This window comes from Phragmites australis, chromosome 16 (assembly GCF_958298935.1).
Source record: "Phragmites australis chromosome 16, lpPhrAust1.1, whole genome shotgun sequence".
NCBI lineage: Eukaryota > Viridiplantae > Streptophyta > Magnoliopsida > Poales > Poaceae > Phragmites > Phragmites australis.
Window position 1 is genome coordinate 17,319,981 of NC_084936.1, and position 72,089 is coordinate 17,392,069.

At 42.5% G+C, this 72,089-nt stretch overlaps 2 protein-coding genes, 1 long non-coding RNA gene and 1 pseudogene across 4 annotated transcripts; 2 read left to right on the top strand and 2 right to left on the bottom strand.

The window, feature by feature from the left end:
- Nucleotides 1–24,889: 24,889 nt before the first annotated feature.
- LOC133895095 (uncharacterized) lies at nt 24,890–27,133 on the bottom strand. Its single transcript, XM_062335291.1, has 8 exons — nt 27,125–27,133; nt 26,527–26,678; nt 25,983–26,448; nt 25,828–25,883; nt 25,667–25,739; nt 25,488–25,567; nt 25,308–25,391; nt 24,890–25,218 (listed from the first exon to the last, which is right to left on the bottom strand). The coding sequence occupies exons 1-7, from the start codon at nt 27,131–27,133 to the stop codon at nt 25,310–25,312; spliced, it is 918 nt and encodes a 305-aa protein (XP_062191275.1). The 3' UTR covers nt 24,890–25,218; nt 25,308–25,309.
- A 7,343-nt stretch (nt 27,134–34,476) lies between these two features.
- On the bottom strand, nt 34,477–35,941 carry LOC133895244 (uncharacterized). 2 transcript variants are annotated; one of them, XR_009905572.1, is made up of 4 exons: nt 35,865–35,941; nt 35,555–35,629; nt 34,906–35,211; nt 34,477–34,810 (listed from the first exon to the last, which is right to left on the bottom strand). It is a non-coding gene; the product is annotated as an uncharacterized LOC133895244 (long non-coding RNA). The 2 variants fall into 2 exon arrangements; XR_009905571.1 differs by having other exon boundaries at nt 34,477–35,211.
- Nucleotides 35,942–37,947: 2,006 nt separating this feature from the next.
- On the top strand, nt 37,948–40,983 carry LOC133895243 (uncharacterized; annotated as a pseudogene).
- A 2,083-nt stretch (nt 40,984–43,066) lies between these two features.
- Nucleotides 43,067–44,296, top strand: LOC133895674 (uncharacterized). Its single transcript, XM_062336142.1, has 2 exons — nt 43,067–43,379; nt 43,963–44,296. The coding sequence occupies exons 1-2, from the start codon at nt 43,163–43,165 to the stop codon at nt 44,115–44,117; spliced, it is 372 nt and encodes a 123-aa protein (XP_062192126.1). The 5' UTR covers nt 43,067–43,162; the 3' UTR covers nt 44,118–44,296.
- The last annotated feature ends 27,793 nt before the right edge of the window (nt 44,297–72,089 follow it).

The window sequence follows — 72,089 nt, forward strand, 5'->3', positions numbered from 1 at the left end:
AAATACTATTCAGAGGGACATACTGGCTCCGCTTCTGGGCAAAACTACAAAGGTGTGAATAAGACAAGGACAACATTCGACTTGTATGTCATGCTCTTGAGACTACGGTGATGCAATTTTTTTCTAACCATGGATGGAGATTTAGTAATAGGATTACTGCTTAATAAATTCTTGATATCTAAACTATGTTGGCTTTTGTTGGTTTAAATTATTCCACCATCACGATGTGTGATGTAGCAGCCTGGGTGTTGTAACTATGTAATAATAATTGTGGCCACATGCTCTCATGTTAAAGGCCAGGATATTCTATTCCATTATCTAAAAAGTAAAACCCTAACAAGGCATCTTGGTTAAGGGCGTATATTTGTCCCTTGCAGTCTCATCTTGCCAAGCATGGCTAGCCGACCGAGCTCAGTAAAGCGAACGGCAAAGTAAGCTACAGAGTCAGGCCACAAACCTTGTCCATGCGGCGAGCTATATGACTAGGAAAGCAAATTTTTGTGGGTACCAAACAGCAAAATTTGCAATCAGGATGAAACAATATGTTCAAATTTGGTTTAGATGGTCTAGCTTTGGTTTGGAGAATTAGCTAGATCAAGATCTAGATTTTTTCATGATGATATAGAATTATTCTAGGTATTAGAAGATGTAGATGATCTATATTTGTATTCTAATCTTATCTTGAGAGATCAACTATATCTAGATCTAGATCTAGATTTAGATTTTTTTTATGATAATCTAGAGTTAATTGTTATAGGTATATATGATGCTCAAAATATAGACCTAGGTTTAATTATGTATATGGCTAGCTTTACACCTACTTTCCAATTCTTGACTTAAATTTATCTAGAACAATTAAATAAAGTCCTTAACGATAAATTTTGAATTAATGTTAGCTCTTACTTTTAGGTATACATGTATATAATATAATGATAATCATTAATTATTTTTGAATTAATTTCTCATTTCTATGGTTAATATATACATGTATATAATGTAATGATAATAATTAATTATTTTTGAATTAATTCTCATTTCTATGGTTAATGCATGCATGCATTGTAGCTCTATTTTTTCTGATGAAAAGCTTGGATACTCTCTATTATTAGGGTAATTCAACATTAATTTACTCCATACATTTTTAGATAGATCATGGATGGATGTATGATTCTTGTACGAACTAAGGGTACCTTGAGTGTGACAGCTTTTCTGGTAGCTACCGAGGAGGATCATTTGAAGAAGGGTGTTGAGTTTATATATTGACCTTATTGTGAATGCAGAAACAAAAGATCCTTTCCCAGATAGAACACAATCCTACAGATCAAAGTGCACTTGATTATTAGGTGTTTTAAATTGGACTACACATGTTGGACCAAACATGGTGACACTACTAAAAAAGGTCATCACTGCCAGTTTTTGAACCGGTAGTGATACAATCTATCACTGTTAGTTCTTGATCTCATTCCACTCAATTTGTATGCTTATCACTACTGGTTCCATCAACGAACCAGCAGTGATACTCAATCCAGGACAAAAAAAACATTCATGCATTAATTTAAAGGATATTAGCATTACTAATGATCATAGTAATATAGTTTATACTAATTATAGCAAAAGCTATCGTCATGTAGATGACAGTGCAAAAACCCTAACGCATGCGTCGACTAACCTAGCTAACTAGCTAGTCGTGCTCGAGTTGAAACTCAACCGACGAACGGAAATCTGTGCCCTCATCATTGTCATCGTCATCGTCCTCATCGTCGTTGCCATCGTTGTCTTCCTCCTAGTCCTCCTCTGATGACGACGAGCTCGTTTGGGCCTTCTTGGCCCTTGGTGGCTCATCGATGAATGTGTCCCACACCTCATTGTCCAACGAGGAGGAATCAAAGGTGGGAGCGCCACGTCCAGTGGGGCCTCCTGCTCCCTAGACAAGGACGTGGGTGTGGGAGGCGACCTCGGAGAAGGTGGTGGAGGCGGCAGCGGATCCATGTGGATCACGTAGGAGGTCGAGGTGGCCAGTGGTGGGCGAGAGAGAGAGAGAGAGAGAGAGAGAGAGAGAGAGAGAGCAAAGTGGTAGAGCTAGCGAGAGGTTCACTCACATTTAAAGTCGCGCGCATGAAGTCTAGTAGTTGCACGCGTGAAGATGTGCGGCTGAAGCTTACGAACCAGCAGTGATATGTTATCACTGTTGGTATCATCAAAGAACCTAAAGTCAACAAAATAAGTGAAGGTAATGAGGAATTTGGTGCAGACGACGATGATTGTGGTGGCGCAAACAACGATGATAGGTTGGATCATATGTTGTTGATACATATGTGAACTTCAATACTCATAAGGACTTTAACAAATTCATGTGCTTGATTGAGGACTCGGATAAACCATTATTCTCTGGTTGCAAATTAGAATACACAAAGTTGTCATCCGTGCTTGAACTACTTAAATTGAAAGCAAGCCATGGTTGGTCAAACAAGAGTTTCATTGTGCTATTAGATCTCCTATCGGACATGCTTCCAAATGGAAACTAGCTGCCAAAAAACACATATGAAGCAAAGAAGCTTCTTTGTCCATTGGGGATGGATGTAGAAAGGAAACATTTATGTCCAAATGAACGTATCATCTACCATAAAGATCTATCAAACTTGTTTTCATGTCCAATGTGGAAAGCATCTCGATACAAGCACATAAGAGTCAATTAGATGACAATGAGGTGAAGAAAGGAATTCCCGCTAAGGTGATGTTGTATCTGCCTGTAATTCTATGGCTGAAGCGTTTTTTTGCGAATCCAAAAGAGACCAAATTGTTGTATTGGCACTCAGAGGGTTGCAAGCAAGATGGAAAGCTAAGACACCCTACCGATTCTCCCTAATGGAGAAACATTGACACAATCTTCGAAGACTTCGGTGCGGAACCGAGGAATATAAGGTTTGTGAGGAGTATTGACGGAATGAATCCTTTTGGGAATATGAGTAACCGGCACAATACTTAACTAGTTGTTCTCAGTATTTACAACCTACCTCTTTGACTGTGCATGAAGTGAAAGTACATGATGATGTCGCTGCTTATCCAAGGGCCGAAGCAACCTGGGAACGATATTGATGTATACCTTACATAAGACCATTGGTGGATGGTCTAAAAACATTATGAAAGGAAGGGGTGCAAGTATGTGATGTGTACAAAAGAGAGAATTTCATGCTACGCGTCATGTTGTTCTACACGATCAATGATTTGGTTGCCCTACATAATCAAAACTACAGAAACAGACTTATATGCCAACCTATCACTGTCGGTTTCTTACGGGCTAGCAGTGATGGGTCATCACTGCCAGTTCGTAGGCCACACGGGAAGAACCAGCCATCGTGGCTTATGAACCGATAATGATAAGGGGAATCACTACCGGTTGATGGCTTGAACCGGCAGTGATGCCTAGCCACCTCATCACTGCCAGCTTAAGCCACTAATCAGCAGTGATAGCTGGACATCACTACCGGCTAGTGGGATGAGCCAACAGTGATGTGTACAGTATAAAATAATGGTCATCCACCAAGCCTGAGCACAATATCATCCCCGGCGACCTTCGTTGCCCTCATGGACGCATCACCGCTTTTGAGCCCTCTCCGCCCAATTTCATTGCTTTGTGAGCTTCACAGTGCCATACCCAATCTTTTGCGCATCCTAGTTCAATAGTATCCCGTCGTCGACCCAGTGCTCCGCCGGCCGCCACCGCAAGCTCGCCCACCTCGCCAACAAACTTGTTGATCCGTAATTAAATCTTGAAATATCCAAAATTGGTCAATCCAACTTTGTTAATCTTATTTTTGCCATGCTCTGTATAGGAAAAGTATATTTCAAACATGAAATGCTTGTTTAGCACTAATTCTTTGTTAATCTTGATTAAGCCTTTTAAACTTGATTAATTTCTATAGAAATTAATAAAATTCATAGAATGTGAAACTAATTTTTTTGGTCTTCTATATGTATACCTTACACAGTAAAAATACCTTTTTCCATGTTGAGTACTTCCCTCATGTGAGTTTGTTTGAACTACCACATATAATTTTGGATTTGAAAACAGCAAGCATGTAATTTGGTTAATTAAGTCGGTAAATGAACTCAAATTCATGTTATTCTTCCTCTAATGCATTCATAACCTCATGCACTATATCTCTACCAAATTTCATGTCATTTGGATCACACCTCATAACATTTCATTCATTCTCATTTTGATTCACTTTAACACTCTTTAGAGAATGACATCGCAGAGTGTCATGAGGTTGATCCCGAGGGTGAATGTGTTGTTTAATTTTGATAAATTGTCGCTATATTTATATCATGTATGTAAGGATTGAATAATAAAGAAAATTTCTAGGGATGGCACCAACAAAAACTCATCAGACCTGGGTAACAAGGATGAGCGCTACATGGTTCTTCAAGGAAAAAGAAGGATAGTCGGAGTGGAGAATGTTGTTGATGAGAAAGAGTACAATCAATTCAAGTGCTACCTCCTTTTGGAGAGGACGTCGACCTAGGTCTCATGGAAGACACCGATGGACCTCCATATGTACGCCGTAATCATAATGAAGGGCGAATCGTGAAGACAAAGTAGCTAAATTGTATTAATTACTATGTATGAATTTGTTTTAGATGCAATTATACCTCACTAATGTTATGGAAGCTTCAATTTGTAGTTTATGGAAGATGTCTTTATTATTGAGCATGTTGATTTTTTATTTTTAATGAATTAGCAATAGCACAAGCACTATTGCTTTGTATTACATTTTTTTATTTTTAATGAATTAGCAATAGCACTAGAATATTTCTATTTGCATATTACAAGATTTACATTAGCTATAGTTATGAGCATATTTATTTTCATTTTTTAATGATTTAAAATATTTATTGATGAAATTAAGATATAAGCAAGCCACAATATAGAAACTTAGATATATGATCATATTTCTTTTAATTTTTTTTTATTGAATTACAAAATTGAACCATGAAATTTAAGTATATACAAAACTTAATTTTGATATATAGGAAGTTCCAATTTAAATAAATATGTATTAGGATTTTTGGTCAACGGAATGTTAATAAACATATATAATACAAACTTATTCGAAAACACTTGAGTAGCGCAGCGATTTAATTGTTCGATCTTACTTGGGGTACATCGTGGATTCGAGTCTCAGCGGGTGCCTAAAACAAATTTTTTGCACTCCAGACCTACAGTGAAAGGAGTTTCACTGCCAGTGAACAAATTCGACCAGCAGTGGAAGTTATTTCACTGCCAGTGGACTTCTTTGTCCGGTAGTGAAATATGTTTCACTACCGGTTGTCCTATTGAGCTGGCAGTGAAGATTCCCTTTCACTGTTGGTCTTCATCTTGAGCCGGCAGTGAAAGTCCTCCCCTATAAAAGTGCTTGACACCTGCGCCCTCTGACACTTAGAAAAAATTTCCCCTTCCTAGTCTGTGCCCTTTGCTGAATCGCCTCCTGACGCCGAGAATCCCGTGTTGTCGTGCTCTGCACCCTCATCCACCACCATCATTGCTATGGACAACCACCCTGACGTCGAGGTAGGCCTCCCGGCTTCCCCTTCGTCTCCTTCTCCCCTCCAATTCCTAGGGTTTCAACCCAAGTTCGTACTGATTCATAGCCGGTTGTTTGTGTGTTCAAATGATAAGAACAGATGCTTGTGTGCTAGTCCTTTTGTTTATTAAAATGATAAGAACAGATGCATGTGTGCTAGTCCTTTTGTGTGTTAAAATGATAAGAACAGATGTTGTTCGTGGTCCTTTTGTGTGTTCAAATGATAAGAACAGATGCTGCTTGTGGTCCTTTTGTGTGATCAAATGATAAGAATAGATATGATGCCTTGTTCCTTTTGTGTATTCAAATGATAAGAACAAATGCTGCCTTAATCCTTTTATGTGTTCAAATGATGCTAGTGAGTATTTCCCCTCTTCTATTTTGGATAGTACTGGTACATATTCCCTTTGCTCGATGATGAATTGATACACTGAGACTGGGCAATTTACTAAGTACAATAGTTTAGACCTGTGATTCTCTAGTTGTTTGATATTTGTTGTAGCCCCTGTGAGACTTGTTGATGGTTCTTGCTGGTCTGTACTTATATACCAAGAAATATTTCTTGTGTTGTCTCTGCAGTGGGCTACCTATTATAATTTGATCCCTGGATGGTGTGCTGTTGTATGTTCAGAGATTGATTAGCATATCAGATTCTGGATAAGGAAGTTGATTCAACCTTTTTCTTCTATCATTACTTGTTTGAATCTTGTTGTTCTATCTCTATTTCTGTCTCAACAGGAAATTGCTTATCCTTTTCAGAATCCGTGCTCTTTGATTTGATAAAGCGGTATTGTCTATGATGATATGGTGTGATTTTTGAGAATTCTATCTAGGTTCTAATAACTAGATGAGAACGTAATAAATTGTCTAGTCGTTGATGTATTCAATAGAACAATTATGGGGTAGGACCTTGATTGTCCTAGGGTCAATTGTTATTCATTTTCTAAGAGCACTTTTATACACGTACTGTCCAGTTTTTGCTATACACTGAGGCCGTATTTGTTTTTTACTCCTGTTATGTGTTGTATTAAAAATTACACTATTTTCATACTTGTTTTTCTTTTTGCAAATGATGAAATTGGAGACAACACATATGAATGCAAAGCTCGACCAGGTTGGTTATTACATAAGTCCAAACATGAAGCTGTTACGGTATACAACAGTTAAGACATCCAGGCCGGGTTAAAATTGGCTACCTTTGAAAATAAGGAAAAATCTGATTTCATGTGTAAAGATATTGTAATCCTAATTCTTGTTATAGTCATTATTTTTCTATGTAAGATGATGTGACTTATTAGATCAATGTTGATGAGGACATCACTCTTTCGGATACACACACACCGAGTATTCCTCCAACAATAGGTCCATTGACATGAGCTCGTGCACGTCAACTAAATCATGAGGTGAGCTTGTTCCTTAGTGTTCCTTTATATTTTGATAAGGATGGGATGCTACTGAATAATTGTGATGTATTATTACTTAGGAACACGGGAGAAGAACAGCAAGGGCGCCCAAGCCAAGGTGGAGGTCCAATCAAGTTCGAGTCTGTTTCGGAGTTCAGGACCAGCCTGCACTAAAATCGTTGTCCAGGACGCATACGGACTCCGTTTTCCACGTTCTACACATGGTTGGAAAGCTAAGGAGATAATCTTTCCAACGGAACTGGTCCCATGTCCAAATTCTTTCTGAGTTAACAGGAATTGTCGAAACAAGGTGACATCCAGAATCTATCAGGGTGCTGCGCCACCATCTTTTGGGCCGTTGGGCCGTGTAACGTGTTGGAGTCCATTAGGGACACGTCCAGGGGTCCTTGGCCGACCCTAGTCTTTTATATACAGTAGCCGCCGCCCTAATTAGGGTTGGGTTTTGCTTAGACATTGATCTACACACAGTTGTGAGATTTTCGCTCTTGTTCCGGACCGACTTGGCCGCCGCAAGTGTTTGTGGAACCCCCGACTTCGAGTGGTTGAATTCAATCCGCAATATTTAAGATTGCATCTTCTACGTTCTTGCTTGTGTTCTCGGTACGCTTGCAGGGATTGAGCCTTCTTGGCGAGGTCAACCGCGCGACACGGTTGATAACCATCGGAGCTGTGGTGTAGTGATTGCAAGGGAGACGATCTGTTCGCGTCGAAGCCTTTGGATCATCAACGTCGAGTTCTCCACCCACTGACTTATCGCTACCTATCGGAAGATCAGGCCAACATTGCTCATTAACTGGTATCAGATTTTCAGGTTGCCTGTTAGGTAATTTCGTTTTCCCCTTTAGATTAGTCTGTTTTTCATTACCTAGAGTCCAGAAAAAGCCAAAAAAATTCCGTCAATTTCCGCTGCCCTAGAACCCTTTGTGCCTTTGCAATTTTTGTTTTCAGTTGCGCGTTGTTGAGTTTGTGTCCGTGGTCGAGTCTTGTTGCTGGTTTTAGAGTCGTGTTCTTGGTCTTTAGTCAATGCTCCGTGCTATTTTGATCACACCGCTATCCCATCGCCACCATCCCCACCAACAAGTCGGGCCACCACATTACTCGATTTGCCACCGCGAGCCGCCTTGTGTTACTTTCCGCCACGCCAACCCTAGATAGGTCGCAAGCCGTCTTGTATCAATTGCCCTGCCACCGCTGCCATCCTTGTTCATCTCACGATCCTATTGCTTGCAATACCTTAAAGAGGTCAATTTCTGCAGAGTTGCTTGAAAAAAAACCCTAACTCAACAGGGGTTCAGTAAAACAGCCATAACTTTCTCATACGGACTCGGAATCAGGCAAAAAAAAATTTCACAGACATCTACAGAAAAAGTTACATCCGTTGCTCCCCAGCTTTGCTGGATTCCGCCGAAATTTTTTTCCCAAATTCGGCTCGGAAGTTTGAGTATTCGAGCCTCGAAATTTCCGCACGCTTTTCAGAGAATGTGCTTGATTTTCTATAGGCCACATCTTGCATCCGTTTGAGCTGAAAATTTCTGTGGTTGTTGCTTGTGTGCTCCTAGTTCAGAAACAAATATCAGAAAAATACAAAAAAAAAATCGTGATTCCTACTAGTGCTAAAAGACAAAAAAGAGGAGCACATAGAGAACACCTAGATCATTGTGCTATTTGCTGTGTCTTTCTCTGATCATCCTTTTTAGCTTTGTTTCAGCTGTTGTGCTAGGACTAGGGACACGAGATAGACCAGCAATTGTGATTCATACTTTGGATACTTATTTAGCTTTGCTCTTCTGATTACAATTATTGCTAATCCTTGCTACCATATTGTGTCTTCCAAGCTCCACCTCCTTTGATCCGAACAGGTTCACTCTTGCAATCATCCCATGCTTCCAGACTCGTCACCAGTTGTTCCTCCTTGCTGCGTTGGTAAGAACATTTGTAAGAGCGTGGTAAGACGCTTGAGTGTGTGTGATTCCACCTTCCACAACCTAGTAGTTGATAGGGATAATATTGTGTTGTCCTTTGTTTTCTACTAACCATGTCAGGTGATGGCTCTCCGTCGGATTTTAAGGATTGTGTGTCCAACCGCTTACAGGGATTGAGCCTTCTTGGCGAGGTCAACCGCGCGACACGGTTGATAACCATCGGAGCTGTGGTGTAGTGATTGCAAGGGAGACGATCTGTTCGGGTCGAAGCCTTTGGATCATCAACGTCGAGTTCTCCACCCACCGACTTATCGCTACCTATCGGAAGATCAGGCCAACATTGCTCATCAAATGTGTCACTTGTTAGTACCTTTGTGCATATTTGTGCCTATTTTGCTACGTAAGATGTGACTTCTTTTTGTTAAATGTGGTCATAACATAATCAATTACAATATTGTATGTGTATGCATTCTATCTATCGACTCCATGGTTATCTCTCTTTTCACAGCCTCACTCCCTCCCTCATTGGCTTTATCTCTATCGCCCTCCTTCCTCAGCTCTCTATATGTAGAATACTCAACCGCTCATCGTCATCGTAGGCGGAACTTAGAAAGGGATGGCACCACCAACCACCAACCTGGCCTAGGTTCCAGAAGGAGTTGTAGTACCGTCGTCAAACATTGAAAAAGGTAGCCCAAGCCACTACCTTAATCTGGACCAAATAGACGCCTGTGGAGGTGATGAGCTAATTCATATGTAGAAGAATGCATCTGTTTAACATATTATCGTATAGGTTCTTAATATTTTTCCGCTTATGTGTAGATGCCTGATGCTCTTGAGGGTCACGATAATGAGCAATCCCAAGAGTGATATCGTGCCCGAGGTCCCTCGAAGATACCAACGGGACTATTTGTGATCACGAAGGTCTCACCAGCAGGGGAGCCAACTACACCAGAGAGAGTTCTAGAGCAATACAAGTTATTATATGGGATAGCTATTAAGGATCATGTACCCATCAGCTACATATTGTGGACTGACGAACGAGGTGATCCACACGTGGTTCCTAATTCAATCAAGAACGACATCCTATGGCCCAAGATATTAGAGAGGTTCGAGTTCCCTGTAGAGACAAATATGAACATAGTTTAGCTAAGGCGCTAATGATTATGGGAGTTTCATTTAAGAATTGGAAGGGCATACTGAACAGAACCTATGTGCAGAAAGAGACAATGCAGATTTTAGCAAATGACCGCAACTGTAAAATCATTGGCAATCCTTTGCAGAGTACAAGTTGTTGGAAGAAGTACAAAGGTTGAATGGTTGAATGAGGTGAACAAAGCAAACTCAAAGAAGAACCTCTACCCCCATAAAGTCGCAGTCATGGGTATGTGAGGAAAGAACAACAGTGGCAACAACTGCTAGATGAACTACAAGAGAGAGGTGTCACGCCTGAGACGGAGGGCTGGAGCGAACGATCGATGCTCTTCCTTCTTCGAAGGGGTGCTTCTTACTAGTCTGATGGAAGCTTATTCTTTACGACCTACAAAGACCAGGAAGTGACATAAACTCCTGCAAAAAAAGTTTGTGGAAGCCCACGAGTATTCTGCACAAGGCTCTTTCAAGCCAGACAAGACAGGGGTAGGAACGAGCTCACCTTGGCACTGGGAAACAAGGAGCACGGTGGTCGCACACGAGGCGTTGGGGTGATGGATTGGAAATATAGATTACCAGGTGACATCGATAGTTACAAGAGTTGACAGAGATCCCAAGCAAAACGAGATGCAAAACGAGAGGCACAACAAGCTAGGATGATGGAAATGCTTAAACAGGTGCTACAAAACAAAACGGAACGTACAGAGGAAAAGATAGCACAAGCAGTACAACAAGCTCTCATGCATCAACGAGGCACCATTGTGAGTGAACAGAAATAGCCAGTAGCGTCTCCTAATATTGCATGCTCTAGCTCTGGTGGTTGTCGGAGTAGTTGTGTGTCCATGAGAGTTCTGGGAGCTGACCCCATCACTTATCCCGTGGACCTCATCACAGCACGGACACCATGTGAACTACACATTAGTGCTAGAAATATTACCATCAAGGTGGCTTCCAGCGTGGCTTATCCCCGCGACTCCCATGAACATTTGCACGAACGTTCGATACCGGAGGGCTACGCCGTGGTCGAAGTAGATGAGGCAGTTGATCAGTACCATCATGTTGAGGTGGACCACCCCGTAGAGGAGGGGCCGAACACTATAGGAGAGAACGAGCACACATTCATCACATGGGAGAAGACTTACATAGTGTTTCCACCAGGGACAGATATTGAGAACCTTTACTCTGCACAACACCCCCCAGGCTACAGTTGCCTAGAAGATCTCTCTCTCTCCTCAGCCATCTCCTAGAGCAAGTCCACCTCCCCAGCCATCGTCTCAAAGAAGTCATGGTAGAAGTGTACCCGCTATCAGTGCACCTAATCCAGAGGATCCTGTTGTGGCTTTCGACCAGCTTTCAAAGTTGGTACTGTCGAACGACTCTTTGACAGAATGACCTTCCAACGATGATGTGAAGAAGGAGCAAGAAGCAGCAGCCCGTAAGCATGCACAGGAGGAGGATGAGAGACTGGCCCGTTAGTTGTGCGCTGTGGAGGAGCAAGAAGTAGCGTCCCGTAAGCGTGCCAAGGAGGAGGAGGACGAGAGGCTAGCCTATCAGTGTGATGTGGATGAGCACAAGAGGGTGGTCCGTCAGTGCGCTACAGAAGAGGCTAAAGGCTGAAGGCTCAAACCATAGTGGTGTTCAGGCGTCCGACTTTGGCATCTTTGATACACTGGCGAAATTGGAGAATAGGCAATGCTGCGGTTGATCAGGCTAGCCGGTTCCTCTGCTCCACCACCATCGATCTCCCGGCATCCCTGGACGTACACACGCCATCAACCGTCCGTGTGGAGATGCGATCCTCATCACAGGAGAAGTAGAGGGATACTAGACTGGCTCAACTCGACCGATTTTTCTGGAGGTGACCTGTGAGAACTATTATATGTGTGTGTGTGTTTGTCGATACCCAGCATCTTCATTGTATGACATGAATTATTATGTATTAATGAATGTACCTTTATTATTAATTTACATTAAATATATATCTCATTGTATGCATGTATTGAGAGGGAGAGAGACGGAGAGATCGAGGACAGAGAGAACATAGAGAGGGAGGACAAGGAGGAGAGGGGAGGGAGGCCGGAGAGGCAACACACTGTTGGCTTGAGCAAGCCATCGCTTACCCCCCCCCCCCCTCTCTATTGATCCATGCCCATAACAGTGCCGAACAAGGCCTAAAGGTTGCTTCTCCTTGCATTCCTAGGCACAAATAATATAACGATCCATCAAGGGTCCTAATGTTTACCTCTAAGCTCTAAGATAAACTATTTCTAGTAAGAAAATTTGAATTAATTCGAGGGGGAGAACTAGGGCCCAAACAATAGATACATAAATCAGCATCACCCCATGAAACTAGCCTGAGCAATATACTCCAAACAGTATGCTACATCGTAGAAAAGTAAGCTCGATACATCCCACATTTCTGAAATAACAGTCCCTTCCTCATTTCCCAAAATGTATAGTTCCAATACCAAATAGCTAAACTAGAGTTGCCAAACCATTCATCTTCCCAAATAAGCACATCAGAACTTCCCCGACATTCCATCTACAACCCATCTGGGTAGCTTACAGGGCGGAGTCTGAATGTCTGATATATATCAGCAGTAAAGCTTAACAATTCTTTCACATATGCTAAATTGCCAATTTTGTTATCCTATAGAAATCAATATGATTTTAAGCAGATTATCAACGCAATCAAACTGAAAACAGAGAACTATGGCCTATGGGTATCTTCAGAACTCTAACTATTCAGTCTTCTTACAGAAAAAGGGAGAGGGGGGGGGGGGGGGCGGGTGTTCAGTCTTGCTCTTGCAAGTTGCAACTTAATTTCCATAAGGAAAAGAACCTGAGTTTTCATGGCTACCTGATAGCCATTTATTATTACAAACTTGAAGCTAAATGGTACCACACCATAGAGAAGCAAAGAGTCTAGAGGAAACCAAAACATGAAAATAGTACTATCGAACACATATATGATTAGAGAACCTCCATCCATACTTGGAAAAGATTTCCATCAATGTAGTCTCCAAAAAACAGCATGCATTTCTCATATGGTGGCATTCCTCCTACTTCTACAACAAGGTCCAGAAGCGAGTCCAATAAGTACCCCTGAAAATTACCTGTATCGGAGAGAGTACTTTTACTTTGTCAAAAACCACATTATTACAGCTCATCCAAATGGCCCAACATATAGCACTTGCACCAACTAAAATGATAGTTGGAGATGGTAGTTGGAGGTGGAAAGCCAAAAGCTAGCAAACTGACACTCGAAAAAGAGGTGTTGTATCGATTCATTACCATTACAAAAGCTACATCTACTACAACAATTATATTGTTTTTTTTTGCTAGATTATCTTTGATTGAGATCTGTCCAGTTTGCAAGTACCATAAAAAACTTTTATCTGTAGGGGGAGTTTGAGCTTCCATATGTAGTGGCTATATGGCATTACACCATTATTAATCAATGTTCGAAACATGGATTGGATAGAAAATTGCCCATGCTGATTTAAGGACCATCTAAAGGTATAAGGTTGATCATTGAGTTGAATATCCACTATTTTTGCTACCAATTCAAAAAACTCTTGTTTGACATTCATCAGGCCGGACCAAAAATGTGAATCGTCAGGTTTCTTAAGTACTTGAGTAATCATTTTGGTTTTCAAATATGTATTTCTAAGAAGATCATGCCAAACCCCTTGCTCATTGATTAACTTGAAAAGTCATTTACTAAGTAAGCACTTGTTTTGCACATCAAGGTTTAGAATTCTTAGTCCCCCTTGATCCTTAGGTGTGCAAATAATGCTCCATCCAGTCAGCCTATATTTCTTCTTATGTCTGTCACTTTGTAAATAAAAACTAGATCTTAATAGTCTAGTTTTTTCGAAATGCCCCTAGGCACTTTAAAGAAAGACAACATAAACATTGCTAAACTACTAAGGCCTGAGTTGATAAGGACAAGCCTGCCTCTAGCTGAAAGTATCTTGCTTTTCTAATAACTTAGTTTTTTATGAAACCTCTCCTCCACTTCTCTTCAATCCCCATTACTTATCCATTTGTGACGCATATGAATTCCCAAATATTTAAAAGGGTAGTTTCCCCTATCACATCCAAAAATCATCGAGTAGTCATCCTCACAGTTCTTTGCTTCAAAATAACAAAAGACTTCACTCTTATGGAAATTAATTTTTAGGCCTGATAATTGCTCCAATGCACACAACAAGAGCTTCATATTCTTGGCTTGTTCAATGTCATGCTCCATTAAGAGAATTGTATTGTTAGCATATTGTAAAATTGGGAAAGCATTATCTACTAGATGTGGAACGACATCTATTACTTGTCCTTCCTTCTTTGCTTAGAAATTAAAATTGCCAACATATCTACTACAATATTAAAAAAGATTGGTGATAGAGAGTCTCTCTGTCCTAAACCTTTGCTTAGTCTAAAAAAATTGGCCAATATCATTATCCAAGGAGCCTATAGGGATGTCAAATGAAGCTTTGATTTTTTTTTTTCACAGGAAGCTTTTTTCACTTTGCGGCACTACCTTCCGGTTGGTGTAGGTTATTCGGACCTTTGTACTTCAAGTGCAGTGCATCCTCTACGGAATGCCGCCTGAACGTCCAGAGGCAATATAGGTACAACTTCCTCATTGACATAAGTTATGTTCTAGTGACCTGTGGGCATTTGGTTTTTTCTTCAGCCACCTCACTTTCTCTTCTACACCATGCTAATTTGTGAACAATCTTTAGCTTGAGAACACTTGACCTTGGTTCATTCCAACACAAGATTATCACTTGTATCACAAGCTTTCTAGTATCCATGAACTAAAGGCATATGAGTACCACAAAATTGTCTTAGTTAGAAATAAATTGCAGACCAAATTCAGTTTTTTAATGGTAGATCGTTTCAGCCAAAAGCATACCACTACCACAGTAAACAAAGGACCATGTGCCTACCGTCAAGGAGGTCAGGGAGGTTGGAGTTGATGAAGTGGACGGGGGCAAAGTGGAGGGAGGTTGTCGGGGAGGAGCGTGACTGAGTTGGTGAAAAAGTGGACAGTGGTGTTATGGCGAAGGGGAGGGCGGCAAAGGGGGCGTGGCTAGGTTGGCGGCGAAGTCATCGGGGAGGTCACCGGGGTGGAGTTGCTAGGGAGGAGTGGCAGCAGGGCTAGGGTTTAGAAATAAGGAGGTGGCAGCTAGGGTTTGGAAATAGAAGAGGCCAAAACCTATTTATCTGCAGGTCTTCATACAGACGGGTTATTATTCAACTCTAAACTATTTGCACTACTAATAGTATAGACGGGTCGCAATAACATACCATTTGTAATAGTACAAATAGTTTGTTATTCTGGACCCTCTGTACTATTAGTACAGATAGGAATTTATTACCAACCATCTATACTATTGATTTACACACAATTGATTAAAACTTGCAAAATTCATAACTAATTCATACAAACTCCAAATGAGATGAAACTTTTATTTAAATTTATTGTTTAATTTGTACTATCACATGGTCCAGGTACCATTCATGTTACTGTAACCCAAAATTTAACTTGAACATCAAACCTATTTGTGCATTAATAGTTATGAATGAGAACTTCAAACTTAGTTAACATATTACATTAGAATATATAGCTAGGTACATAACTATTGAGTTACAACATACAACTTTAACAATCAACCCTTCTTGACGATCAACAAGCAGATAGCAAGTGGCTCTGGTCATAAGTTGTTCTTCATTGAGGGCGGTGCCATCTTCGAGAGGGAACTCATCAAATTGATTGTATTCTTCTTCATCTATGACATTCTTAACTCCGACAAATATTCTTTTTCCTTGAAGGACTACGTGAAGCTTTGGATTTGCCAGGTCTTGCACATAAAAGTCCTGGACAACTTGCTTAGCAAGTAAAAATGGTTCATCTTTGTATGTCACACATTCAAGGTCCAAAGTACTCATGCTGTACATGTCAACCTTAACACTTGATAGTGCGACCCAATGACACCGAAATATGGGGATCTTGAGATGTACATAGTTGAGTTTCCAAATCTCCTCTATGTACAAATATTACGCACACACCCCACGTTTGTCTTGGAAGGCATCTATGCAGACACTGTTGTTCTATAATTTGCTCTTTGTATCATGTGCTCTAATATAAAAGGTGTACCTATTCATAATTGTGTGACGTAGCTATCTTGCCAAGAAGACAATATTATCCTCTGCTGAACTATCACCAAATCTCACCTTCAACCAGATGTTTTGTGATCAAAGCCTCTATACAACCTGGATTCTCTCTGCGTAGCTCGTCCTTATGCATGTAGATATGTGGGGATACTTTAGTCATGTGTTGCAAGACCGTGAAATGGGCTTTAGATAATGTGGCATAGTTAGCAATGAGTGATTTCCTCCCTATGGCCCCTTTCCCATCCAGTCTCCCCACATGGCAAGACATAGGGACACCTATTGGTTTGAGTTAGTCCATGTAATCGATGTAGAACTCGATTATCTCTTTAGTTGTGTAACCTTAGGTCATGCTGGCCTTTAGATGAGATAAGTTTCGTACATAGTGCTTGAGAATTCCTATGTACCTCTCAAATAGGTACATCTAAGGCAGGAATTCCCATGTACCATGATATCAAAAAATGATAGAGGAAAATACATCTCAAGATGACATAGTGTCTTCACCACATCGGCCTTCAAAACATCTAGTACTTTGGGATTGATGACCTTTTGAGAAATTGTGTTGAAGAAGTAACACAATCTAATTATTGTATCTCAAAGATAGCTCGGCTAGATATTTCGGATTGCAACAGGAAGGATCTGTGTCATCAACACATGATAATCATGGGACTTTTACACCATGCAAGCACCGGCATAGTTCAGTTCTCTCAACCTTTTTCAGATTATAGCAGGCTGGAGGAAGCCTCATTCTGCCTTTTTTGGAGGGCTCGGGTCCCAACTTAGGCCTAATATTCATATCAACCAAGTCAAACCTTGTGTTGAGGCTATCCTTCATATTGCCTAGAATATTAAGTAAAAGACCAATCAAGCTTTTGCACACATTCTTTAATACATGGATGATGTCAATGCAATGGCAAACTTCAAGGTACTACCAATATGGTAACTCCCACAATATTAACCTCTTCTTCCACATGCCACCAGTATCCTTCAATTTTTTACACCCCTTTCTAAACACAACATCGATATCCTTAACCATATTATACACCTCTTGCCCATTGTAGCGTCTTGGAGATAAACATCTCTCCCTCATTCCAAAAAACTCCTTTATATTGCGGTACGAGTGATTATTGTTACAAAACCTACGGTGGCGCATGAACATTGTTTTGCTTGAGTGGGTCAGCCACATACTCGTGGTACCATCTAAGCAATGAATGCATGTTGTGTTTGCTTCTTTACTCTGGCCTAAAAGTTTATGTGGGGTAGGCAAATCATTGATCATACAGAATAATATGGCGTGTAGCATGAAATTCTTTCTTTTATATGCATCCGATACTTGTGTCCCTTCGTTCCACAGTGTTTTTAGATCTTCCACCAATATTGTTCCTAGGTTGTTTCCCCCTTAGATAAGTAGTGACATCATCATGTACTTTCATTTCATACACAACAAAGGAGGTATGTCATAAATACTAAGAACAACTGACCAAGTGCTATGTTAGCTGCTCATATTGCCAAAAGGATCCATTTCGTCCATGCTCAACACAAAACTTATATTCCTCGGTTCTACACTGATGTCTTCAAAGATCCTATCAATGTTTCTCCACTCGATAGAATCAGCAGGGTGTCTTAGCTTTTCATCTTTCGTATAGCTCTATGAGTGCTAGTACAACAATTTGGCCTCTTTAGGATTTGTAAACAAACGCTTCAGATCCAGAATTACATACAGATACTACACCACCTTAGTGAGAATTCCTTTCTTCACCTCGCTATCGAGGGTTAATCCATGACAATGATTCTGAAGTATGTTGGACAATGTGTGCGTGAACAGCATTTTGGGAACACAGGGAGTTGATGAGCCGATGTTCAGTGAAGGACAGGATGAATTGTGTGTGTGACGAACTCTTAGACATGAGGAGTTATACAGGTTCAGGCCTCTCAGAGTATAATCACCATGCGTCCTGTGTGTTGTGTTTATGGAGGATCTGAGTGGGTTACAGAGGGTGTTCTAGCTAGTTACCAGGCTTTCTCCCTCTTTTTTTTTACAAATGGGGTCCTTATCCCTTTATATAGGAGGGATGAGGAGAACTTACATGTGGGTCCAAATAGAAGACTCCTGCTCATCCTAATATCTAACCCAAGCCATCATTACAAAGGACAAAATGTGCCCACTTGCCCTGAGGGTTTGATACATCCCCTCGTCGAGCGCCATAGATCTTTGGCTGTCACGCTGTCTCGTCCGGGTGCTCTGACTGCTGCTTGTATGTGGAGTTATCAACTTGCCTGACCAGCCTGCTGACACCATCCCATTCGTTGTGCGGCGCCGTGCTGGCCTGCACTGCCCCACCCCGTAGCATTTAATGCCACGGGATGGGACACTACCCTTCTGCACTGTCCATGACTTTGTTCGTAGGGGAAGGCGCTTGGGGAAGGAAAAAACACTTGAGCACATATAAAAAATGTGATTGGACAGTTTGTATCAGGTCCAGCCCTACGACTAGTGGGGCTGGTCGTGGCTTCAGGCGAGGTCCCAATGAGGATGGTCATGTAAGCCTCGTACTGGTCACGTGACTTCCTACCCTGGTTGTGCGACTGACCAGTTTTTAGGAAATACACATCCCTGGTTCTTATATTCCTTAGGGGACCCTTTTGACAAGGTACCCCTATACTCCATACACCGACACTGGCTATGATCTAATTGGCTCTTATTCTTGTATCGAGATGCTTTGCATACTGGACTTGAATGCAAGTCTGATAAATCTTTACGATAGAGGATACAGTCATTTGAATATGCATGTATCCTATCTACCTCCATACCCAATGGACAAAGAATTTGCTTTGCTTCGTATGTGTTATTAGGCAACTTGTTTCTATCTGGAAGCATGCCTGATAGCTTGATCAACCATAGCTTGCTTTCAATTTAATAGTTTAAGTACATATGACAACTTTGTCTTTCGGCTTGCAACCAAGGAACAAAGGTTTTTCAGAGATCTCAATCAAGCACATGAATTTTTTAAAGTCTCTCTGACTACTAAAGTTCATGTCTACATCACACAACATCCAATCCAACCTATCTACACGAAATTCCTCATCATCTTCTCTTATTTTGTTGACTTTGGATTCTTCGATGATACCAACGTCTCCATGTAATACATTATGCTCTTCACCATGTTTAGTCCAACTCATGTACTTTGGTTTAAAGCCTCTAATAATACGGGTACTTTTCCCCCAACTTCACCTCCACCCTACCTCCACCCATAAATAGATAACCATTGGGTTCACAACCTCACGCGGGTACTTTTCCCCCAACTTCACGATGCAAACCCAACGCCCAGAGCTCCCTCCCAACGCAAGTTGAGCTCTACCATCGCATATCACCGTTGCCAAACTGTACAGAAGACCCCGACATCCATATCCTAGCAAATCAGGTTCACCGTCGCCTCCTCCATCCTATTTTGTCGCTCGCTGTTGGCAGCCATATCATATAACGTCGAATTCAAGCTTCTTTGATAAGCGCCGCTATGAGGATGATTATCGTCATCGCCTGTTCGCTACCATCAAGTAGGTGATCCATCCACCTTTTGATCATGTTGTAATGGTTGAGATTAGATTGTAGATACCTCTTCTATTGGACTAGATCATAGTTGTCCGATTTGGATCCCATGGCAAAAATTAGGTGTTGTGTAGCCTTCGGTGTGGAGCAATCCTAACTGTTACATCTGAAATCAAGGGCCCACATTTAATGAGGTCCTAACCCAGTCAGCAGCCACCTCTGCAACCACGTTAGCGCCCCGTTACCTCCACCTCAACCCTACATCCCACATGGCAATTCTGCCATCATGTCAGCTTTTCTTGTTCCTTATTTTAATATTTCCTCTAATAACAACATATACTCCTCGGCTCATGCAGTAAATAGGATTTACAGTAGAAAATAATTCTAATAAATCTGGGAATTTGTAAATGATATGTAAATAGATTAATTAATGTTTTTGTTTAGTAAAATAATTCTAGAAAAATCCTAGATCACTCCAAAAAATTCTAAAAATTCCTTTTCATCTAGATCATCTTGTCTTTATCCCATTTGCCCTATTTTAATCTTCTGGGAATTCTATCTTTCCCGTTGAAGCTCTGATTCAATCGATTCTTTCACGTAAAATCTTAATCTATCTAGATAATTGATTGTTGAGTGTATTTAGTTCTTTTTGGTTCTCAGTATTTATTTACTTGTCTTTTTGTTCTTGGTGTTTTTTGGTTGGAGGATTGCAGGATCAAGAATGCAAAGACCCCACTAAGTATCGAGAAAGGCAAGTTGACTTTTACCATATTGATCCGATGTTGTAAAAATGTTTTGTCTAATAATCTGTCAAAAATCCCAAGTTAGGATATACCTTAGTTTTCCTGATCATCCTTGTTGTTAGGGTTTTGGTGGGTTTATGAGTAGATCATGCTTAGAATTGCTTTGGGATGGTGGTAATCATAATTGTTCAACTATACCTAATAATGGTCTTATGCAACTATGATAAAAGTGGTGGAATAATCTTTTGTAGCAACATGGAATTAGGTTTTGAGCAAGTGGTTGGAGGAGACCGGTGCGGGTTGCATGGATGGGTTGGTGGTAGTCTTGCTCAAATCATAAGGGCTGGTTCGTGGAGCGATTATTCCAAGTTAATAGTACAACCACAAGCTAAGCATGAGATTGGCCTGGCGAATTAATTATCTTAACTCCTAGTATTGTGTAAACTAGGTGGTGGCACAAGGAATGGAATGATGTAATTCCCTGGATCCATATGACATAAGAGGGGTCTTCTGTAGTTGAGGTGTAATTCACGCGGTGGTTAAACCTCATCTAGTAGACACATGTTGGGAGGGGCTTTGTGAAGGCCTTGTAGTGGTTCCTAGCCACACACCCCGGAAGTGTGTAAGTGTCTAGCTAACACAGGCAAAATAAGAACTTGTGGGTAATGTGTATAGCCTCTGTAGTGTGAAAAGTGATTAATAAAGCGTGATTATGGTCAAGAGCAGTGAGAAACCCTCACATGATTAGAATTTGATGGTTTGGTTGGTTTGGTTAATCACCATAGTGGGAATTGTGGTTGAGGTGAATGGATTGGTTTTGGTCAATCTTGGTGGTGGGAAACATAGTTGAGGTGTTTGGTTTTGGTCAACCTTAGTAGTCGGAACCATGGTTGAGGTGGTTGGATCCGTGGTTAAGATGTGAAAATTTTGAAGTTGTTTATCTACTGTTATTCACTTAATTAATTACTCACTTTTAAACTATTTTGAAATAAATTCCGCTTTTCTTCAAATAAGCCCCTATTAGCTCTATCCTTGTTTATACCTTCATATGCATTTTCCCCACAACTTGAGGAGTACGAGGTGTACTCACACTTGCTATACGCAAACTATACTCAGTTGGGGAATATTTGGAGGATTTTATGGAAGAAGGTGCATTCTAGGTAGGTGGTCTCTGTCGATTGCCTGTGGAGCCGCTAGGAAGAATAAATACTACGCTTAAATCCACTATAATTTTATTTGCTTCTTGACCCTTAAAGGTTCTTTTTGTAAGCCACTTTTATTCGAATAAGTTATAGATATTGTTTTGTTATTATCTATGAAGTCACTATGTATTAAAATTGATTCCTAGCTCAATGCATAGCTGAGATTAAACTGTGTTTCTTAGTCCAATCTCGATATTAAAAACTTATTGTTACATACTATTTATCGTTAAATAAGGGCTAATATTAATTAAAAAACTTATCATTAAATACTATTTATTGATAATTTTATGTATACCAAAATTTATATAATAAAAACCTATGTAAATTCTTCTAAAACATTAGATATAAGCTAGCCATTTATGGTAATAAATAGTAAAGACTATTTAAATAACATAAAAAACCACATTACTCTACATTTTTATATTCATACCTAGATCTAAATTTTAAGTATCATACCTAAAATAATTCTAGATCATCATGAAAAAAAAATATCCAGATCTAGATATAGTAGATCTAGCTAGCTAGCTCTCAAGACCAAATTAGAACATAAATATAGATCATCTAAACCAAATTACAACATTATTCTAATTTTTAGCTTCATACCTACAATAATTCTAAATCATCATGAAAAAACTAAATCTAGATCTCTAGATCTAGCTAGATCTAAAAACTAACCAAATTAGAACATAAATCTAGATCATTTAAACCTATTTAGAGCATAATGTTCACCTTCGATTAAATTTTCACTAAAATCTACGAATAGTTTGATCAAAATCGTCGGCCTCTTCTTCGAACAGCATAGTATAGAGAGAAGCTCCTATGTTTCAGACAAGCTTGAGCACGAGGTGGAGGATAATATAGGCAATGTATGGGTGGTTTCAAATATAGAACCGTTTGTACTGAAACTTCAAACAAGTTAGAACTGCTTCTCATTATTGTCATAGATGGTTCTAGTTTGGAACCATATGTGATGCCTTTTGTACAGATAGTTTTGTAGATCCATCTATATAAGTATATCATACTAAATGCATTCTTCAATTGTGTTGTAACCTTCGAAATGTACTTGAGGTTGCGAGCAACATATGCATTTATTGCAGTGGTTTTTTTCCTTTTAATCAGGCCGTTGCTAGCCTTCTAAATGTGTTTGATGTTGCAAGCAACATATATATTTATTGTGATAGGATTTTTCCCCTTTCAATCTAGTTGTTGGTTTCAAATGCTCTAAATTTTGCGAGCAGCATATGCATTTATTGTGGTGGGATTTTTTCCCTCTCGATCAGAAGGTGGTACAGTGCCCTTGGTCCATGGAAGAGCAGCACCGACACTAGCCTGGGCACTAGCAGCTCTCTTCTGTTTAGAGGAAAGTAGAAAATCTTCTGGTACGATACTCTAAAAACCTGTTTATTAGGGTTTTTATTAGAGAAGCTAAAAATCCAAATAAACGTGGTTGCTGAAAAATAGTTTTTGGATAAGTTAAAAGGTTGTTTCTAAGGAAATAAACTAGCTGAGATTAGTTTTTTTAAGCTTTTGGTATGGTAAGAAGTTAAAAAAATATTATAAAAACTAACCACTAAAATAAAAAAAAAATCAAAAAACCAAAACCATAAACAGAAACAGGAACCAAATAAACACCCGAATCCGAGCACAGCCGAGCCCAATGTGACAACGAACGAACTAAAATAACTAGTGGCTTGCGCGCGCCCCGGCGCGCGGACAACTTTTGATAAGTATTTAGGGTTAATGACATGTTAAAATTGTTCTTTTTTTAAGTGAAAAGGAACATAAGATTTTTATTGTGCATATGTGTTAACACATAGGAATAGTGAGGAGGAGGTGGGATTTTTATTTTGTGCATGCGTTAACTGATAATATATAATGAAGAGAGTAAATTATAAGGAGTATCACAGAAGCAAAGTATACATTATGAGTATTTTAGATCATGTTTATAAAATAATAAAGGAATGACAGTAATATTTGCAATTTTTTTCCCCAGAAAGAATAGGTGCTGAAATGGTTATAGGTAGCTGTGTAGGAATTTAAACAATAATTTATAGTACTGGATGAGATAGGTGAGGATACTAGAAAAAGAGAAGGTGGGGAAAAAATGGTTAAGACGTTGTCAAATAGAAATTGCTCTTTATGAGAACAACGAACAAAGTAGCTGAGCAGTTCAATAGAGTCGATATGCTACTTATCAATAGGATTATAATACTTGTATGTATAGATACGAATATCTGCTATTTTGTGTATTTTTGGCATACAATGTAATAAGCGCTAACGTATTGTGTTTAATATCAATGTGATGTTTTAGTATTAGGATGGAAACATGGTGGCAGCATTTGATTAAGCAAGTTGCTATATCAAAGTATGATGAATAGGAAAAACCTGGGAATTATTGTTGAAAACAAACTGGTAAAGTGAAGCAAGGCGAATTGTGCTATTGTGCTGTATGTGTCGAAACGAAAGTAATGTATTTACCAATTGTTGATATCAGAGTAGCATTGTATGCCAACGATGGTGGCAGCATTTGATTAAGCAAGTTGCTATATCAAAGTATGATGAATAGGAAAAACCTGGGAATTATTGTTGAAAACAAACTGGAGAGTAAAGTGAAGCAAGGCGAATTGTGCTATTGTGCTGTATGTGTCGAAACGAAAGTAATGTATTTACCAATTGTTGATATCGTTGAATATCACAGGAAATTAAGTGTTATATCTGCTACTCTGTTGTATACCTCAAAACAAAAGTAATGTATTTGGCAATGCCTGATATAAGGATACCGAGGGGGAGGGGGATAGTTAAAAAAAAAGGATAATGATAGTGTTCAGCTGGAGTTATAAGTGACAAGAAGAATGGAGAATATAGTCAATCAGGGTAAGATAATTTGTATGATTGGTGTTAAGATGAATCCATGATTTGTAGGGATATACAGAATTTTTAAGATGAATCCATGATGTGTACAGATATACAGGAATTTGTGTGGGTGTGTGTGTCGTTTACGATTGTCAAATAAAACATATTGATAGAGTAGTAAAGTGAAGCAAGGTGAATTGTGCTACTGTGTTGTATTTGTCAAAAGGAAAGCAATGTATTTAGCAATGGTTGATATCAGGATGCAGAGGGGGAGAGGGACGATAAAAAAGAAGGGATAATGATAGTGTTTAACTGGCTAGCTAAGTTGAGTATGCTACATAGCATCACTGGTTTGTTATTTTACATCAGTGTATCATAGGAGGATTACTGGCAATATCATCTTCTGGGATACTTAGTTAATAGTTTTGCCGATTGGGATCAGTGGCATTCTTATCTAGTGGCATTGTTAGCTAAGACGTGAGCTAACCTAGGTGTAAAAGCAACTTCACAGAAGCAAAGAAAGAAAACAAGATAAACAAAAGGCAAAATAACGAAAGCAGGTTTGTTCTTGTAGCAAAAGGCAAAGGTCAGATGTGTCCACCGGTCTGGTTAGCTGCAAGTAAAAGACAATCAATGATTAGCACTTTGGAAGTAGAGTTGTAAAGATAGCATGTAGGTAATCTGGATGCGAGTGGAACTGACCTTCACTGGTTGTTTTTTGGAACATGGGTGGTCTTCGATTTTGATGATTTCGTGGTGCCAGGTGTCATGTGCTGCAAAGTACTTCTGTGCAAATGAAAAATAGTGTAGCAACATCGTCATGAAGCATAGTTGTGGGATGCAATTTATGGATTGTAAGATAGTAAAACTTTTGTTTTATACCTTTGACTTGCTAGGTGAGGCAATGGATCAGATGGGTCTGTGGTTGTTTCACTGTGGCTGTTTTTTTGGTGTTCAGTGTCCTTGTACAGAAGGAGATGTGAGTAAAAGTTGGTTAATAACATCTATTATGAAGTAATAAATGGATGAAAGGTTGGATACTGAGTAGAAAGTCTACTTGCCTTTTTAGAAGAAGTTGCATCTTCAAATAGTCTTTTGCGAGTAGCTGGATGTATAAGTGGATCTGTGGCATCCCTGTGTGTTATATGAACAGATGATTAAAACATTACACAGTATAGTGGTAGGGGTATTCTTTTTTTTTTTGCAGAATGTGTATACTTACAGAGGGGTTGTTCTCTTCAATGGGGATTCATCATGTTCTAGTGAAGGAGGGGGAGTCTGCAGTAGAGTTTGAACATGTCATTGGTGTATGATGGTAAAGAACCATTGTTTATTTATGTGTGATTAAATAGTTCATAAGAAAGAGTATGATTTTACATTGTCTATTGCCATGCTTTGCGTGACTGTTTTCTGAACTGCTGACTGTGAAGAAGATGCACTGGTCTTCACGCCAGGTGAGAAAGTAGCATCAGGTAAACTGGGATGTACATTGGGAGGATAGTTGTGTGGCTGAAAGGTTGGCTGGGATGTCTGAGAGGCTGGTGGGTTCTTGGGCTGGTTGCAGCTTATGTTTGGAAGTGTGTGCTGTCTTCCATAAGAAGTGATGACAGAAGTGACTTGATATGTTTTTTGTGGGGTATAGTAGCTATGCTCTGTCAAGGTAATTGCAAATGTGAACTTTAAGGAGACTGTAGCTGCGATGTCAGGTGGTGCGTCATTTGCAAATCTTGATGCTCTAAGGACCTGCTGGACAGGTTTACCAACAATACGACGAGCAACTTCACCGAAAGCTATCATTTCACTTTCAGCGGTTCCATCATTTGCAATGAAACATAACTTGTATCTGTAAGAGTGGTATTGGAGACGGTATTGATTAATATACATTCAGCTGTATGAGAAAGAAAAAGAAGCTGACACTTACTTGAAGCGGTAGCCAGTGCAGGAGCATGTGTTGCATTTGTAACCGTCGCCATTCGGTATACAGGTCCGACTGCATCTATTACATGATGGGAACCACCATGGTGTGTCTAAGATTAGGCGCACAATAGTAACAGTGCAGCGGTATCCACATGGCTGTAATGACAAATTGGTAAGCTATTGTTAGAACCTAAAATAAGTGCTGGAAACAAAAATAAGTATAATCTGGTAATGTAATATAAGGGCTAGGATTATCATAAGAATAGCTATTTTAGTAGGCAGGAGGAATTATGTGGTAGATTACACATACTGGGAAATCTTATGGATCCATGTTGTCTAAATCATGGAGGCTCTTATCTTCAAGCTGCAGTGGCTGTTGTTGTGGTGCTGATTGATGTGGAGGAGCAGTGGTACGCTTGATTGTTATTTGCTGGTTGTGAATGATGTGTGCAGAAATATTTGTGTGTAAATAGCTGTTAACTGTGTAAGGTAAAATAGTATGGCGTGTCACATGTGTGTGTTATCTACTGGTATGGAGCAGGTAAAGACTTATGTACCTCTTATAAAACTCCTCAGCCTCTGGTATTATGGGATTGAAGTACCAGCGGCATGCAGCCCACTCAAGTATTCTTCACCTGTTTTGACTCAAATAGTTAGAAGTGATGGTGTGTGATTTTGAAGTGCAGTAGCTGTTTCGAGTAAGACTGTGTACCTGCGAAACTTTTCATAAGGTTGCCAACAATGAGAACAACAATTGGCTTGCGTTCTTCTTCAGTGTAAATTTCATTGATACTGAATTCAATAGCTCGTTGGCCCCATAGGGTCAGCTTAACTTGAATATTGCTGTAGATAAGGGTAGCAAATCCATAATGTAGGTTGGTAAGCTGTACTTATAATAAAGGATTTTATATTTGGTTACATAATGTTACATTCATCATGCTCTCACCTAAGGTCTTTGAGGATTACATTTCTGCTGATAGTAGCAGTTGGCTGGTTTGGAAGTTGCTGGGAGGTTGTGTCAGAAACTTCTGTTATGATGCCAAGCACATCTGCAGCAAGGGTGTGTGCATGTGTGTTTGTTTTTTCTTTTTACAGTCAAATTTATGGTAGAGTAGGGGAAAAGATAGAATTATTTAGCTATAGGTAATGACGCTACTTACCTAAGAAGTGTCTGTTTTCGCCTGTGTATTTTGGAAGCTCAAGAAAAGGTGTGAGCTTATAAGCATATGCTGGAAAGGTTGCTGCAATGTCTTTTGCTGGAGTTATTTTGGTATAGCAAGTAAGTTCAATCATGTAAGGTGCATCAACTGGCCTATATAGAGACTTAGCCTTTGATACTCTAAAACGGCTGATTATGTAGATGGCACCTTGTTGAACTAAAGAGCTTTTACTATCTACCTCAGAGTTTGGTATTTCAGCATACATGGCATCTCCCTGTGTTTTTTTAAATGAATGGTAAGTATCTTCGATTATCTAGTAGGTACTATAAGAATATCTGTGGAAATCTAACTATGGTTCGTAAAGATGATGGCAGGGGCAAATACGAGTTATAAATCACGGCAAAATCACGGCAAGAACCCAGAATGTAGCCAATTAAGGGAATAAAATGTATATAATAATTATTAACATGAATGCATGATCTGCACACATATATACTAATTTGTTTGTGTGTGTTGGTGACTATCTTTGAATATGATAGGAAATCAGATGGCATATCTAAGATGCATATGATATAGCACAATGCGAGTATGACGTGGTAGGAATGTAAAGAAGTATTATAGTACCTTTTCATCGACAAAAACAAGATCTACATGAGATATTGGTCCATCATCAGTACCACCACGGTATTCCCATTTGCGCGAAACACGCACACAAATTATCCAGTGCTTCGATTTTGGGTGGAGTGTGGGCAGCAAGTCAAATGCCATCTTTCAACTCTGCACATCAAACATTAACAGAAATGTAATGTGAGAGCAGCTGTATTTTATGAATTGATAAAAAAGGCTAATACCTGTGATTAGATGGTATAAACAGTAGGCATTGATGTAACAGTTGAGTTTGCAAGCATCTGTTTGGACATATCTGTACTGCTTCAATGGTAGTATGGGGAAAAAAGGAAGAGAGAATGGATTGTTTTTTTACTTTGTGTTAGTGAAATATGGAAGTATGTGTTGTGGTTCTACCATAGTCGATTGTACTTTGATGGTCTATGTAGCTGCACAGCAAGGATATATGTATATATATATATATATATGCACACGCATACACACATATGTATATATATATACACACATATGTATGTATATATATATATATGTATATATATATATGTACTTTATCGCTGAGTAGATGCAGGTAAGATAAGTGCCAATACTTCTTTGTAAACTATGTAACAGCTGAATTCGCAACCATTTGTTTGAACATATGTCTACTGCTTGAATGATAATACGGGGGGGGGGGGGAAGAAGAGAGGACGGATTGTTTTTCACTTTGTGCTAGTGAAATATGCAAGTATATGTAGTGGTTTTACCATAGTCTAGCATGGTTTAATGTTTCTCTTAGCTCCGAGTAAGAATATATGTATATATATATCCGAGTAAGGATATATATATATATTGGAAGATGTGAATGTACTTTATTACTGAGTAGATGTAGGTAACATAAGTGCCAACACTTCCTTGTAAACTATGTTACGTGTTGTATCTGTGCAATTATCATTCTCATCGACTATTAGTATCTTTAGTCCATGTTTTGAGGTAACACGGGACACTGCAACATACAGTTGGCCATGGGTAAAAACAGGCCTTTTTAGGTAGACACCTAGGCTGTCAAGTGTTTGGCCCTGGCTTTTATTAATAGTCATAGCATAGCATACTTTTATAGGGAATTGACGGCGCTCAAGTATAAAGGGTAGCTTAGTGTTTTTTAATGTTAAAGAAATGCGAGGGATAAACACAATCTGGCCTGCATGGGTGCCAGTGATTATTTGTGCTTCGATGACCATATCACCCATTGTTGTAACTACTAAGCGTGTTCCATTGCATAAGCCACCCGATTGATTCAAATTGCGAAGTAACATTATTGGAAGTCCCTTCTTAAGGACCAATTTATGGTGTGGGAAATTGTTTTCGTTTAGTGAGTTCAAAAATTCAATCGGATACAAAAGATCATATGAGTCATGTATATTTCCTGATTTTGATATTTTGTCGCAACTTAGGTATTCCTTTTCCTCGCCAGGAATTAAAGATATCATGAGTGAATTTATGTCATCAGCTAACTGATTAGTTGGTGTTAATATAGCTCTTGTACGAAGATATGTAACGTCGAGGAATTTCGTTTCTAAATCTGGGTATATGGCATTTACTAAACAAGCAATTTTGTCGCCATTGGTCATAAGGAGCAGATCGTGTGGTATCTTTATCCATGTGGGTTCTAATTCATCTTCCTTTGCTGTTGTCTGTAGTTTTCCTTCCCCTAGGTCTAGTACCCATTTACTAAATTCAGCGATTTCTTGGTGGGCTTGCCGGTTTAAGCCTGGCGAAAGCAGCCGCATATTTTTTGTTAGTGTTAAAATAGTAACATGTTTCCAAAGGGGCGAGTTTATTATTGCTGCATTTATTATCTGTGCCTTGGTACCGCCTTCAACCACTGGGAGAATCTGCCTAATATCACCTCCTAGGACAATGATCTTGCCACCGAAGGGAATGTTTTGTATGTTCGGTGATTGGGATGATAATAAATCACGCAATGTTCTATCCAGTGTTTCGAATGCCGTTCTATGTGTCATAAGAGCCTCATCCCAAATCACTAATGACGCTGCCTCTATAAGTTCAGCAAGCATAGTCCCTCGCTTGATGTCACAGATAGTAGAATCGTCTATGTCACAAGGAATTTTGAAGCGTGAATGAGCTGTTCTACCACCTGGCAATAGCAGTGATGCGACGCCTGAGGAAGCAACTGTAAGTGTAATTTTTTTACAAGCTCGTAAGTATGTTACTATAGCGTTCCATAAATAGGTTTTACCAGTACCTCCATAACCAGATACAAAGAAGAAGGCAGGAGCATTGTTAATTACTGCATGTACTATGGATTTGAAGGCATGATGTTGTTCATCATTAAGGTTTGAGACTAAATCGTTAGATTCAAGCAGTAATTGGTCAGTGTCGTATGACAATTCTTCGTCTATAAGTCGGTTGGTACACGTCGTTTGATAGCTAGATGTCTTATCTGGTAAGTTGTAGTCTCTAATTCTGCCCCCATTTTTTGCGAACAAAGTTGAAAGGTCATCAAGTAAATGGTCTTTCAATTGGTTTTCAGGCATTTGATAATTTGGGTTGTTGATAGCCTCTCTAAACCTATATTGAATATCGTCTGCCAATGCTTGCCAGACCTTTTCAAAGAATGTGTATTCATCATTGACTTCACAAAATAGTAGCATTGTGACAAATAATTGTCTAAGCTGCATAGAAGTAGCCCAGATTGCTGCTTCGTCAAAAGCATTGTACCATTCCTGGTCATTACCAAGGAGTCCGCGTGCATTGCATGCTTGTTTAAATGTCGGATGTCTAATACCATTGTATGTTTTGATATCATCGTAGCTTTGTGCGCCTTTAGCAACCATCAGTAACATTCTAAGGTAATAACGCTCGCCAGCAGATGGATGTACATAATATAAACGACCTATGATTGTTCCGATTTGCCTCGGCTGCCATATTCGTAGTGTTTCATCCCATCGCCACATTGAGGGAAATTCACAGTATGTTAGGTCTCTTCCTTGGGGATATGTTTGGTTTGCCACAAACCATTCAGTCAACATGGTTTTACGTAAGAATTCTTGTGAAATGACATTAGCTAGATTAGCATTAGCATTATATGTTATGTTGTTTTCGTTTGGCAAATGTAGTGGTAGTCTTTGAACAGAGGGGAAATGCCTATGGATATCGAATGCAAATATGCGCCAACACGCATCTTGCTCGCAGATGTAGCGACAATCTAAGTATTCCTTAACTTCATTTATGGTTTGAGTGTCACCATCGTATGGTGCATCCTGTCCATTTCTTATTCTCTCAATGTAGACCTTACCACAATCTGGACCCTTTGTCACATATTTGAATAGATATTTGATAAATATAGTTTTGTTACACCACTCTACATTGATATGTGCTTGGAATTTTTTTAGCAAGGAGATATTATACGGTACTATCCATCGGTTGTCCAATTTTACATTTCCTTTTTGAATGTAGCAGTGATCATCAGGTCTTTTGTAGACTGTAAAGCCGTTTTCATCAACCGTGGTTTCAGCTTGGAAAGACTTAGGGTATCCTTTTGAACATTTGTCGTTTCTCATGCAGGGACTATCTTGGTGGTTTTGACCGCACGGACCATGCGTCATGTGTTCAGCAACTAATGTGTATCCTAGGGGATCAATCTTTGGGTCTGGAATTTGTGCGCTTATGTATGAGTCAATGAGTGATGGTGTTGGCTGTGACGTGTCATGGGAGACCCATGTAATAATGTGCGCATGTGGCAGTCCACGTTTCTGAAATTCGACAGTGTGCAGCACTGGAGGTGTGAGGGCAAATTCATCGTGTTAGTAAGAATACAAAATAATATATGGCAATTTTGAATCGGTAGCAAAGAATATTTGGAAATACATGGTGTAAATAGCACTACACACCTGCATTTATAGCGCCAAACACCGCACCTATTTTTATATCTTCTAAAAGTTCTTCAAGTTTCATGTTGTATACTCTGACAATAATATCGGCTCTGTCCGTTGGTTTTTGACCTGGCTCAAAACTCAATGCTTCAGAGATTTCAGGCCATTTTGAATTGCATGTAAATGTTGTGAAGAAATCTGGTGGGCCATACACTCTGCATATCGCTATACTATCGTGATAATTTTGGATCATGTATTGTCTACCACCAGTGTGTGAAGCTGGTAACACGGTCTAGCCAATCTCATTGCCATCTATACAACCACGACTAACAGCGTCAGTTATGCCTTGCAAGTTTTCGACTCTAAGGTTGGCTTGGTTCCTAAGTATGTACCATAGTCTTAACTCGTCTATGCATGCACGAGCATTAACCTTAGCTTGACTCGATAGAGCACCGTAGCATAGATATGGATTTGGCTGATTTTTTCTATAGTGTAACATGTAGCGAAAGTAATCTTGCATTGTCATTTTAGCACGCACTCTTGTGGAAGAGGGGTTGATACCGGCATAAGGTACTCCAATTTGGAAACCACGTTCACCATATGGGAAGAGAAGGGGATACTGAAGTGGCATGTAAGTAGGGTGTAACGCAGATATCTGTTGCAGTTCACCAGCATAAGTTTGTATCACTATGTCTCGCTTGAATGTGTCTAATGTAAAGTCACCTACTATAAGCATAGCAAGTTGATCAGTTGTAGGTAAGTTATATTGTACGGGATCACCTTCTTTTGCACCTATGATCCTAATAATGAATTCTTCACTGGCAGAATCTACGAGCCTATCTCTTGCAGCCCTGAATTTCTTCGCAAATGGATTGTGATTATCTAGCATTTTTATTAGATCTTCGATTATCTTTGGATCTAAAGGCTCGGTGGGCCTTTCGTTCGGATTTAAAGCATATAATCTATTTTTAACTTCATTGGTAGTATCATAAATGTACAGTTGTATGAATTTAGGAGGGCTTCCATCATGCGGTAGTAGAGATCCAATGCGGTGGTGGACTTGACCATTAATTTTGAAAACAGGTGGACCCCGGCCATCATTCATAGAGCGATCTATGTGTGCTCCCATTGATGTGAAAGCAAATAGACAGTTATATTGGCGTATATTTTTCAAAAAAAATTTTGGAGCGAGCATCACCACCGAATCTAGCCAAGCTATTTAGGGGTTCAGGTCGCTCTGCAAAAGGCGGTATACAAATTTTGCCTCCCTTACAGCAAGAATTGTAAATTATTCTATTATTTTTTATCGATGAATCAGATTTTACCCTCTCTCTCAGCCAAAATGTAGCATGACAATATCTACACTCATAATCAGGTGCACCAAAATAGGAGCGATGGGGATAAGAAGCTATATAGTAATATATTTGCATTGGAGGATAAACCATCATGTAACATAGGGTGGCACCATCGTAGGAAAACACAAAGGACGAAAAGAAATCATCAGCAAGATAATGAGCATGATGGTATAATAAGTTATTAAACATCTATTTGCATTAGGTGCGAACAAAAGCTGAAATAGAGGGGGGGCAATGGAAAAAGCCGAGGCTATATCTAGAGATCTAATCATATTATGGGCACCACTAACATAACATGGTGAACACACGTACCTTTTAACGCGTCAATATAATCTTGGCTGAACCGTCCACATTCTAACGATGGTGCATTGTTATTTAATGGACCTAAAATGGCATGTGAATAACATGGCTTAGGTAGTGTTGGCAAACACGACAAGGCGCAAGCTAAAAGTGTTGAAGATTGATATTGTTCACCTGTTATAGCGAGTCTTTGTTGATCTAGTAATCTTCGCCATTTACGACGGCATTCAGCTGGGTTCAAAATTAAGGGGCAGTGATATGCAGCGTGCTGCGCAAGGTCACCTATTGATCAATAGCACTCCGTTATGTATACGTGCAATGTGAATTCGTTCCGTTCTAAAAATAGGAAATTCGATGATCAAACAACATACTTCGTCTTCTGTGAAGCGCACTCTTAGACCGTATGGGTTGCCCACGTGAAGATGCTGCTTATTACCAAGATAGTAGCCATTGGAGGTACGTCGAGATAGAAGGAGGGAGCCAGGGAGGGGAGACGAAGAAACGGAAAAACATAAAAGATAGGGAATGGTACGGGCAAATATGGCAAATAAAGATAACACCGGGAAAGGTCGGCGAACGCACATGGTGCAGCATTGGAATCATCGTGTGGCTGGGTTGGATGCGTCTCCATTAGCTACCAATGGAGAAAACACAGGTTGACATAGTGACTAAATACAGAGGAAGAGTAGGAAAGGTGTGACAGCAATAAACACGCAATGTGAAGACAATGTGGCAGCGCAAGCCAATGGTACAAACAAAAAGCACTAAGATAGTAAAATCGTTTTTTTATTTATCAGTAGTGCAATGTCTAGAAAAGCAACCTATGAACAACATAGTGAATACATGACAACGGAAGCAGCAACGCAACGGGAAAATGAAGAATCAATTTAAATGGCACATAGTCCTTCAAGGAACATTGGGGCTGCCCTGAATATAGCGGTATAAACCATCGGGCCTAACATCTATAGCCACACCTGGGAAACATAAGGGTCCAGCAAGTATAGTTAGCACAGTATAAGCGTTATCCTGTATTTTTATTTTTTTGGTTTGTTCGTGAGAATAAGCCAACCTTTCAAAACTGTAATCAACCACGACGAAACCATATATGCTCTGAAGACAGACAACTGCTTGAAAAGCGGCGTGCTCATAAGCAACCATGCATCCTGCTTCAGCGCATGACCAGAAAAAAAGTTTCCGCGGGCTCCTTTGGAAAGCCAACAGGGGCAACTCAATTTCTACGCCGCACAGTATGCTTCCATCATCGACGGCTTCACAGAGTAACGAAGCGTATGGCAAGCGGCATCTAACTGCGACAACTCGCAAGAGGGAGATATAAGATGCTCCAACGGTGAACATGTGGTGACCCTAGGAGACTCTAGCCAAGGTTTTTCCATTTCACCAGGCAGTAAAAAGACCAGAGGGAAAAATAAGAAATAGGTAGAAAGGAAAGAAAGAGAGAGAGGAAAGGGAAGAAGGGGCAAGAAGAAAGAAAAAAGGGAAAAAAGAACAAACAATCTATCAGTCACAATACCATGCATAACATAACAGTAAAGGTACGTAGCAGCCAAAATACTGGCGCGCAACATTACAGTAAAGGTAGGTAATAGCAAAAATACTTGTAATAATTTGACCCATAAAGTAACAAACAATAATATTTCGATACCATATAACGATGAACAAATTGCTAAGCAATACTTAAAGAAACAGCGACATCTTACCAAAATCAGCAGGCTTGATCCTATGGCACACGCCTTGCGGATAGAGCAATTCGAACAGGTACAATGGAAACAAACCTGCATGGTAATGAACAATACCATTAGTTTGATACAGGCAGAAGAGAACAATGGCATAAAATATCTAGTTCGTTCATATGCCCAAAAAAAAATAACGCTACAAACAATAAGATTTCGATATCATGTAACAATAAACAAATTGCTAACAAATACTTAAAGGAACAGCCACATCTTCAATATCATATAACGATGAACAAATTTCTAGGCAATACTTAAAGAATCAGCCACATCTTACCAAAAGCAGTAGACTTGATGCTACGGCACACACCTCGCAGATAGAGCAACACGAGCAACTACAATGGCAATAAACCAGCATAGTAATGAAGAATACATTAGTTTGATACAGGCAAAAAAGAACAATGGCATGGAATATTTAGTTTCTTCGTATATCTAAAAAAATAAGACAAAATAAACTTTCAGTAACACCATACCAAAAGGCACAAATAGGAGAAATCTGCAAGAAATATCCGTTTGCTTCCCTTTTGCTGTAGTAGATGCTGAACCGCAACTCATGGCAGGAAGTAACCGTGGGGGAGAGAAGCAAAGGGCTCAGATTCCGCTCATTGTACTTGTGAATAAACCATTGCAAAAAAATTAAGATTCTAAGCTAATAATGCTTACCACACGCGGCGGGGAAGAGCACAGCACAATGAATCGGATTTCGCCACTCCCTGCTGCGATAGGTAACCAACCACAGACAAAACAAAAAGGGGAAAAACGAAGCTCAGTTTGCACTGCATCTTCTGTTTTTCCCCCTCTCTGTGAACCGGCTCAAAAAAAGGAAAACGGACGCAGCGGCGAACAAAATTAAAATACCAAAACCTATATAACAAGCCGACCAACAGTAAGGAAGCAGGAGCACTAGGGCGCCGAGTAAGCGTGAGGGAGAGGAGGGAAAGGCTCACATTTGACTCATTGTACATGTGAATAAACCATGGCAAACAATTAATATTCTAAGCTAATAACTCTTACCTGATGGGGCGGCGAAGAGCACAGCACAACAAATCCGGCTTCGCCACTCCCTGCTGCAATAGGTAACCAAACACAAGCAAAATAAAAAAGGGAAAAAAACTGAGTTTACACTGCATCTTCTGTTTTCTTTTTTCCCTCTCTCTCTCTCTCTCTGAATCGGCTCAAAAAGAAAGGGACACAGTGAGGGGAAAATGTATATATCAAGCCGATCAACAGCAACGAACCAGGAGCAGTAAGCCACCGAGATTCAATCGCAAAGGGGAAGAAATAAAGTCACCGGGCAAAGTAGTACAAAGAAATAAACAAATATAGAAAGAGTAGCACAAGAACATCAAATCCAAACAAATCTCATTTTACTTCTCCGCCCTGCAATACGAAACAGAAAACAACCAAGGCAAACAACAGAGGGACGAAAACAGCAGCTGTAGACCATGCGCCATCTTAGGGAGGGAAAATAAAACCCAAAAACGACCACACGTGCATATGGAACCAATAAACAGTAAAGAAGAAAAAGAACATAGCAAAGAAATCCGGGGGCATCGGAGGGAAACAGTACGCAACACCCCTGTTGGTTTAATCAGCATGGAAAGCGACCACCCCAAAAAGTAACAAATCGAAAGGAATCCAGCAGAAGCAATAAAATAGATAATAAAAAAAGCGACCACCGGAACCACCTAGGCATCACAACTCAACAAATCCAACCAGGAGCACTGACAACACCGAGCAACAACGAGCAGGCAACAACAGAATCTAGCGAAGCAAAAACAACGGCTCACAAGGGATGCCAAACGCGAGTACAGGCACTGACCACAGCAATCAAGACCATGGAAGCAACAAACAACACTCAGCAGCCAACATCCAAACCTCACAAACGGCAGGGAGGCGAAAATGGAGGAGAAACAAGGAGGAGGCAGGGAGGCGAAAGAACGAGGAGGCACCTGGATTCTATCGACCGACGAACAACGAGCAGGCAACAACAGAATCTAACCAAGCAAAAACAACGGCTCACAAGGGATCCCAAACGCGAGTACAGGCACTGACCATAGCAATTAAGATCGTGGAAGCAACAAGCAACACTCAGCAGCCAAGATCTAAACCTCGCAAACGGCAGCGAGGGGAAAAGAGATGAGAAAGAACGAAGAGGCAGGGAGGCGAAAAGGGAGGGGTAAGAACGAGGAGACGCCTGGGTTCTATCGACCGACGGGCACACTGGCTGCCTGGTCATCGGGACACGCGTGTACAGAGCCGATCAAACGACGTGGCACAGCGACCTCCACAGCCTTCGCATTAAAAGCCAAGCCAACCGGCACGCGGGGAGATCGAGAGAAGCAGGAGGCAAGCCAACCGGCACGCGCGCGAAGGTCGAGAGAAGCGCATGCGAACCAGCCAGAAGACACGCACGCGCGGTGGGTCATCGTGAAATCCAACGTCGCGCGCGCGAGTGGCAAGAATATTCCAGAAATCGATCGGCAGCGCAGCAGCATCACACGATTTCCGATCAAACGGCGAGAAAGAAATCAGCCGACGTGGCTAGCCCGGCTGGCCAGATACCCGCGGCGCTCTCATATTAAGTAATCCGCGCTACGGCCTCTCCGCTGCCTACTCCCGAGTCCCGACCCTACGGATGGCCACGCTGGTCACATGTGTGTGCCGCTGCCGCAGGCCTCACTCCGGCCCGCTCACACCGAACGGCTCGCCACGCGACGCCACCTCCGGGCGACGGCGGCCGGCTGCCGACGCCGTGCTCGGCACCTGCAAGAACTGCAAGCAGCAGTACGACCCGGCCGCGAACCACCTGCCGCTATGACACGGCCCACTTCGGAGGTGAGATAAATCCATCGCTCCTGCAGACTGCAGTTACCTCCTTGCGATTCCGGACCCTAATTGTGGAGAACTAATTTGTGCGGAATAGTTTCTCTTTGCTTGTTTGGTAGCTTAGTTGTCATCGTTCATTCGTCGGCAATCAGTAGCTATATATATGTGTAATTTGAGTACAAATTTAGCTCTCCTTGATGGGAAACTGTTCAGATTGAAGGTAAGGATGGGTTTATTTTCTGCACAATGTTGAAGCTGTTCTGTAGAATTGTTGGCAGCTTTATCTGTTACACGGCATTTTAAGTTCAATTCACGGCTTTGGTTTCATGGGCTGACTTGGCACTTCGATTTGGCATGCATATGACTCGACTTGTGATACCGTCCCAGGACCCAATTTCAAACTCTCATGTATCACAGGTCACAAATGCTAACCTGTAGAAGTACTCTCCTCATTACTAGCTGGTATGGCTCTCCAAACTTTTTATGTCCTCATGAGCTAGCTTAGCATTTCGATTGGAGAGAAATCTAACTGAGGTACTGAGCTATTTCACCTCTAGACCTTGACTCGCAGTGTTCTCTTTGGTAGTAGTGTTAATCCATATCTAAATTGTTAATTTCTGTCACAGTGCCACTCCAGGAGAAACAAAGAGATAATTTGAGAGCATCTATGCTGTTGGGACCATGGATGCTCCGGATTCAGGCAAAGTGCTCCAATTGTTGTGGGTTGGAAGATCCATTTGATGCAGGTTGTACTGCCGCTCCTCACTGTTCATACGGTGATTGAATATGTTTGCATTATGTTCTCTCTCTCTTTTACCATTCAACATGAATATTGGATCTGAAATTGCTGTTTGTACATGGGAGAATGGAAGGATGCATTAAACACTGCCAAATGTAGTTTCTTGGTTAGCCTCCTTACTACCTAGAAGTTTAATGTTCCCTCTGGGTATATTACTCTCCACTATCAAATTAGGGTCATTTCTGCCCTTTCTTTGTTCTGTTCATTTTCCCTGATTTCTTATATTTCCTGCAGATTTTTATATTTCCTGCCGAAGACCTTGCTTTAGGCATGCCCCTTATTCATGATGTTTTCCTTTTAACAGAGGGATTACGAAGTGAGGTAGACAGAAACGACTAACAGGATCTGACTCCCTTAATAAACATTATGCACAATAACATAAGAGCTGCACTCCCTAGGGTAGGGTATGCCTCATACGAGAAGAAAAAAATGGACTATTATAAAAAAAACAAGAGGCATTTGATTAATACACACATATGGTCACTTGGAGTGGTGATGGGTAACTTTTTTTTTTTTAAGAGTGGGTTTTTCAGCCTGAAATTTGTTTCCCTGCATGATACTCGATAAACATTGGAAGAGGAAAATAAAGCCATTAAAGAAATTTGACATGAACAAGGACCAAATTCTTCTGCAGAAAGTCAAAGAGCATGACTTAGATGAAATTATACAAAATGAGTCGTCTCAATGTTCGTATGAGTAAAATACATGCAATCAAAGTTTCTGCAATTTTCACTAAAACAGGGCAACAAGGGTTTCATATTTTCAAATTATGTCTACTGGAAACCCTCTGAAAAAGATGTTTGGTGCACTGACATGTTCCCAAGTATTTCACAAAATTTTCTAACGATAAAAACTCTACGAAAGTTTATGTGTACACTAGCTTGGCACACATAACTACTACCATCGTAGGGTCCAATATTTTTAAATTTGTTTTTTTTTTCACTAGTTTTCCTAAGAAAATGTACCTGTCTATTATACAGTGTCCACCCGTGGATTTAACCACGATAGACTAGACCTACGGAGAAACAAATTATATAGGATCTTCCTATAAAAGATCTTTGTGAGACTTGAGTCAGCAACACATCTTTTGATCTAACAGTTAAACTGAAGAGAACAGAAGAAGATGATACATGTCATAAAAAAAAGAAGATTTTTCGTAAGATTCGATCCTATAAAATTTACTTTCCTCACTACAGTTTATAAACCGGGTTAATGTTCTAACCGTTCTGCCACTTCAGGTAATCATGCTTACATGGCTTGCCATGTCGGTCCATAGAGGGGGGAACAGGGGAGGGCCTGGCACTGTGTGGCCGAGATCCTATCCAAGCTCGCATCAGGCGACGAACCAACAGCGACCATCGGACGAGACCTAGGTGGACGGGTACATGGGTCCATGGCGAGTCTATAGGTGGTGGTGGCGGCTCCCTTGACGGACCACCGCAGCATCGTCGGTCGGGCGGCCGAAGCGGCGAGGTGCCGTCGGGCTCGTACGCGCAGCACAAACACGGGCTCATCTGTTTGAACCAACGTGCGCTGAGGCGTTCTGGGGAGGCCGTGAAGCTCAGCGAAGTGTTGCATGACATCGGTGTGTGTGTATCAACAGAGCTTAGTGGTGGCAGAACAAGGCGCTCAGTGAGAGAGCTGCCGTAGTGCAGTTGGTAAGATCATACGAACCGAGTTACCTAGTTGGCAGCAAAATCGATAGAAGTGAACAAACCACGTGTTCTATTAGTGCTGGATTTGAAAACATACGAACACGTTTGATGCTCCTTCGTATCCGAAGTTGAAAGTTTCTTGTACTCCAACAAATTCTGCCATAGTAGTTTTACCTCAAGCGAAATTTCTGTTACGGGAGCGCGCGCTGCAGCGTTCCCTCGCGCACAAGTGCCCGCTAATCCTATCTCCTTTTGGTTTAAATTTTTTCGGTAAAATGTTTTAGTAAATTTTTGTCAAAAGTTTTGTTCAAAATGTTTGCTCAATATTTTTGTTCAAAAATTTTTTATTTAAAATTTTGTGCAAAACTTTTTAAGGAAAAAAGTTTATCACGAAAAGTTTAAAAAGAAATTGACAGAAAAGATTTTTAGAAAAGTTTTTAAAAATAGAAAGATGAAGAGAGAAAAAAGTTTTCAAAAAAGAAAATAGGGGCTGTCGAAAGGGGGTGTGAGTTACCTGCTAGCGCGTGCGCATATTAATAGGGTCTATCTCAAGGGACAACATGGGCTCCACTAAAAAAGTAGCTATATGAAAACAATTTATGCACAAGCAATAGAAGTCGCATTTCAGACGTAGAATTAACATATTAAAATCTGGAGAAAGAATTAAACAACGCAACTGTACTTTGAGTCAACCTTAACTCAAAATTCAAAAAGCTTTGGTTTGTATTTAAAAACTTATTCAAAATTCAAACCTTTTTACACAAATTCAATCTTCTCACCTAGTTATGTCAGATATTAAAGCTTCAAACTTCGAAATCAAAATTAAAAAATATTTTACTCAAATTTCAAGCTTCTACTTCAGAATCTCAAACTTATAACTTGAATCTCAAAAATTTTATTAAGAAATTTACTGTTTCAACTTAATTTAACCCAATATAAACGCTTTTCCATCTGAAAGTTGAAAATTAACAAAAAAAAAATATTGAAAAGAAAAGGGGATTGGATGTGCCATAGAATGACTGGAATCCTCTGACATCGAAGTCACGGTGATTTCGTCACTGACACATGAGCTCAGTCTCATACATCAACAATGAAATTAGAGACTCTGATCAGCTATAGAAGTTTCTCCACTCGATAAACATACATGATGAATCATTTCCATCCCAAACAAAAGGCACACGACCATGTAAGCCCATCGTATTGTCCACCCAAGGAAAAAAAACAAGCGAGAGGTCCACGCCGTACGTCAGTACGGCATGAAATGAAAGGCGGTCATCCCGATGCTGCCAACACTAGATCTCCAATTTTTGCAAGAGCGGTGGCGACGAGGAAAAGAATTTACTAGTGACCGCGAATTAGCAAAATCGTTTGTTTCGGATCCAAGGGCCCATCAGATCATAAAACTTAGGAGAGAGTATGCCCCTTCGGTTATTGCTAGGGATGACAACAAGTGGTGACGGGTATAGACGTATACATACTTATATCTCTCAGTGTTAACTCGTTTATAGGCAATACAAATTCAGAGTTAAGAATTAGAAGGCTCAATTTTTTCTTCTTCTATTTTTAGGGTAAAGGCTCAAGACCTCTAGCCTTCCTATGGATCCTCTCATGCCCGTGGGTATATCCGTGAACATCCGTAGATGAAAAGTAGGGAATAAACCTATTGTATATGAGCATACACGTGTACCCCCAGTGGGAACCTAGGGTTCAGCGGCAAGCGACGGGGACTTAGGTAGCGACGAGGAGTTGAGAGGTTGGGACCTAAGCTATAGGGACCTGAGCGGCGATGAATCTACGTGGAGAGCTATGGCCTGGGGGTGATGGCGGGGAGTTGGGTGGCAGGCGATGGGGAGCTAAGGAACTGGACGGTGATGCATCTACATTAAGAGATGGGAGGAGGTTTGGAGGCAGGGAGAAGTTTGAAGGGGGTCCAGAGGGTGGTTGGGGTTACAAGCGGTCATTAGGGTATTAGGCGGATTATTTGGATTGCTAGACTATGTTTTTCGGAGGTTAGACGGGTAAACAGATGCTATAAGTATAAATAGATCTTTCCTATATCCATACCTGTATACTGTTGATAGTGTTTTTCGGTCACAAATATATCCACGGTATCAAATATGAGCGTATCCAGCTCTATCAGAGTATTTGTCCGTGTGAGTAACCTTGTAATGAGGTACAGTGGCCATCCTTAGTTACGGCCATCCGGAACCGAGCGCAGCCCAGCCCGACCTGAGAACCAACCAACCAACCAGCGGCCTCCATCTCCCTAGTCCCGATTCCCGATCCCTACGGATGGCCACGCCGCTCGCACGTGCGCCGCTGCCGCGGGCCCTTCTCCGGCCGGCTCCCACCGCCCGGGTCGCTGCGCACCGCCACCTCCGGGCGAAGGCAGCCGGCAGCGCGGGCGCGGCCGGGCCCGTGCTCCGCACGTGCAGGAACTGCAAGCAGCAGTACGACCCGGCGGCGAACCACCCCTCCGCCTGCCGCTACCACACGGCCCACTTCGGAGGTGAGATAAACCCGTCGCTTCTGCAGTTACATCCGTACGATTCCGGAGCCTAATTTTGGAGTAATAATTCTTGCGGAGTAGTTCTTTTTGCTTGTTGGGTCGTTTATTTTTCATCAGTCATTCGTGGGCAATCAGTAGCTTTATATATGTATGTGCAAAACTGCTCAGATTGAACTAACATTTCGCCCAAGGGTTAGGATGGGCTTATTTTCTGCACAATGTTGAAGCTGTTCTGTAGAATTGTTGGCGGCTTAATCTTACGCACAGCATTTTAAGCTCAAGTCACGGCTTTGATTTTGTGGGCTAGCTTAGCATTTTGATTAGACACGCATATGATTCGACTTGTGTTGTCCACCCGAGACTCAATTCCATGCTCTCGCTGTCACAAGTCACAAATGCTAACCTGTAGAAGTACGCTCATTAGTTGGTTTTGTTCTCCATAATTTTAATGTCCACGTGAGCCAGCTTAGCATTTCGATTAGAGAGAGATACTACCCAAGGTCACTGATCTGTTTGTCCTGGAATCACTACGTTCTCTGGTAGTATTAAGCCATATCTAAATTGTTGATTTCTGTCACGCTAGGAGAAACAAGGAGAAAATTCGAGAGTGTCTACGCTGGTGGGACGATGGATACTCCGGATTCAGGCAAAGTGTTTCAATACTGGCATTGTTGTGGGTCGGAAGATCCATTTGATGCAGGCTGTACTGCTTCTCCTCACTGCTCGTATGATGATTGAATGCCTCATGGTTACATTATGTTTTTGTGATTGTACTATTGTTTCACACGAATAATGGATCTGGAAGTTTAGTTTCTTGTTTGCCTATAGATATTGATATATTCAGTTGATTTGGTGTTATATGGTAAATGTCAGCTGTCAAATACTGGCCCTTCAATATCGAATTAGTCATTTAAATCTTCTCTTTGTTTTATATGTTTTCACTGTTTTTTCTTGTTCCTAGAGGTACTTAGGGATTCAGACATGGACGCTGCCATTCGATGTGCATGTTTTAAACACATTTAGGGGGGGGGGGGGGGGGGGTTGTATACATTTGATAGCTTATCCTAGACAAGGAATCAAGAATAAGATTTTGCTACCAAATGAAATCTGTGCTCTTAACCTGCTCTTTGATAGCTTGATGCTTTCATGTGAAAGCAGATAGAGCGTGCATAAAAAGGGGTTGTTTTGGCACATATTTTGCTAATAAGTTCAGTCAAGAAGTGACATATGTGCACAGCAGTATTAGCTGTACACAGTGGCAGTCTCAGTTTGCACAACTGTGAGCAGATATCTCATATCATGGCTTGAAAGGTTCATAAAGAAATCTAAGTGTGACCATCATTAGTACACTCGCTGAAATTCACAATATTATATAGAACCGTATGACCCTTATAAGACTGAGATATCATCAATACCTTTATAATTCAATTTGTGTATGGTATATTTCATCCATCACTAGCAATCAAAATGGTAAAAAGTAAACTCGATTACTTAGGTTATTACTAAATTCATCCAAGCTTGAAAACTCTACAAAATTATGAGTTCCTGTTTCTTTGTTACTTCAGCGGTTCATGAAAGACTACACTTCTGGAGATTACTTTTGTTTATTATTTTTAAAAAGTGTCCACTTGAAAGTTTAGTTAGTGAGACTTATTAGTGTTGTAAAGGGGGCCCACATGGAAATTTAGTTAGTGATACTTATTAGTGTTGTAAAGGAAGCTATCTATTTAATCCAGCTACAAGCTGTGATGGGCATCAAGTGTTTGTGATATATAAATCTTGGGTGGTCTAAATCTGGCACCTATAGTTTAAGCAAGGGCATTAGTGATAATTTCCAATTTCAAATTAGACTCTTATGATATAAGAGATGACGTCATCAATGTTTATGTTGTTAGTACTGACATAAAGAAGCAATTTTTCACATTTCAGTTGCAACTAATGGAATGTCAAAAAGTTGGCGGATCCTATACACATATTAGGTGCAGTGGACATTCTATTAGAAGTTTTCAACTCTCAGTTCAGTAGCTTTACCATCTCCTTTTGCTCCTCAACGTGTTTTTATTTGTAATCTTTTTGGATAATCTATTGTAATCTAAGTTCTACTAATAGGCTACTTTGCTGACTGTAGACCATCCAGTTTGATGGGGTTGAGTTGATGACTTTTTGAGATAGATGATCATCCAGTTAGATGGAGTTGAGTTGATAGCTTTTATGGATAGCTTTTATGCAGATTGAGGAATTTTGCGTGTACGTTTGTCTTATTATCCTTGGACTACACATTTGGTCGCTTTTGATTTGTCATTTTAACGAGTCATGCTTGCTACTCTGCTTTCAAGTAAAGGTGTTTTAGGTCCTCGTTTCTGTTGTTCCACATGAAGCGCAAAAGATGCAGGTGCCTCAACAAGGTTGCTGCCGCCACTAGAGCTGTATTCTGAATGATAGAGATTTCGAAGAACCCGAATACAATAATACATAAAATTGCCGCCACTGGATCTGATTTAATAGAGGTTATATCGTGAAATTACATTGGCAGGTAATACAATGCTTTGAATACTTATCTTTCAGTGAGATTGAGCTTTGAGTAACCATATGATGGCATTTCAATTCAACTGCAATTAATACCAGTAACGTGATTGTGATTAGTCAAAATCACGTAGATCACCTTGGGGCTAAAAACTTTTTGTCTGAAGCAGATGTATCCTAGTTTTTCCATGTTATTGGTCTCACTCTCAACCGGTTAGTCTGAAAAGTTTTTGAGTACAATTGATGCTTTATCTTTTTCCGATATTGAATTGCACTGATTGCAAATTATATTTGGGTGTTTCCTCCTGTCTTTGTATGAGAAAGAATGTGACAGACCGCGAAGAAGTTCGTGTGCCAATATCTTCCAATAATTTTTTTAGATAATGGAATAAAACATCCTAGCCTCTACTTCCGAATATGCACGCAGCCGCAATTTCTTCCAATATTAATTCATAAAAGTAATGCCACTTTTTGACCCATGTCGTCTCGTCAGATCAGATCTTTTGTGCACACTGGCTGGCTGTGAAATTCATGATGATTCCTTTGTGAAAAGGTATTTCCTAACACACTTACCTTCCATGCTTGGACAATATTTGGAGTTAGTTCTCCGTTTAGACTGCAAACCATCCACAATGTTCAAATTGGTACAGTATATATAATGCAGAGCTTCTAATTACATAAAAAATGGTATCATGTCCAAGAATTTAGTGCTGGATATGGGAGAAAAGTAGACAATGTAAGGTTTCAGAACTTCTATACATTGAAATGATTGTAGTCTCTTGAACAACACCTTCAAGCTGGGTTTGTTGGGCTCAAGCAAATCATTGAGCTGGATTATTTTTGAGTAAGTCACTTAAACTTGAGCTAAGCTGGGTAATGTGTTTGGGTTAGGCTTTTGGGCTTCTTTCTTCTCGGCTGGGCTACATTGTGTTTTGGCAGTTGGTCTTGGATGTAGATTGGAATGGAATGCTGATTCCTGCGCATTGATTTTCCTGTTAAAACCGTCATAGCATAGCACAATAACTTTCTTCTGTCACGACAAAACATGAAGATTGTTCAACGCCTTCAGCTTGCTCGAGCAAATAATGCCTGTCCGATGTTATGTAGCCTTATTCAACTGTACTGTCTATTCGATCTAAATGTTTTTCATATACCACAATGACACGTGCTGAAGATCCTAAAATTGGTAGCTCTGTTCAACATATTTGATTCATGTGAAAAGGGAAATGTTGCATTTGCTTGTTAACTAATTATCAACATGATCGATGTGCTTCATGTGCTTGTACACGTACTACACTTCGGTATTGCAACTTTTATACCTGAAAAAGAAAAGGCAGGTTGGATTCTATAGTCTTTGGCATCAAGTACAAAATCGTATGCCAGTCTCAAAAGAGAGCGGTTCATTCATTTTTTTGGTGGTATGGTAGCTAGTTGGTGTATCTTGGCTTGTAGAAATACAACACCGATTAAAAGTTGTTCACTTCCGACTTCAAAGCAAAGTTAATTTTTTATAGCAAGCGTATCTCTATTAGCGAGATGAATGAGTTGATAGGATTCTAACTCCATGTGATTTGCACTTCACAAAATAAATCACTTAAGCTGTGATATAGCAGCAGTCTATGTTATGTGAACACTTTTTGTACACAGAAATATGTATCATCCTCCTCGGCTATCATTTTACAGTTTCACCATCTCTCACTTGGAGGATGAGTAGCCGAAGGTGTCTATCACTTGGAGGTCTCTGACGCGACAAGTAGCAGAAGATGGAAAGGCTAATGCCATTGTGAATTGTGCAAGATATTGGCTGCGATCTTGTTTCTCTTTTGATCTTTGGTTATCATGATTATGCTTTATTCCTTGTTTATTAAGCTTTTAGATGATTAGCTAGTATATGTAATCGTGGTGATGACATCTATTAGTCAAACTATCATGTTAACTAGAATATAAATTAAGTGAATGCATTACAAGTTTCTACCGGGTAGACTTATGTAGGACCGTAACCTATCTTGAATATTCAGTGCTTCTAGTTTTGATAACACCTTAAGTTTATATTATCGTAGAGTGTAGCGATAAGCAAACCACATGACAAGTGCTTTTGTTCGGTGTGTGATCTGCAATATTATGCAAGAGGGGTTTATAGATTTAAAGATGCTTAGCTTAACTTAGGAAAAAGAACTTAGACTAATGCTACCAAGATTAAGCTTAATTCATATCTAGCTAATGCTCGTAAATTCGATTGATGCTCTACTCAACATTGTTCGTTCTCTTTTGTTCACCATGCTTTGTTCTCCATATGCAATTTTGCCTCATGCATAGGATTAACCTGTTAGCTTGAGTAAGATCCTTGTGGATTCAATATCTCGGAATACTCATGGTGAAAAGCTATAGATAGTGTGCTTGTGGTTTATAAATTATATGTGTAGTAGACGTCAACACTACCCCTCGCAGGTTGAAGTGGGACGAATAGGCCCAAATCCATCGGTATTTCCATAGGTTTAGCCTTGCGAAGCTTAAGCCCTCTCTTGTGAGGAGCTACTGATGGGGGGTGGACCCTTGCCTTCCCCCAAATGAAGCAAAGATGAAAATGGACCTCCCGGAAGTAAGGAGAACACTAAAGTGCCCGAATGTGGCAAATGGCCTTCGGGTGGATGTGCTAAGCTCTGAAGGTGGTAAATGGCTTTTGGACAAAGGCACTCGAGGTCCCAATGTGGCAAATGGCCTTCGATAAAGGGACCCGAGGTCCGTGGGACCATGGACTTAGGCCAGCCAAAGAACCTTTGAGGGCTTCTCCTTCAAAGGAGGGCGTCGAAGACGGCACGATGAAGGGCTAGAAGGATGATCCCTTCTTGAGGGGGTCGTCTGGAGGCATCTCCTTCGATCCGCCCCATATCTGCCTGAGGTCACATCAGGAATTCTAGCCTCATTAATCCTAGCGTGGTGCCGAAGTACGTGACACCGTGTGAAAGACTTGGGATGTGTGCTACAGTGCACCGCATGTCCCTAGCCTTATGTCCTAGTACACAGGGCATAACTATAATTATCCAGTCTTCACCCCCGAGATTACCTTTGTGCCCTTAGCGGGACTTGATCCTGCTGACATTTCTGTAATATTCTAAGAAGCATTCTCGTAATCCATAATACGAAGTGCGATTTCGGTGCTACTAGGCATGAGAGAGAAGATGTTAGTCTCGGTGGAGAGATCATTTTCAAGAAAGATACCTTCGATATTTGGGATTAATGCTACAAAGGGATAGTGATATCGATGAGGATGTTAGTCATAGAATCGAAGCCGGATGGATGAACTGGCACCAAGCTTTTGGCATCCACTGTGACAAGAAGGTGCCATAAAAGCTGAAAGGTAAGTTAAATGGCACCAAGCTTTTGACACCCATGATGTTGTATGGTGTCGAATGCTGGCTAATTAAAAGGTGACATGTCCAATAGTTAAGTGTAGTAGAGATGAGTATGTTGTGATAGATTTGTAGCCATATAAGAAAAGATCGGATCCGAAATAATGATATACGTGACAGGGTAGGGATAGAGCCAATTGAAGAAAAGCTTATCAAACATTGGTTGAGATGGTTTGGATATATCCAAAGGAGATATCTAGAGTCACTTGTGTATAGTAGGATATTAAGGTGCACTCATAATATAAAGAGAGGTATGGATCAATCAAATCTAACATAGGATGAGTCTGTAAAGAGAGATTTGAATAAATAGAATATTCCCAAAACTATTCACAGATAGAAGCGCATGGAATAGCAATCCATGTGCCATAACAATAACTTATGCATCAGTTTCCTTATATCGTTATGACTTTTATTTATTTTACTATTACTAGTATTTTTATTATTATTATTGTTTTCTCATCATCTTTTTAGTTGAATCTTGTAGGCTTCATCTCTAGTTCACCTTAATTTACTTAGAACAAATGCTGTTGTTGTTGATTCTTGTAATCCACTAGGTGTGAACCTCTACAAGAGTCTCCAGGGTATCAATGGAAGGCTGGTCCAAGCCATTTCTTCCACAAGCACTCGTTCCATCCATTCGTCTCACTTTATCGTTCCACACTCCGGCAGAACTTTTTTTTGTGAACCAAATCTCCATCAGTGTGTTAAATGAGTAAACAGTGCTTGTTTATCGGAGGGTGGTAGATTAATTTGGAAGGGTCATATGGTTTTCAATCTACAAAATTGCAGAAAGCTGGGATACAGCAGCAGTCTATATTGTGCGAACACTTATTAGTACACAGAATTATCCTCCTCCTCAGCTATCATCATGTTCCATTTTCACCTTGACTATCGATCACTTGGAGGATGAGTAGCCGAAGGTGTAGTTCGAATTTCGTCAGATGTCTCCGACGCGACAAGTAGCAGAAGGTGGAAAGGCTAGTGCCATTTTGATTGCGCATGACATTGGCTGGTGCCACATTGCATGATTATAGAAAGAAAGTTGACGTCGCAAACATCAGACTTCCTCGTTATCAGGAGCAAAATTCCCACCAGTGGTTCCGAAACCCAGTGGGAAACAAGCGGCCAAGGAACAGGGATCAACCTGTTTCTGGTTTTGGAACCCCTCTCCGGCTTACCACTTAGACCCTCTGTTTACGGAAGTTTTCGTATTCGAATCTGGAGTATGTTCTAAACCAGAACCAGAACTTGAACTTGCCAGGTTCCGGTTAATTTCGGCCCCAAGCAGTGCACCAAAAAATCCATATTCCCATTAGGGAAATGGCCGGTTCCGGTTCTGTTTTCTAGAAGTGAATTCTCCCCCACGAGCTTATAACCTATCTATGTCAGACCATGAGTGGTTGTCACTTACACTTCAATGCCAACTTCTCAGTGCGGACGGACTCCCCACAAAAGCCTGCTTGCTTTCAGATAAATCCACCTCACAGAACCAGAAGAGAGATGAGAAAGTATTCCACTGGAACTGGATCCAAGTCTCCGGTATCAAATTATCACCGGCAAACTATTCTATTCCAATCATCTAGTGGTGCCATGGCTGCTGACCTTTTCCTCTTCGGCAGCACAAAAGAGGGTGTCGATTGGCGTCTGAACTGCCTAAAACGGCTGATAGCCTTTTCCGGTTCTTTTCCCTTCCGTTTTCACAGCCAATCTCTCTCTCTTCTCTCTCGGATTCCCTTCTGTTTTTACAAGAGGCTAGGCACCGTGCCTTCCTCAGACTAGCTCACCTGATGTAACAGTCCTCTGACGTGGTCATTTACATGCCCCCCTCATACCTAGGCTCACGTGTCAGTGACCGCGTCCCTTTGCCGTTCACGCCAGAGGAACCATTTCCGTCTTTCTCTTAGGCTGTCGCAACTAATAGACATGATGCACGATACTTATAAACAGTGGTGTAGCTTAAGGGCAAGAAAGTGACTTTGTCGTAACATGGACTGAAAACTGAGCCATTAGCAGGAGCTATAACAGGGCCAAATTCTAGACCGTAGCCATTTTAATGGTAGATTGAAGCTTTTTTTTAGCCAGAGGACCACAGCCCACCTTAGCCTCAATGAAGCTCTACCCCTGCTTATAAACACATTCGGTATGGCACCGTATGTGCATCTTAGTTAACTAGGGATAACAACGTGGCCATTCGCAGCAGTCTTCCCCACTCCAACATACTTTTCTATCCAATCATCTAGTGGTGCCATGGCTGCTGACCTTTTCCTCTTCGGCAGCACAAAAAAGGGTGTCGATTGGAGTCTGAACTGCCTAACACGGCTGATAGCCTTTTCCGGTTCTTTTCCCTTCCGTTTTCACAGCCGATCTCTCTCTCCTCTCTCTCGGATTCCTTTCTTTTTTTAAAAGAGTCTAGGCACCATGTCTTCCTTGGAAGAGGCTCACCTGATGTAACAGCCCTCTAACGTGGTCACTTACGTGTGGCCCCCTCATGCCTAGGCTCATGTGTTAGTGATCTCGTCCCTCTTGCTGTTCACATCAAGGAACCATTTCCGCCTTCCTTTTGGGCTGTCGCAAATAATAGACATGATGCACAACACTTATAAACAGTGGTGGAGCTTAGAGGCCAAAAAGCGACTGTGTCGTAGCATGGACTGAAGACTGAGCCGTTAGCAGGAGCCATGACAGGGCCAAATTCTAGACCGTAGCCATTTTAATGGTGGATTGAAGTTTTTCGGAGGACCACGGCCCACCTTAGCCTCAATGAAGCTCTACCCCTGCTTATAGACACATTCGGTAGGGCACCGTATGTGCATCGTAGTTAACTAGGGATAACAACGTGGCCATTCCCCGTCAATGGCAGCAGTCTTCCCGACTCCAACATACTTTTCTATGCTTTTAGTAATTAACATATAGTATACTAGAACTCTAGAAGCGATAGGGAAGGCATTATATTCCACTTTGCTGTGCGTTTATTAGTAACGTTTCCCAATGTTAGGGACCAATTATAGCATTGTACTCATGTAAATGCGTTGGAGACATGTTTCACGGGACAATTTGGACTTTAGAGCATTCTATAGTTCTAGTATATTATGCTTCACTATACTAATGCCAATTTGAGCCTCTAGGGTTTAGTAAATGCGGAAACGTAAATGAGGTAGAGAGACAAACTCGGCACTAGGAATTTTTATCCTGTGGTATCGGTGGCACGCAAAACGGTTATAGTAGAATAAGACAAGAAACTCTCATCAGGAAGCGGCGATTACCTCATAGCTGACGATTGGACCCCACTAATAACAAACAAAATTATTATGTAGCTCCAACATAGACTAGGGGTGGTATCCCAAGAAAATCTATCTATGATGTGGGCTGGTTACTTTCTTTATAACCATCTTGGTAGTGTACCAAGCATGTAAGCCAAAAAAAGGTAAGCAGTTGGCAACAAGAAAAGTAACAATGCAGTGTATATATGAGATGGTTATAAAGAAGCTACAGAATAGATTATCATAGATAGATTTTAAATTCTACTATAGATGGTTATGTGATCTTTCTATGCAAAAATATTTATAATATCAAGCTTGTTACAGATGGTTATAACTCCGTCTGTAATAGAGCTACAAACAGATGAGTCTAAATAAGTCATATGTCTATAATATAGCTACACACAAATGAATTTTCTCAAAAACCATATATGAGTATTAAGGGTCAGAGATGGTATTTTTTTAAACCCGTTTGTATAAGGTGTCATAGACGATTTAAAAAAAAAATCATTTGTATGTCTGTTTCCTTGGAAGCCATTTAGCTTCATGGCAGCTCTCATTTAGCTTCCTAGCTTCTTAGCATACATCACATATACTTTATAATATACATAAGAGCATCACATACATTTACATATCATAAATTAAAATACCACATGCATATACATAAGATAAATACATCACACATATCATATATAACACATAAGAACACATATATATAGCATGTAAGAACATTATTCTATATACATCATCTGATCAACACATTACACATTGTTCATAATATAAACCTAGCTAGCTAGCTATACACAATCTCTAATTATATATCGTGTGGTCTTCTAGAAGGATGAGATGATTGACATCATTGACGCCGTCTTCCAGAAGGATGAGATAATTAATATCATTAGAGATGTCGTATTCTAAAAGGATGAGATGATTGACATCATTGGATGACTCTGTCTTCCCGAAGGATGAAATGATTGACATCATCTCAGTCGTCTACGTTTCACCACAATGTCAACCCAAGTATCATCTTCAATCATCATCTCGCTATCATCCGGATCAGGCTCCATCCTGACTAACTCAGTCATGTGTCAGAACCAAACTGCATTATTGCTGAATCGCCAACCATGGTTAAGTAATAAATGATTGTTCAAACTAGTCTTGTAGCTTAGAAAATGTCTCTATTATGATGAATATCAATAAAGAAATTTCCATATGGAATAACAGAATGTAGAACGTGATTGACAGCAAAAATTGGTCCACGGTGGTGCCCTTCACAGTAGTGAAGAACACATAGTCCACACAACCAAAATCGACGCCAAGCATTCGCACTGTGAAAGCAATCATGGAAACAACCCCATCCTCCCAACGTCTAATAGCAGTGAACAAGACATTGCAGATCAGGGATATGTAAACACCATATTACCCGAAGTAGACTAAATTGAAGCAAACCCTAACAAACTCTAACGAAACCATAATGGAAACCTACGTTACTCACCTCAGTGCAGGAAAGTCCCGGGATTCGGCGCTCAGATCTCGCTCCTCCGACATAGAAACAAACCCTAGCTAACCTTTGCAGAAGGAGGTCAGATGGGAATGAGGAGAGTGAGGAAGATGAACCGCTCGTTGCTTTATCTTCAGTGAGCGAGGGGAAATGAGCGGTTTGTGTGTATGGGAATCCGAAGAGCAAGAGGTCAAATTTAAAACAGTACCCCGGGTATTTAACTATAGCAATTTTTTAAAAAATTTATCTATATCTATCATACAAAACACATACAGATCTTAAAAAACCGTTTGTGACAACATCGCAGACGAGTTTTTTCTAAATGCCATCTATGTCTGTAGGATTGAAATAGACGGATTTGTAAAAACTATCTGTGAGTTCTAGTAGATCTAGATGATAGTTATGTTATAGACATATTTATTTTAGCAACTGTCTGTAGCTAGTTTGTCAGTGACAGATTCTAAGAAACCGTTTATACCACTTTGTCTATTTCCACTTATTCTATAATAGTTGTATATATATATATACAACTATTATAGAATAAGTGGAAATAGACAAAGTGGTATAAACCGTATATATATATATATATATATATATATATATATATATCACTAGTCACTATACCGTACTAGCTAGGCACCATGCCTTCCACTTGGATTGTCAAAAATAATAAACATACTGCACGATATTTATAAATTACACATTCTGTATGGTACGGCTGTCACGGTAAAGTGGGGATGGCAACGTGGGCGTTCCTTGTCAATAGCAATAAGTCGTCCCCGTGCTTCGACGAGCTTTTCTGTGCTTTTAATAACTAACATAGTTGGAGCATTGAGCGAGAGGCAAGGCATTGTAAGACTAAATAAAACCTTTCTAATTCATATCGTATCTTCTGATTAGAAAATCTTGACAGTAATTTCTGGAAAGCTGAAATACTTGGAGCACTGCGGATAAAAAGTTTGCGCAATCAGATTGGACAGCATACATACATAGTGTAAATGTCTGGTTAGTGAGTTTTAGATATATTAGTAAGTGATACAGTAGGAAACACTTAAGTAACCCATATTTTTTAAAACGACGTCCTAGCGTCCGGACGTCCCATCTGGACCGTAGCTTCGGATGATTCCACGTCATCGAATCAGACTTCTTGAATTATCTCGTAGACGCACAATTAAGAGCAAAAAAATTCCCATCGCAACATGTTGATATGTTGCACGCAATATCGCGTGGACGTCCAGTTCATCGTCCTGTCCAATTAATAGTCTATTGTAACATTTAAAAATAGCATTTGGAATATCTGAAGTCAACGTTTGCAACACCGAAAAATGCACCAAAATAGCTTGTTGTATGCATCCGATTCTGAGAGAAAAATTCCTACCGTAATATCCCATCATGTTACACGCAACATTTCAGGCAAAACTCCATGTGATGTAGAACTGGGTGCAACATATGAAAATAACTATGGTAATAAATTTTCATAACGTGTGAAACATTAAATTTTAACATCTGAAACATTGGAGATACAAAAATATGGGAATTAACTCAAATGGATAATTTTTTCGGATCCGAATCTGTACGCAATAGGTTCCGAGATGCAACCTACGAAAATAATCATAACAACAAATTTCCATAACGTTTGAAACATTAAATTAAAACATCTAAAATATTTATGCATATAGTCTGCAACACGACAAAACACAAATTGTAACAAATATGTATCATATGAAAATGCACACCATAACATTATATAATTTTTCATTTATTGGACTGAGCGTCCGAGCATCGAACGTAAGAAGTGTGGCATTATCGTTTTTAGAAACAGAGCAGCAGTCCATTCGAAACATGTACAGTATTAGCTTTTCACTTGCTTTCCCAAAAGCCGTAGCTTAATTCATATTCAACTTACAGCGCAAGTATCTAAAAGCCTGAATCAATTAACATAAGCAATTATTAACCTGAGAACCATCACCAAAATAGCAGGTATTGTACTCTAGAAAACTTCATGATTTCACAACCCCTAACTGTTCATTCTTAACAATTCGGATCATGAATGATCCGTCGGTTTTCATTCTATCACATAACATGGTTACAAATGACACCTGAGCATGATTGAACTTGAATACATACGATTTCTAGCTTATTTCATGACACTGGACCATTAGTACATGTGAGGTAAAGGATGGAAAGAAACAAAACCTCTTCTGCAAGTTGCAACTTTCTGATTCATCTGTCTCTTTTTATACTTCACATTCAAATTAAATGCTCCAATTACCCTATATTCTGCAAATTTTCAAGACATGCACACAATTCTACATGAATTCGAACTGTGTCACTAGTACAAAAAAGCTTATCCCAGTCGGTTCAAGAGGCTGGGCTATCCCAGTCGGTTTCGTAACCGACTAAAAGGCAGCGACTGTGATAAACGCTCATTATTCATATTCAAAAGTTCATATTCACATCCAAAGATCAGACCACACACAAAATTCATATTCATATTCAAAAGTTTAATTCATATTTCACATTCATATTTGCATTCAAAGTTCACATTCAAAGTTGAATCTCAAGTTTCACATACACATTGTCAAAATCTGAAGTTAACATGCACCTTGTCTCTTATTTTCCTCATTTCCTTCTTGCTACACCTAGAAAGCAATAAAATGACAACAATAAATTAGAATTCAAAGTCACATTTTAGATTGCAAGATATATATAATATAAAGTCATTCCAAACTCACATTAATTATTTGTCCATGTCATGAAACAAGCCATTTGAGTTGACAACGCTTCTCAAGATGAAGTAGCACATGTCTTTGCGGATTCAGTCGAGTTCTAACTCATGAAGCACACTTTGAGACATGAGCCAGCGCTGCAGAAATCATAACCATGTCTGCATACTCTTTGTGATGGAGGATACAATGGTTTGGTTCTGACATGTGTCTATTCATTGCACATCCAATCATAATGAACAAATATATTTTTTTTGCTCTGTATGTGCTAGTGGGCAACACGTTTCACTACTACAGAACAGACTATTACCGCTGGTCCAAAACTAACATCACTACTGGTTTTGAAATTGGAAGTGGCAGTGATAATAATAGATTATCACAGCCGGCTTATGAACTAATAGTGATAATCCATCCACATGTGCAAAAAATACTCTATCGCGATCTCTTCAGCATGGGGATCTATCTAAGTATGATCTCAAACTTAGACAGAGACCCCAAACTGAAATGTTCGCAGTAGTGTATTTTACATCTCAAACTTAGACAAATAGGAATGGATGTTGCAAAGCTGCTGTACTAGGAGTTTTTCGGCTTGGGAACATCGAAGAGCTCTTGGCAAAGCCACTTTGCACCATCCGTTTTACATCTTGCACTATTCGAGTGACAATAATATATCTAAATGAATGGTGAAAACACAATCACTTTGAAGTAAATGTATTGTTTGCCACTTAACTTGCCACTCAACTTGATGGTCTTTTGGCACAATCTAGCCACTCAACTTGCCACTCATTTAGTTGGACATGTGGGCTCGAAGACGGTGCAACAGGCTCGGGAGATGGGGTTATCAGCCAATAATGATGCCTGTGGTATCACTGCCGGCGGGTGGTTTTGGCCGGTAGTGATGTCCAGAGCATCACTGTCGACTGAAACTTTCAGCCGGCGGTATTTTGCCTCTCCTCCATCTCCTCTCAATATCTATATCTCTCTCCTCACTCTATCTCTCTCCCTCTCAATATCTCTATCTCTCTCCTCTCTGTCCTCCCTCTCTCTCTCCTCGATCTCTTCATCTTTCTCTCCCTCTCAATACATGCATACAATAAGGAGATGAACTCTGGAGGTGGTCCTTGACCCTTCAGGTTTCTTAGCGACTGTCCGGGTTGACAGCGATGATGTGTCAGAGGCGCAGCCGAAGGTTAGGCGAGAGAGGCGGTCCGCGACCCCCTCGGCCCTTAGCCGATGCCCGATTCTAGAGGTATTCCGTCCAGAGCCTGGCGATGGCGCGTCGGAGGCAAAGCCAAAGGCCAGGCGGCAGAGGCGGTCCACAACCCCCTCGGCTCTTAGCTGCTGCCCGGCTCCAGAGGTATTCTGTACGGAGCCTGGCGACGGCGCATCGGAGGCAAAGCCGAAAGCCAGGCGGGAGAGGCGGTCCGCGACCCCCTCGGCCGTTAGCTGATGCCTAGCCTTGCGGTCTCTACAATGGATAGTCGGGGGTTCCACTATGTTTCCCGTGCCACGAGGCGCGGGCCTTCATTAAATGTTAGTATAACCCTCATAAAATGACATATAAATGTGTTTTTAAAGGAGATGGTAGGGTAATGTTTTTACCTTTTACCATACGTGCTTAAGTCACGTGATCATACCTTCCCCTGTAGGGAGGGGGATCTTTATACCTCTTTGATCTGTGTGTGGTGCTCTTTGGAGACCAACGGGTTTCATACCCCTGCGGCACGGAGGCATTAGCCTTCAAGATGCCGGGGTACCTTTCCCGTTAGGTCTTTTCAGATTCTTTTCGCTTGGCGGAGTTTTCGAAGAAACATCTCCATCGCGGGGGTTTTCGGAAGTTCTCCATTGTGCGGAGGTTTTGTAAGGCTCTCCGTTGTGCGAAGGTTTAATAAAGCTCTCCGTTTTTGCTAGCAGTTTGGTAAAACTCTCCGTTTTTACCGGAGGTTTAGTAAAGTTCTCTATTTTTACGGGGGTTTTTGGTAGAGTTCTCCATTTTTTCCAGAGGTTTGGCAAATCTCTTCGTTTTTACCAGAGGTTTTGGTAAAGTTCTCCGTTTTTACTGGAGGTTTTGTTAAAGTTCTCCGCTTTTATCGAAGGTTTGGTAGGACTCTCCATTTTTGTCGAAAGTTTTGTAAGGCTCTCCGTTTTTACCGGAGGTTTGGTAAAGTCTAGATGCTCCCTTTCAAGTTCCTCGTTCACAAGCCTAGGATCGATAAATCCTACTTTATTGTCTAATTCTGGTCTGCGTGTGCGGATCTCCATTCTACGAAAGAGAGAAGTTAGCCATTCAATTTCAAGGTACAAGATCATATAACGTGAATTATATGCATAAGTCACTTACAGAGTCCACGCTTTGACTATAGCCACGTCGGGGGTATCTTCCTTGTAAGTTCATACAAGTACAAGAATTGCACCTAGAAGGAGCCGTCCCTGTTGAGGAAATATTCATCTATGTATCTTACGGTTAATGCTTGAAAACCCTACTTGGACTGCTCCAAGTATCATTGATGTAATCAGCGTATTTGAGTTGTAAGGTTTCTTTCTATATCTGGTTTGACCAAAGGTTTGCCCAACTCAAATGACCATGTCACATCCAACTTTGCAATATCTGCTTCCATAGTAAGCCGTGCTACTTCTTCTGCTATTAGTCTAGAAGAAGCTAAGAAATCCCCAATGCTTGGAGCATCCTGAAAGATTGAACCTGATTTTCTCTTAGCCTGCTTCTTACTAATACGTTCGTAGTCAGTCAGTGGCTTACTTGAAGCGGCCCCAGTATGTTTAGCTTTGGAGATATTCATGAAAAGTTTCATGATATCTTCAGGCACAATAGGCTTCGGTGGAGGCGGTGGAGGATGGAAATATCTAGTTACACTGGCATCTATAATCTTTTTATTTCCACATTAGTGAGTGAATAGACATTCTTGGGTTTCAAAACCCTCTTAGATGGCACCGACTTCTTAGATGATGTCGTCTACTTTGATGCTGTTGAACTTGATCATGTTTTCCGAGCTCATGGTTGGCTTCTTGATGACACTGGCTTCTTGAGCGGTGGACTTCTTCGAGGTGATGGCTGGGGAGGTGGACTTCTTCTAGGAGATGACTGAGGAGAGGGAGATCTTTGAGGCGACAACGACCCAGGGTGTCGTGGAGAGAAGAGGTTCTCGGGACTTGTCTCTTGTGAAAACTCTATGTAGGTCTTCTCCCACACGATGAATGTGTGCTCGTTCTCTCCTATAGTGTTTGCCCCTCAACATGACGGCACTGGTCAACTACCTCGTCCACTTCGACCACGGTGTAGCCCTCTGGTATTGGACATCAGTGCAAATGTTCATGGGAGCCGCGGGGATAAGCCACGCCATAAGCCACCTTGATGGTAATATTCCTAGAACCAATGTGTAGTTCACACGGTGTCTGTGCTATGATGAGGTCCACGGGATAAGTGATGGGTTCAGCTGCCGAAACTCCCATAGATACACAGCTACTCCGACGACCACCGGGGCTAGAGTGCACAAAATTAGGAGACACTACCTGTCGTTCATGTTCGCTCATAATGGCACCCCATTGACGCATGAGGGCTTGTTGTACTGCTTGTGATGTCTTTTCCTCTGTATGTTCACTCTCCTTTTGTAGCACTTGTTCGAGCATTTCCATCATCCTAGCTTGTTGTGCCTCTCGTTCTGTATCTTGTTCTACTTGAGATCTCTTTCAACTCTTGTAACTATCAACGTTGCCTAGGAATTCATACTTCCAACCCATCACCCCAACGCCTCATGTACGACTATCGTGCTCCTTCTTTCCCAGTGCTAAGGTGACATTGTCGCTATCCCTGTCTAGCTTGAAAGAGCCTTGTGCAGACTGCTCGTGGGCTTTCGCAAGCTTTTTTTGCAAGAGTTTGTGTCACTTCCTATTCTTTGGAGGTCGTAAAGCATAAGCTTCCATCAGACGAGTAAGAAGCACCCCTCCCAAGAAGGAAGTGCATCGATCGTTCGCCCAAGCTCTCTGTCTCAGGCATGACACCTCTCTCTTACAGTTCATCTAGCTGTTGTTGCCACTACTGTTCTTTCCCCACGTACTGTTGTCGCCACTACTGTTCTTTCCCCCACGTACCCACAACTGCAACTTTGTGGGGGTAGAGGTTCTTCTTCGTGTTTGCTTTGTTCACCTCACTTAACCTATGTGCTTCTTCCGACAACTTGTACTCCGAAGGCTTACCAATGATCTTCCAGTTGCGGTCATTTGTGGAAATCTGGCGTTGTACTTTTCCGTACATAGTTTCTGTTCAGTGTGCCATTCCAATTCTTAAATGAAAGGCCCATGATCATTAACGTCTTACGCTTAACTAATTCCATATCTGTCTCTTCAGGGAAGTCGAACTTCTCTAATATCTTGGGCCACAAGATGTCATTCTTGATTGGATCAGGAACAACGTGCAGATCACCTCGTTCTCCAATCCATAATCTATAGCTGATGGGTACGTGATCCTTAACAGCAATTCCACAGACTGATTTGTATGACCCTAGAACTCTCTCTGGTGCAGTTGGCTCCTCTGCTGGTGAGACCCATGTGATCACAAATCGTCCCGTAGGCATCTTCGAGGGACCTCGAGCACGATGGCGCTCCTAAGATTGCTCATTATCGTGACCCTTCGGAGCATAAAACATCTGCACATAAGCGAAAGAAACTATTAAAAACCTTTACGATAATATGTAGAACAGATGCATTCTTCTACTTATGAATTACCTCATCGCTCCACAGGTGTCTGTTTGGTCCAGGTTGAGGTAGTGGCTCAGGCTACCTTCTTTAATGTTTGACGGTGGCACTACATCTCCTTCTAGAACCTGAGCCAGATCGGCGGTTGGTGGTGCCATCCCTTCCTGCGAGTTCTGTATACGATGACGACGAGCGATTGAGTATTCTACATATATAGAGCTAATGAAGGAGGAAGATAGAGATAAAGCCGACGAGGGAGGGAGAGAGGCTATCAAAAGAGTGAGATAATCATGAAGGAGTCGACAAATAGAATGCATACACATACAATATTGTAATTGAGTACATTACAACCACATTTAATAAAAAAAATCACATCTTACATAGCAAAATAGGCACAAATATGCATAAAGGTACCGACAAGTGACACATTGACCTTACAAGTCACATCATCTTACATAGCAAAATAATGAATATAACAAGTACTAGGATTACGACATCTTTACATGTGAAATCAAATTTCTTCTCCTTATTTTCAAAGGTAGCCAATTTTAGCTCGGCCTGGATGACTTGACTGTTGTATGTCGCAACAGCTTCCTATTTGAACTTGTATCCTTTGTAACATGCTCCTTTGAATCCATTAACTCCAAAAAAATGATATACTACAAACTACACTAACATAAAAAAAAATATGTAAAACAAGTATGAAAACAGCATTAGCATCAGATTATGGAGATAATTATATATGACTGCAAGCTCGACTGAGATAGCGAAAAGACGTGCAAGGTGCAAGTGTAATAACCATCCCAGTCGAACTTTGCAGTCATATGTATGGTCTCCAATTTCATCATTTGCAAAAAGAAAAACAAGTATAAAAATAATGCAATTTTTAACACAACACGTAACAGGAGTAAAAAAGAAATAGGGCCTCAGTGGCTATAGCAAATGGTCTATTAGGCACACATAATAGGGAAGATGAAGGACATGGACCGTAGTTTGGACATATCCTTCTTCTTCCACTATTATGTGAACCTAATTAGGCCAAGGTTCAAGTGTTGTAAATAATAATGCGATAATAAGAAATGGCAGTAATTCGTAATCAAGAATTTTCAATGACATATGTATAACAAGAACTGGACAGTAGGTGTATAAAAGTGCTATCAGGAAATGAATAACAATTGGCCTCAGGACAATCAAGGTCCCGCCGTCTAATTGTTCTATTGAGTACATCAACGATGGATAATTTACTAAGTTCTCATCTAGTTATTAGAACCTGGATAGAATTCTCAAAAATCGCACAATATCATCATGGACAGTGTTGTTGTACCAAATCAGAGATCATGGATTTTGAAAAGGCCAAACAATTTCTTGTCGCGACAGAAATAGAGGCTGAACGGTAGGATTCAAACAAGTAATGACAGAATAAAAAGGATGAATCAACTTGCTTATCTAGAATCTAATGTGCTAATCAATCTCTGAACTTACAACAGCACACCATCCAGAGATCAAATTATAATAGGTAGCCCACTATAGAGACAACACAAGAAATACATCTCGGTATACAAGTACAGACCAGCAAGGACCTAGGCATCATTTGTTCTTATCATTTGAACACACAAAAGGACGACAAGTAGCATCTATTTTTATCATTTGAACACAAAAGGACCACAACCAGCATATGTTCTTATCATTTGAACACACAAAAGGACCGATGCAACATCTGTTTGTATCATTTGAACACACAAAAGGACTGAGGCATCATCTATTCTTATCATTTGAACACACAAAAGGACTGAAGCAGCATCTATTCTTATCGTTTGAACACAGGACCGAGATAGCATATCTGTTCTTATCATTTGAACACACAAAAGGACCACAAGCAGCATCTATTCTTATCATTTGAATACACAAAAAGACCATGGGTCATATGTGGATGTCTTCAAGAGGTGCACGCTGACGGCGAAGTCTTGACCCTTGCAATGTGCACCCTTGGCTTGAATTATCTTCATAGGCTATCTTCATAGGCATGAAGTTGAGCACAAGAAGCACATAGGACTTATGCAGTATATAATTATCATTGATAGTAATATTAGACTCATCTAGGAGCGAGTTCACCTCTTGTTCTATTTGTTCGGCACAACTCCTTATCATCGGTCCCAAATAAGCCTCTTTTGTGGAAGGTGCAACTTGTAACAATGTGGAATCATCTTGTGGAGGAGATGATGAATGGGGTAAACTAGGGATGTCCTCATCACGCCACCATGTAGGTCGCTCAAATCTTGCTCTGTGAGGCCCTCCACTAACCAGGGAGCCAGAAGAGAAGAGGGAGGTGGCAAGCGCGGGGAGCAGGAAGAGGAGAGGAGGTAGTCGGAGTGGGTGGGGAGAGGAGAGGAAGGCAAATGTCAACTAGGAGAGGAGAAATGGATGACAAAAAAAAAAGGTTCATGTGTAATGACTTGACCTATTTGATACACCTAATTACTAGTCTACCATAATTTTTTTTCCAATACTACCCCTATGATACCCATTATACTCGTAAATTATACTCCTGATACTAGTCGAAGGAAGAGTAAGAGTATCATGTAGCCAGTCTAAACCATTAGATGAGAGAGACTGCATGGCCCATATTGATTTGGATGTGTTGTAAAAGTCCTCATAATATATCACTGGTCACTATACCACACTAGCTAGGAGTCAAAATTGAAGTGACTGATCTGGAAGTGTCATGGATTTGAGTTCATACGCTGTGCCTTCTGGCTACATTGTGTTCACATACTCAGGAGTGAACCGATGTTATATTGCCCGTGTACGTCCCGAGCGTTGGAAATCATGTGCATTTTATACTGTTTCACTAAAACATTACTGCAAATTTCATGTTGAATTCTTTGAGTTTCAAACAGGTCACTATATAGTAATGATAGATCATTAGGAGCTTTGTCCACCCCTTCCCACCTCTCTGAAACAGGTTTGCAGGTGCAATTTGTTGGAATGTACTTTCGCCGTGGAAATGCAATTTTACTACATATCAATATAAAGCTTGAAGTACTTATTTACTTGAGCTTGCACAGGCACTTAACCTAATTCCTGCATCTGATATGCAATTATTAATGAGGCTCTAGCTATATCTCAGGACTTCATAAGTAGTCAGATATATAAATCTAGTTGTGACGTAGCGATCTGTCATGTACAACGACTGCTTCTTCACCTAATACAATTAGCAAACACTGAAATCCTTGTACTGGGCGTTCACACAGTGAAAGCCACTTAAAGCCCATTTCTAATGTTCTGTCAGTCTGTGATTACATCGTACGAAAGTGAAGTACCAGGCTATCAGCTTTGACCACGTTCTCTGATTATTGTTTGATCTACACATTTGCCTGATCGATTCGAGATTTCTTGAATTTTGTATGTCAATGCAAAGAAAATTGTTAAGTTTGATTCACACTGAGAGGACACTTGGATATGGCATTTTTGTTTGGAGACATATAAATTCCGAGCGTGCATCCACTATTATAGGAAGAGTCATCCCTACCCTTTTTCAATGTCGGTTCGGTAATCGACAGTAATAAGATATCACTGTCGGTTCGTAAGCTGAACTGGTAGATTTAACATTGAGCCGGTAAGAACCGATAATAGCCACTATCGTTGCTGGTTCTAGCTAAGAACCGGTAATGATACTTCACTGCCGGTTTAGAATATGAACCAGCAGTGATAATGATTATCATGCCAATTCATAAGCTCACAGACATATCAATAATTGAGCCGTTATGAACCGGTAGTGATATTCTTATCACTGCTGGTTTGGAATATGAACTGGCAATGATAATCGTTTTATAAATAAAGAACCTCTCTCTCACTCCACTCCCTATTTCACTTCGCTCCCCATCTCACTTCACTCTCCAAAATATCTATCCTGACAGGTAGTGGTAATCGAAGTGGTGTGATGGTCATCGTTGCCACTTCAACTATCGCCATCCCTCGGGCCTGTCCTCCCTGTTTTCCCCGTCTCACCATCTCTCGAGCCGTCACTAACCTCACAGCCACGCCTTCCTATCTACTCGTCGCCCCGTCTCTCCATCTTTCGAGCCGTAGCTGACCTGGCGGCCGTGCCGACCTTGGCTACACTGCTCCATCGCGTCGTCTCCCCATCTCCTGAGGTGTCGTCGACCTCGCAGCCACACTACCCCATCTCTGTGTCTCTGTCTCCCCATATAAAGAGTGACTGTCGGTATATTCAGAACCAGGGGTCCCTAAGTCCCGAGACCAGGCCGGCCATCCGCCACATGTCACCACCCTGCAAGGTAAAAAGAAGCTAAGTCCCAGGAGAAGGTGCTCGGGGCCGACGCCGCTGGTTCCCAAGCACCCGAGTCCCCCGATGATCCGCAGAGCCCGAATACCGGGAAGGAAGTGCTCGGGAGAGAGTGCTCGGGGCTGCACGTGGCAGCCCCCGAGGACTCGGTGCCCCGAAGGTCCCACCAAGTGCTCGGGAGAGAGTGCTCGGGGCTGCACGTGGCAGCCCCCGAGGACTCGGTGCCCCGAAGGTCCCACCGGAGTGCTCGGGAGAGAGTGCTCGGGGCTGCACGTGGCAGCCCCCGAGGACTCGGTTCCCCGAAGGTCTCACTCAAGTACTCGGGAGAGAGTGCTCGGGGCTGCACGTGGCAGCCCCCGAGGACTCGGTTCCCCGAAGGTTCGCGCAAGATCATTCGACGACCCGAAGGGACCCGTCGTCAGGGTGTCATCCAGTCAAAGGCCCAATGCCGCATTTAATAGGCACGCGCGGCCTGACATCCTGACATCCTGACATTCTCAGCTGCCCACGCCCCAGTGTCAGACCCTGCCATGCACTGGCAGGGGGGGCGTGGGTCCATTAAATGCACGGGTCCCGTCCCGTTTCATCCGGGTGCCTCGGGATAACGTTGCCAAGATCGAAGCGCTCCGTCTGCCACCCTGCCATGGCGGAAGAACAAGACAGGGTGGGCGCACCGGACACCTCTGAGGCTGCCCGGTGGGCCCCCTTTATGGCGCCTGAGGGCTTCCACAGTGGCGGGTGGTCGGATGCGCGCCGCATTTCTCCACCGCCTCTGTCACTTCGCCAAGACGAAATGATTACGCCTTTCTCCGTGGCACCTTAGCATTCGCATCCCCTCTTTCCCATTCGGGATATGTTGAGGTCGGCGCGCCTATAAAAGGAAAGGATGGAGAACACTAAAAAAAGGACCAAGAGACCAGAGGACCCCCCGACGAACAAGACCGAAGGAACCGAAAGTGGGTGAAGAAGAGGACGCAGACGCTCGAACCAGCTCAAGCCAAGCTAGAACACGAGAGCCTCAAGCTCTTTGTAAACGGCTCTCCCCTTAGAACCAGATACATCCTTGAAGAATTCCCTTCAAGGATAAATATAGCGCTCACACAGGAGTAGGGTGTTACGCCTCCGTGCGGCCCGAACCTGTCCAAACCCCGGTGCACCCATTTTTTTCTCGCATTAGGGAAACCATCTCCCGCCAGCCATCGCATTTGTTTCCGTTCCCGCTTATTTCCCAAACAAGCTTTTCCAGGATCATCCCCCCGGCCGAATCTCTAAAAAGGGGTCTCTTGGGATCCCTGCGACAGGAGTTCACCCTCCGACAGCTGGCGCGCCAGGTAGGGGGGAATATCCATGGATTGTTTGTTTCACTTTTTTTTTCACAGGAAAAGATGGCCGGTGGGCACCGTCTCCAGCGTTCCGGCTCCACTTCCAGTGACGGAGCGCTGCCCGACGCCCGAGAGAGCCCCGTCACTGTTGCGTACCAGCGGCAGCCGCCATCCACGTGCGCGGTTTTTCCCGTTCAAGGGGATCAAGGCGCTGGGCCCATCAGGGCCGCCGCCGCCGCTGCCGACGCACTTTCCGACCCCCAGCAGGTGGTCGGATCCCCGGCCACTAGGTCCGCCTCTGGACCACGTCGGGTGCCGCCTCGGCGCAGGCTCGCTTTCAGCGAGGCCAGCCCAGGGAGCGCGCTGCTTGCAGCACATGCTCTCCTCAGGCACCCGCCCGTTCAGGCCACGCCAAACACTCCGGAAGGCCGGTGGATACAAGATGTCGCCGCTTTGGTCGGCACTGCTCGTCGCCAGGTGCAGGCCGGGAGTCCTCGCGCCACTTCTCAGCATGGTGCCGCCAGAGCCGGCTCCTCAACGGGCAACACCCGCACGGGCCGAGGGGTCTCCAGGCGGAGCACCGTCCCCCTGGCCGTGTCTGAAGCCCGGGACCTTCGTTTACACCTTGATGAGCGGAGGGGCCACGAGGATGCCCGAGTTACTCTCGAACGTCAGCGGGAGACCCGGCAGGGGGTTGGGGCAGAGGACCAGGCTTCCTCTCTCCCGGCCCACGGCCACCGGGGATCCCCGGCTCGCCGCTTCTCGCCACCAAGGACCCCCGCTCGCGCTGCGGGGTACGGCACCGGTTGCCGTGCATTCACCACTGAGCTCCGCCGGGTTAGGTGGCCTTCCAAGTTCCGCCCCGAGCTGCCGGAGAAGTACGACGGGTCCATCGACCCCGTCGAGTTCCTCCAGATCTACAGAACGGCCGTCCAAGCGGCCGGAGGCAGCGAAAAGGTGATGGTAAACTACTTTCATGTTGCCCTGAGGGGCTCCGCCTGCTCTTGGCTTATGAACTTACCCCCAGGGTCTATCGGCTCCTGGGATGACCTGTGCCACCAGTTCGTGGCCAACTTTCAGGGCACGTTTACGCGTCCCGGTTTGGAGTGCGACCTCCACGCCGTCCAACAGCAGGAAGGGGAGACGCTATGGCGATTTATACAGCGTTTCAGCCAGGTTCGTAACACTATTCCGCGAGTGGCCCCCCATGCTGTTATTGTTGCTTTCCGGCAGGGCGTCCGTGATGAGCGGATGCTTGAGAAGCTAGGTACGCACGAGATCGAGACCACTGCGGAACTCTTCGCACTGGTCGATAAGTGCGCCAAGGCTGCGGAGGCCAGGGCGTGGCATGCTCCTCGCCCCGCTTCCGACCAGCCAAGTTCTTCCCGCTCTGATAAGCGGGAAAAGAAAAAGAGAAGGAAGCGCGAGGCCGCTCCCGTTGAGCCAGCCCAAGTCCCCGCTCACAGGGTGCCGCAAGAGCCCGATCACCGGCAAGAGCGTCGGTCGGGTGTCGATCGGCGCCCCGTCAGGGCCCCTGCTCGGGCTCCTCCTCGGACCTCTGTGCCCGCGAGGGCCCCGGCACCGGCTAGGGCGTCAGCTCCAGCAAGAGCCCCGACCCCTGGCCGAGCTCCTGTTCCAGCGAGGGCCCCCGCTCCCGCGGGGCCCGAGCCAGGTAAATGGTGTCCCATACACCTGACCAGATGGCACGACCTCACGGAGTGTCGTACGGTCAAAGGACTCGTGGAGCAGCGCCAGAGCGAGCGCGACGAGTCCCGCGGAGGAGGCGATACCGAGGTCGTCCCCAACAACGCCGAGCTCAGCTTCCAGGAGCCCGAGCATGCGGTCGCCTTCATCGACGGGGGCGCTTACACACCCTGCTCGCGCCGTGGCATCAAGGTCATGCGACGCGAGGTGTGCTCGGCAACCCCGAGCGAGGAGGCCACAAGACCCCTAAGGTGGTCGGATGCTCCGATCACGTTCAGCATGGCTGATCACCCCACCAGTACTGCAGCCGTGGGACGGTTACCTCTGGTAGTGTCTCCCACTATCTGCAATGTTAAGGTCGGCAGAGTGCTGATCGACGGTGGTGCCGGCCTCAACCTCCTTTCCAAAGAGGCTTTTGAGAAGCTGCAAGTATCTTCCCGACGCCTAAAGCCGTCACTCCCCTTCTGTGGAGTAACCCCTGGGCACTCCCTGCCCCTCGGTCAGGTTGAGTTGCCTGTCACGTTCGGGAGCCGGGACAACTTCCGCACGGAGTGCGTCCTTTTCGATGTCGCGGAGCTCCCTCTCCCCTACAACGCCATCCTCGGGCGTCCGGCGCTTGCCAAGTTTATGATGGCCGTGCATTATGCATACCTTACGGTTAAGATGCCCAGCCCCGCAGGCTCTATCTCCGTGATCGCCGACTCCGGCGGCGCCGTCTCCTGCGCTGAACAATCATACATGGCTCTGGTCTCAGCACAGGCCGAGGTTGATGGCTCTATAGGGGGCCCGGCACCCTCTTCATCCGGACCCCGACTCGCCGCCGACACCTCTGTTCCAACGAAGGAGGTCGAGGTGGGCGAAGACGCTACCCAGGTTGTCCGTATCGGCAGCGACCTGGGCAGCAAATAGGAAAGCGCGCTCGTCGCCTTCCTCCGGGCTAACGTAGACGTGTTTGCCTGGCAACCGTCCGACATGCCTGGGATCCCTAGGGAGGTGATCGAGCATCATTTGGCCGTGCGTCCGGACGCCCGCCCAGTGAAGCAGAAGGTCCGGCGGCAGGCGCCAGAGCGCCAGGAGTTTATCCGCGAGCAGGTTCGCAAGCTCCTCGACGCCGGATTCATCCGAGAAGTCCTCCACCCCGACTGGCTAGCAAACCCAGTCATCGTCCCGAAGGCCAACGGCAAGCTTCGCATGTGCGTGGACTACACCGACCTTAACAAGGCTTGTCCTAAAGATCCCTTCCCCTTACCTCGCATTGATCAAATTATAGATTCAACTGCGGGATGTGATCTTTTATGCTTCCTAGATGCAAACTCTGGGTATCACCAGATTCGCATGGCCGTGGGGGACGAGGAAAAAACTGCTTTTACTACCCCGGTGGGGACTTATTGCTACATGTCAATGCCTTTCGGCCTGCGCAACGCTGGATCCTCTTTCCAGCGCGCTATTCGTATCACTCTTAACTCGCAGGTTGGCCGCAACGTCGAGGCTTACATCGACGATCTCGTGGTCAAAACCCGAGACTGCGCCACCCTGCTCGAGGACCTTGCCGAGACTTTCAACAGTCTCCGCTCTACCCGCCTCAAGCTCAACCCGGATAAATGTGTCTTCGGGGTGCCGGCGGGCAAGCTCCTTGGTTTCTTGGTCTCTAGCCAAGGGATCGAGGTCAATCCAGAGAAGATCCGGGCCATCGAGCAGATGCACCCTCCGGTTCGACTCAAGGAAGTCCAGCGCCTCGCCGGCTGCATGGCAGCCCTCGGGCGCTTCATCTCCAAGCTCGGGGAGCGAGGGCTCCCCCTCTTCAAGCTTCTGAAGAAATCCGGTCATTTTGACTGGACGCCGGAGGCCGAGCAGGCCTTCCGCGACTTAAAGAAGTACATCACTTCGCCACCCGTGTTGGTGGCTCCTTCTCAAGGTGAGCCCCTTCTGTTCTACGTTTCGGCCACTCCTCAGGTTGTGAGCGTAGTACTGGTGGTGGAGCGCGACGAGTGTTCGGGGCTGGGTGCTGGGTCCTAGCTCCCAGAGGCCCCCGACCGCTCACTTATCCTCGCGGCTCCCCCTGGGCAAGGGGTCGAGCCCGAGCACACTGCTCTTCCCAGCCAAGGAATCGAGCCCGAGTGCCCGGCCAGCCCCGACCATACCGCCGACCCTGGGGGCTGTGGCAGCCCCCTGGGTGGGGCCACCATCCGGGCCCGCCGGGTACAGCGACCGGTGTACTTCGTCAGCGAGGTCCTCCGGGAGGCCAAGACAAGGTATCCCCAGGCGCAGAAGCTACTCTATGCCGTGCTCGTCGCCTCTCGGAAGCTGCGCCACTACTTCCAGGCGCACAAGATCTCGGTGGTTACCACTTATCCACTGGGACCCATTCTCCGGAACAGGGAAGGCACCGGGCGCGTTGTCAAATGGGCGGTCGAGCTGGCGGAGTTCGACTTACACTTCGTCTGTCGCCAGGCAATCAAAAGCCAGGCGCTCTCTGACTTCTTGGCAGAGTGGACGCCCGTCCCCTGCGTCATCCCAGAAGAGATCTCTGCCTATCCTGGGCACGACGCGCCCGGGTACTGGGTTATGCACTTCGATGGCTCCCTCTCGCTGAAAGGCGCAGGGGCCGGAGTGGTTCTCACCTCCCCAACGGGTGAAGAGCTCCGGTACGTCGTACAGTTGCAGTTCCGCGCATCCAACAACATGGCGGAGTATGAAGGTCTCATCGCCGGCCTCCGGGCTGCGGTGGGGCTCGGGATTCGTCGCCTCCTGGTCAAAGGGGACTCCCAACTGGTCGTCAACCAGGTATCCAAGGAGTACCAGTACACGGATCCTCAAATGGCGGCGTACGTAGCTGCAGTCAGGAAGCTCGAGAGACGTTTCGACGGCCTCGAATTGCGGTATATCCCTCGCCGCGACAATGCTCCGGCCGAGGAGCTCTCTCGCCTGGCCTCCTCACGTGCGCGCGTCCCTGCCGGAGTCTTTGAAGAAAGACTCGCACGGCCTTCCGTCCTGCCTGCCGAACAGGATGAAGGGGAAACCTCGAACTCAATTCAGGGGACCCCGGCGGTGCCCTCAGTGGGAAGCCCCATCAGGGTGCCGCCGTCCGGCGAGTGCGCTGTGCTCGCCGAATGTTCTCAAGATGTCTCGTGGATGTCTGACATCCGAGGGTACTTGAAAGAAAAGTTCCTACCCGAGGATGAGGCGTCTGCCGAAAGGGTTGCTCGGCAGTCCAAACGCTATGTCATAGTAGATGGGGATCTCTACCGACG

Excerpts from the sequence above, each read along its gene's own strand:
- LOC133895095 (XM_062335291.1), bottom strand. Across the intron at positions 25,884-25,982 it reads AAAGCATGGCAATAGACAAT|ACTCCCCCTCCTTCACTAGA; the intron begins GTAAAATCATAC and ends ACTCTACTGCAG. Across the intron at positions 25,392-25,487 it reads CCTCACCTAGCAAGTCAAAG|AAGTACTTTGCAGCACATGA; the intron begins GTATAAAACAAA and ends TCATTTGCACAG.
- LOC133895674 (XM_062336142.1), top strand. The coding sequence starts at position 43,163 with ATGGCCACGCCGCTCGCACGTGCGCCGCTGCCGCGGGCCCTTCTCCGG. Across the intron at positions 43,380-43,962 it reads CCACACGGCCCACTTCGGAG|GAGAAACAAGGAGAAAATTC; the intron begins GTGAGATAAACC and ends CTGTCACGCTAG.